The 57,941-nt window shown below is 44.6% G+C and overlaps 7 protein-coding genes across 9 annotated transcripts; 4 read left to right on the top strand and 3 right to left on the bottom strand.

Moving 5' to 3' along the window:
• Nucleotides 1-11,926: 11,926 nt before the first annotated feature.
• On the top strand, nt 11,927-14,902 carry LOC112978030 (olfactory receptor-like protein COR8). Its single transcript, XM_026091061.1, has 2 exons — nt 11,927-11,943; nt 13,954-14,902. Exon 2 carries the CDS (start codon nt 13,955-13,957, stop codon nt 14,900-14,902), a length of 948 nt encoding a protein of 315 aa, XP_025946846.1. The 5' UTR covers nt 11,927-11,943; nt 13,954.
• An 11,524-nt stretch (nt 14,903-26,426) lies between these two features.
• Nucleotides 26,427-32,871, top strand: LOC112978028 (olfactory receptor 1019-like). 2 transcript variants are annotated; one of them, XM_026091057.1, is made up of 2 exons: nt 26,427-27,335; nt 32,839-32,871. In XM_026091057.1, the coding sequence occupies exons 1-2, from the start codon at nt 26,427-26,429 to the stop codon at nt 32,869-32,871; spliced, it is 942 nt and encodes a 313-aa protein (XP_025946842.1). The 2 variants fall into 2 exon arrangements, with proteins under 2 accessions (XP_025946842.1, XP_025946844.1); XM_026091059.1 differs by lacking the exon at nt 32,839-32,871 and having other exon boundaries at nt 26,427-27,365.
• On the bottom strand, nt 32,097-33,053 carry LOC112978029 (olfactory receptor 1009-like). Its single transcript, XM_026091060.1, has one exon. The coding sequence runs from the start codon at nt 33,033-33,035 to the stop codon at nt 32,097-32,099; it is 939 nt and encodes a 312-aa protein (XP_025946845.1). The 5' UTR covers nt 33,036-33,053.
• Nucleotides 33,054-40,645: 7,592 nt separating this feature from the next.
• On the bottom strand, nt 40,646-41,596 carry LOC112978036 (olfactory receptor 1020-like). The gene is given in 1 exon segment (XM_026091072.1): nt 40,646-41,596. A coding segment is annotated over 1 exon segment (951 nt).
• Nucleotides 41,597-48,140: 6,544 nt separating this feature from the next.
• On the top strand, nt 48,141-49,064 carry LOC112978035 (olfactory receptor 1020-like; the record flags this gene model as incomplete). Its single annotated transcript, XM_026091071.1, has 1 exon — nt 48,141-49,064. A coding segment is annotated over one exon (924 nt), but the record flags the coding sequence as incomplete, so codon positions are not given.
• A 958-nt stretch (nt 49,065-50,022) lies between these two features.
• LOC112978032 (olfactory receptor 5B12-like) lies at nt 50,023-51,383 on the top strand. Its single transcript, XM_026091064.1, has 2 exons — nt 50,023-50,921; nt 51,353-51,383. Exons 1-2 carry the CDS (start codon nt 50,023-50,025, stop codon nt 51,381-51,383), a joined length of 930 nt encoding a protein of 309 aa, XP_025946849.1.
• A 3,066-nt stretch (nt 51,384-54,449) lies between these two features.
• On the bottom strand, nt 54,450-55,721 carry LOC112978031 (olfactory receptor 1102-like). Of its 2 annotated transcripts, XM_026091063.1 has the most exons (2): nt 55,705-55,721; nt 54,450-55,368 (listed from the first exon to the last, which is right to left on the bottom strand). In XM_026091063.1, the coding sequence occupies exons 1-2, from the start codon at nt 55,719-55,721 to the stop codon at nt 54,450-54,452; spliced, it is 936 nt and encodes a 311-aa protein (XP_025946848.1). The 2 variants fall into 2 exon arrangements, with proteins under 2 accessions (XP_025946848.1, XP_025946847.1); XM_026091062.1 differs by lacking the exon at nt 55,705-55,721 and having other exon boundaries at nt 54,450-55,391.
• Nucleotides 55,722-57,941: the final 2,220 nt, after the last annotated feature.

Here is a 57,941-nt window from a genome sequence, read left to right as displayed (position 1 = left end):
CCATCTCCATCGCATCTTTGAGGAGCTGGATGGAGAGCTTTCGCACACAGCTGGACTCCTGGTGGGAAGGAAGAGGAGAGGAGCTCAGCACTGGCTGCTGCAAACCCACGATGAGCAAGGGGGTCCATGTGGCTGGAGCAGACGGGGCTGGCCCTCCACCTTGGCCCGTGGGCGCATCCCCCTGCTCAAAGCCTCACATGCCTGCCCCAGTGAGTGCTGAGAGCCCRCGGTCATGCCTGGCAGAGCTGCCTGGGCTCTGAGAGCAAGCCTCAGCCTGCAGTTGGACTGCCCAGGGCCTGGGCTGGGCACGCAGTGCCCATCACGGGGGCTGGGATGCCCCRGGGATGGGAAGGGAGGAGGGAGAAGTTGTGGTGGCCTGCAAGGGGCTGAAGGGAAGTTGTCATTATGGACCGTGCATCTGCTGGGCTGGGCATGAGCATGGGCCATGCCAGGGATGGGCTCTGCCCCAGGCCACTGCTGAAGAAGCCRGGCTATTCAGGGCTGTGCTGCAGGAGGAGGACAGGGCAGTGGTCCAAAACCTGCAGGGCAAAAAGTTTCCTGACAGCAGCCAGGACCCCTTCTGCAGAGGGAGRCACAAATTCCCATGCTAGTGGGCACACGTGGAGACAAACAGCCCRGAGCCCTGATGCCATACATAGCACACACAGGCCCGCCAGCAGGACCCCCGGCTCTGCCCCCAGCCTTACGTCATCCAAGAGTGGCAGGAGCTGCTGAGCCAGCTGCAGAGCGATGGGGCTGGCCCTCTGCCCGTCCTCCAGGAGATGGAGCATGTTGCTGAGCACAACTAGGGCCTGTGCGCCGATGTCCCTGTTTGCATCCTGCAGGCACTCYATGATGACTGGCAACAGGGCCTGCATTTTCCTTGCCTGTGTGAAACGCAACTGCAYTGAGCACARMATTCCTGCGACTGAGGTGGTTTGGAGCTGGCTTGCTTGGTGCAGGGCCAAGGTCCCTCYGTGGCACCGGTGCTGTTCTCCTTGTGCAGCACAGCCARGGCTCTGCCCCAAAGGACTTGGGGGCAGAGGAAGAGGGTAGCTATCACCGCTCCTGATTCGCAGCAAAGTGCAAGCTACTGTGTTACCCAGCACTCCCTGCCCAGCCCCAGGACGCTGGCATGGCTTCAGCCGGCTGTCCCCACTCACCGTCTCGGGTCTCCCACACAGTATGAGGAGGCCTCTCAACACCAGCCCACGCATGACCGTGCTCTGGCTTTGCAGGTATCTCTGGAAGAGGTTCAGGACACGCTCGTCCTCTCCGCTAAGGTCAGCACAGACCAGCAGCACAGACCAGAAACACGCACAGCAGTGACAGGCTGATGAAGCTGGCAGGACTTGCCATAGCAGGCAGTGCCGGATCAAAGCAAGAGCTCGGGGCAAGGCCACAAGGGCCAGCCTGAAGGCAGCAGCAGTTGTGAGAGCCCCTGTGGCCCTGCCCTGTGCTTCAGGGCACACCGTGCAGAACGCTCGCTTGCTCCTCCGGGCCTCGCAGCCAGCCGCAGCCTCTTGTTCTCATGCCTCTGAGGAGCAGTCRAGGAGAGAAAGCAGGCACAAAGGAGGCACGAAATACAGGTGGTGACAAGAGTTATCCCACCAGAAATGTGCTGAGGCCAAGGGTACTGCTGGGATGCACCCACTGCCCCGCTCCATTCACTGCCAAGCACCCCAAAGCTGCGGGCACAAGAGAGTAGAGTGGTTTGTGGCACCCCAGAGAGGCCCCGCTTGGCACTGGGCTCACCTCGACGAGGAAAGCCATGGCAGGGATCTCGTGGCAGGGCTCCTCGCTGCTGAGCAGCACTGTCAGCTGGTGGAAGATCCAGGCACGCTGGGGATGCAGGGCCTTTCTCATCTCTCTGGCAGGGGGAAGAAGGTAGCRTTGGTCCTGAGTAGGGCAGGCAAACCTCTTCTAGGACTGCACTGCCCAATCTAGGCATTCTCCCACAGGCCAGGCCCAGCCAGGCTGGGCAAGGCCACATTTGTGCTCAGCTGCAGCAGCTGGCAGCATTTGCTCCTGGAGGTGTGGTCTCTCAGCACCACACCTTGCCATTTGAAAAGCAGTGCTCAGCATGAGTAGGCTCATTTTGGTGAGGAGACTGGAGAAATGCCCTTCCTACCCTGAAGTCTGGCCTTCTGACACAGCCCATGTCCTGCCCACTTTGGATTCATGGCCCCCTGGGCTCTTCCAGTGTTCCTCAGTGCATCCTGCCCCTTCCCCGCTGGGCTGCCCTTGGGTGGCTGCATGCAGACGGACTCTGGGGCTCTCTGCAGCATGAGCCCAGGCCCCATGGGAGGGGACTCCAGGGCTTTGGGAGGTGACTGCTCCTGTGCATCATCCTCTTTTGTGCCTGGTGGCACCAGCTCTCCTCCCRGAGCTCTCAGAGCTGGGCAGCGACAGAGTGAGAGCTGCCTTTGCCATTCCACTCTGCCATCCCTCATTCACAAGTGCTGAGGCTGCAGCACCTTTGTGGAGAGCTGGGGACCCCCGTCAGCCCTGAGGAAGGGGATTGTGTGAGGCATCCTATCACCAGGGGAGAAGTGCCAGGGGAGAGTGGGGAGAAGGGGGCTCTTACCTGGCCAGCATAGCCACTCTCATGTGGTGGGTATCAGCAGTGAGGAGCATGTCCCAGGCACCCCTCCTCTCCATGGCAAGCACCTGACTCTCATAGTTAGCACAGCAGAGCAGTGCTTTCATGGCCTCCACTGTGGACCTGCATGCAGAGAAAAGKCCAGGTCACCCTGGGAGCCTTGCTCTTGGCTCCAGGTCCACGGCAGAGGTGGGGGAACCGGGAGGCAGTACCTGATGGGGCTGGAGGGAGCAGACTGATTCTGTTGGCATTCTGCCCAGAAGATATCAACCTCCTCTGGCATCGTCTCTATGGCAAAGGAAATCTGGAAGAGAAGTGCCAGGAGGAGCTGGGGGAAAAACAGCTCCACCTCTTGGGGGCAGATGGGCTGACGGAGAATCTCATGCAGCGCCCTGCTTGCCTGCAAAAAACACCCAGAGACAGCTCTCATTGCTGACATGTCCCTGTTGCACTGTCCAGGCTTGGTGGATGAGGCTCAGGTGCTGCCCTGGGCCCTGGGAGATGCAGTGGAGTGCCCGGCCTGGCTTTCTGGCCAGGGCTAAGTCACAGAAGCTCTTTAGGCTCAGCTCCTGTCCTGTGACACAGGCCCATCAAACCTTGCTGCACTGGCATGAACAGCAACCTGGGAGGGGGGAGGGGGGGGCCCGCATGCATCCTGCAGCCCCTCTGGGTTCTCTGTCTCAGCCCTTGCAGCCTGCTTGTGCATTGGCCCTGCCTGGCCCCTAAGCCTGCCCCTACCACAAGTTTCCAACCTGCTGAGGAAGGCAAGGAGGTGCGGAGCCATAGGAGGCCAGAGAGCTGCCCAGGCAGGCTCCGTGTTTGTGTGCACAGGGCAGCCCAGTGTGCTGGCACAGCGGAGGCCTGACGCTGGGCAGAGCCCTGCCGGCCATGACCCTGAGGTCTGTGTGCCTCGTGGGAGGTCACGGCTTGGAGGTAAATGGGGAAGGGGAGAAGGAGCCCTGCCTCTTGCCTGGAGAGGCAAGCACAGCCCTGCGGGTGATGGAGGCCTTGTCCAGAAACTCACAGCCAAGGAAGGGATGCCTGTGTTGTCCCCGTTGGAGATGGAKGTCTTGCACAGTGGCCAGTCCTCCAGCACACCAAGCAGCTCCCGCAGCACCTTCTCTGCAGCCCCAGCCTCCGAGACCATCACCCTCCACATGGCCTTGGCAGCACTGAAGAGCCAGAGCACTCTGTCAGTGGGGTGTCTTGGCACTGCCATGACCTGGCTACCCCAGAGGGCCCCAGCTGGCTGCCAGCCCTGTCTCTGCCCACTGCCCTTTGCCGGGAGCACCCAGCAGGCCCTGCCCCACCAGCAGCAGACGGCCAAGCTGAAGTTCTTATGGGGCAGGGAGGGAGCAAGGTAGGCAGGCTCTGGGGCTGCAGGCAGGCAGACTTGCTCAGCTCTGGCTGCTGCAGCCCTGGCTCATGCACCAGCACTGGGAAAGAGGGACAACAGAGGGCCCAGCCCCTCAGGGAGGTCCTTGGAATCTCTGTCTATCTGGCAGCCCACATAGGATGAGCTCTAAAGGCTGCTGGGCCCCAAGCCCTACAGGCAGGTGAACCCTGTACCTGTTGCATGATGGGGAACAGTGCAACAGGCTCATGACTGCCTCGTCAGGGTATGCGCAGGTCAGCACAAGAAGAGCTCTGTTCAGGCTGTGCCAGGCAGACACCTCTTGGATGGACATCAGGCTTTGGCAGATGCACCTCACGATCTTGGGCACCTGGAGGCGACACAGCACCGAGGGAGGCATTTCTTCAGCTACCATGCAGAATTGCTTCCCTTCCCACCACTTGGGGCTGGCTTCAAAGGGTGTTGGGTGCCTGGGAGACCTGAATTCAGAGGAAAAGCAATCCCCCGGAGGGCTCGAGCCCCAGCCACAGGCTACTTACGTGCTCCAGCTGGGAGGCATCATCTGTCACCAGCATACCCAACATATGAGCGGCTGCCTGTGTGTCATAGGCACTGAAGGATCTCATGCCCTTGATGGCCATGAGGATGGTGTCTGTCCTCTCGGAGGGCTGGAGGTATTTTGCAAATGTCTACAGAAGAAAGAAGAGCAGAGAAGAGAGATACAYCACACGGAGTGCCCTGAAGGGGGTGCTCAGCTGAGCAGCAAGAGTGGCTGTGGAGAGAGAGGTGGGGCAGTGCTGGCTCCGTGCCACCAGGAGAGCCAAAAGCAGGGGCTTTTCTGGGCTGGGTGATGGCACCAGGGAGGAGGTTGGGGTCAGGGTCCCCCTGCGCTGGCCCTTCTGGGAAGCAGAGCTTGCCCTTGGGGGGCCAGGATGGAAACCTTTGGCTAGTCCCTACTGAAGGACAATGTGAACCCTCTCGTCAAGGGCTGCAAGGACCTGTTAGTCCCACTGATGAGTCATCCGAGCTTCAGGCTGACCCCTGGCAGGAGTCCCAGCAACGGAGACACTCCTTACCATGGTGATTTCGCTGACATTGTTGGATGGTGAAAGGCAGGTGTTTGCATCTTGCCAGTCCTTTTGGMTCTGTAGATGCTTTGGACTGTCTTGTGACAGCTCCATGCCTGGAGAGGAGGGCAAACACAGGGCAGTTAGTAGGGAGGCTGGAGAGTTGGAGATGGTACACTGAAGGCATCAGGGAGAACTGTTGCWGGCAGAGAAAGCAGGCATGCCAGAAATGGATGGGGAGCAGGATTTCCAGGGCAGGTCTGGGCCTATTGCAAGGGAGGGAGGAGGGGAAATTGCTTTTAAGAAGAGCAAAAGACAGATGAGTTTGATCAGACCTTCTGCTATGAAGCAAGACAGAAGGCCTAGGAGGAGCAGGGGCTGCTGAAGGTTTTCCAGCCCACTGGTAACCAGGAGAGGGATTACAGCAGGGGAAGTGACAGTCCTGCATGAAGTCTGTGAGGTGCCTGCAGTTTTAGTAGCGTATGCACGTCCCCTGTCTCTCCAGAGAGCTGGGTGCATATCCCATGCCCCAGGTCCTCCTGCCTAGGTGGCCCACTACACTAAGGCTGGGCTGTGTGGGCCCCAGGCTTGAGGCAGTGCTTGCCCTGCACCTTCATTGCAGGGGTTTCCTGCTCTTTTCTCCTGCTGAGGAGAGTGGCTGAGGCAGCATGTTATCTTGCCTGGCCTTGCCTAGGTGTCTGGAAGGACTCAGCCTGAGGCAGCTTCTCTTACTTTCTTGCTTCAGGATGAATGCATGCGTTTCTGCCATGGCCTATGCAGGTGCTCCCCTTTACTGGGGCTGTGCTGGGGCTGGCTGCCAAGCTTGGAGCAGGCCCAGGCATTCAGGCACTGCCGTGCCACCAGGCCCCTGGAGACCCCCGATGCCAGGCTGCTGTGTGCTCACAGCCCCTGGCCCTGCCCAGCCCAGTGGTGCCCACTCACTCACCTGTAGGCAAGGGCTGGGGCATGCACTGCTCCGGCTGGGAGCTGCTCTCCGGAGGGCCTCCATCCTCCTCCTTCCCCTCCCAGGCAACTGTGGTGTAGCTGGGGGGGCCATCCTCCTGCTCCTCCTCTTCCCAGGCTGCTGTGGGGTGGCTGGGGGGTCCATCGTTCTCCTTCTCCACCTCCCAGGCCACTCTCGGGTGGCTCAGGGATCCCTCCTTCTCCTCTTCCTTCCAGGCCTCCCTTGGGTGGCTGGGGGGTCCATCCTTCTCCTCCTCCCAGGCCACGCTGGGGTAGCTGAGGGATCCCTCCTTCTTCTCTTCCTCCCAGGCCTCCTTCGGGTGGCTGAGGGGTCCGTCCTTCTCCTCTTTCTCCTCCTCCCAGGCCACCCTGGAGTGGCAGAGGGATCCCTCCTTCTCCTCTTTCTCCCAGGCTACCCTAGGGTGGCTGGGGGGTCCACGCCCCTTCTTCTCCCCCCAGGCCACCCTGGGGTGCCGGGGCAGTCCATCCTCCTTCTTCTCCCAGGCCACCCGAGGGCAGCTGGGGGGGTCCATCCTTCTTCTCCTTCCAGGCCACCCTTGGGTGCCGGGGGGCTCCATCCTCCTTCTCCTCCCAGGCCACCCGAGGGCGGCTGGGGTGTCCAGCCTCCTTCTCCTCCAGCGCCACCCGAGGGCAGCTGAGGAAGCCATCCTCCTCTTCCTCCTCCCAGGCCACCCTGGGGCACCTGAGGGGTCTCTCCTCCATCCTGCAGGGAGGAGAAAAAGTGGGAGGTTGGGAATGGAGGAGTCCACGGCCAGGCCTGGCACCTGGAAACATTCACAATGTCCGCCTAGACTTGGCAGGCAGTCATGCTGGAGAAGTCAGAACCCGCGGCTGTGGCTTTTCCATACAGAAGGTGTCATTTGGGAAAGGCCAGCAGGCTTTGCCAAGATGTTCTTAGAAGGAAAATCTTTTGAAGCGCCATGGGCAGAGGATCCCCTGAGGGGCTCTGGCATCCCCCTGCCCGCCCCAAGTGTGCCAGGCTCTGGCACCAGCTCTGCTGTGCCTCAACCCCAGCCCCACCATCGCCCCCCACCTGCTCATTCCTCTGCTGGCCATGGCCACGGGCTCCCCTGAGGCCCCGTGGAGCTGCTGAGACCCAGCCCTGTTCCTCTTACCCGGGTCTGACATGGGGAGGCCTCAGGGAAAATGCCTCGACACTGTGGGACTGCCCAGGGCAGCAGGGAAAGATGCGGGTGCACTCGGGGGGCTCTTCAGCCAGCCCTGCGTGCTCCCTCCTGTCGCACTGCCGTCCTCCTGGACACTGGCTTGCCGATGCTGTGCTGGCACCCAGCAACGCCGTGGGGTGTCACAGGAGCACAGTCACAAAGGGCCCCACTGTGACCCATCACCCTGGGGAGGGGCAGGGTGTGTCCCCTCAGGGGCACAGGGCCAGCTCCCCCCCCCCAAGCACCTCTGTTTGCCCTTGGGCCCCCATGGGGTTCTGGTCATAGAATCACAGAATGGCGGAGGTTGGAAGGCACCTCTGCAGATCACCTCTGCCTTGCTCAAACAGGGTCACCTAGAGCACCTTGCCCAAGCCTGTGTCCAGACAACTTTGGAATATCTGCAAGGAGGGAGACTGCACAAGCTCTCTGTGCAACCCATTCCAGGGCTCTGTCACCCTCACGGGAAAGAAGTTTTTCCTTCTAGTCAGACGGAGCTTCCTGTCTTTCAGTCTGTGCCTGTTGCCTCTCGTCCTGTCACTGGGCACCACTGACAAGAGTCTGGTGCCATTCTCTTTGCACCCTTGTTGCAAACTTGTTGAGGATGCACTCTGTCCCTTCATCCAGGTCACTGATGAATTTGAACAGGATTGAACCTAGTATTGAGCACTGGGGTACACTGCTARCTACGATGCAGTAAGGCATCCAAAATAACTGTAGCTGTCTGCAATACAGATAATTAATATGATGCCCTAGGACAGGATTTGAGATTAACATCTTAATTTGGGTGTCTGTGTACAAAACTCTGCATGTGAGCAAGTGCCCTTTTCTATTCAATGGGGACATAGGCCTTAAGGTCAGTGTTATCTCAAGAGCTATTCACAGTGTGCAAAGTAGACACCCACTATTTGGTCAGCTCGGTCTCCTATTTTCCTGATGTATGGAAGCCAATACACAGCCTAARTAAGACCCTCTGCTCCCAATCATGAAGAGAAAAAACACGGTAAATAGCAGTGTTTTTCCCTAGTGTATGTGATGTTGTTTTTTCATTGTTCCTAATTAGGCTTGAAGCAAAATTGCTAAGAAAAGAAATGAGTTTATTTGCTTTTTTTCTTGAAGGAGTAGTCAAAGAATCTGTTGTTCTCTTCACTAGGCAATGACTTTTTTGAGTTGCCATGCCTCGCGTGAGGGGTCTGTTTCTAAAAAAAACAATCATAACAAGTTAGACCAACAATTCTACTTCACTATCCTGTCTCCACATGGCCACAAACAACCAATAGAGTGTAACAAGAAATCAAACATGGAATGCTACTTCCTTTTAATTTTCTTCCATTCTCCAACTCTCTGGTGCTGCAAGAATACTTCTAGCTCCCAATAGTTGGTATTGAAAGACACAGCAGAGACTTTCCTTGTTCACCTTTTCCACATCACTTTTAGTTGTATGAATCTCTCTCCTACCTCTCTCAGTTGTCTCTTTTCCCTCCTGAAGAGCCCTCTGCCCTTCTTCTGTTCCTTTAACAGATATTATGTCCTATCTTTGACTATTCTCGTCATGTTTTTCCACATCTTTTCCAGTTCCATGTAATCCCCTTGCCCCCCCACTATGTCGCAGATTTACAATTGGCATTCAGGATTTTGGCTCATCTTGTGGTGARAGTCCTTTCAAGATGCTTTGATACACTCATTGCATACTTGAGACTACATTTATACAGGATTATCCTTTTCCTTCACAGTGGCAGACATAAGATTAGTTAAACTCAATAGAGAGATGGTACATCCAGAAGGTAGCTCATCCCACCACCAATCTCAGACACTTAGAATGACATGAAACATTACCTGGAAGTCACCTCTCTCTGTTAATTATACAGAAAGCCTTGAAAATCACCTTTGGGAAGGCTCCCAACTTTTCAATGGGCAAGAATGTGTGTGATAAACATCACCTTAAATATTAATGTTATCCTATCTATAGGATAGTTTTCCAGAGGTTTGGGCTTCATTGGGTAATCTAACAATTTTGAGGAAGTATTTCACACCACGGGTGATATTGGGTAGGGTGTGGCTGCAGGCTCTACTCTTCCTTCTGAGAGGTTGCAGCAGCTGGAGGTATGATAAAGATGCAAGCATTCAGTCCCTGGTGGGTTAGAGCTCCTTATACCAGACAAGGTTTTGAGAACTGAGGAATGAGTGTTGATGCCTCTGGTGGCATGTACCTATTAGGAAAACTAATTTGCAACTTCAGGTGTTCCAAGTTGTCTGAAGTGCTGGCTATATAGATTGCTATAAACTAATGGTATACCTAATAGCTGAGGCACAAATAACCACTGGTCAGTGTGGGAAGACTTGGTTACTCAGAGGTTTTTTGGGATGCTCAAGAACCACAGTATCCATGGAATTTGGTTAGGATTCCCATGCAGATCTCCTTGACTGTGGATGTTGCTGCATCCCAAATCACRGGGACGATCTGATGGTGGAGAAAACAAAAATCAAACTGGTCTCCTGAAATGCAGAGAACAGAAGAGAAAATACGGACCTACTCACAACTAAGAATTAGTTGTCACTTGACCACTTAGAAGTTAGCCACTTAATTGGAGGTTGCAGTTAAGACACCTCCAAAAGACACTTCTTTTAGAACCGAATTAATTTCTCTTCTCCTCCTTGTCTGCAGGAGCAGCCCAGAGAGCTAGATTAGACTACACATCTAGATCATAAGAGGAGCTTGGACACCTGCTTCACAGATAGATATCTTTGGGCAGATTCATCTTCCCTACTATAGGAATTTAAAAGCACAGTTGTCAGTTCATGGAGTTCAAGGAATATTTGAAAATTTCCAAATTTTTCCTCCTCAGCTGAAGCCTTGGAGGGCTCTCCTGTTGACAGCATAAATGGCATTAGATACTTCATGCTTAAGCAATAAAGCTCCATATTTGATTAGATGATTTTTTTTCTTTTTAGAGAAACTAATGATGGCTTGACTGGCTCTCCATTGACTATGATGGGAGCTCAAACACCAAGCTCACATGTGAAAACTCAGAAGCGAGACACTTGCAGTGAGGTGTCTTTGCCTGGTGAGAAGAATCCCACCAGGGGGATTCCCACCAGAATCCAGAGCAGTCCATTGCACTGAACATTAGATAGCCATAGTGTTGAAGTCTCTATGTAGGGCTGTCATTTAGGCTCCCATTAAAGTAAGAGGAAAAATGCACAACTCCTATGTTTGAGAGATCTCCTTTAGGTGGTGCTGACCAGCACCTAAGACATGCCTCTCTTTCTTTCCCATTACTCTAAAGAGCATTTGGTCTTGCTTGGAAGTAGCTGTCTGCTTTGCAGTTGTCTATTTTTGGACAGAATAATGCCACTGAGAATTAGGAGAAAATTAGGAAGGCCAAAATCCCTCCTTCACTCTCATCTGTAAATCCACACTGTCCATCAGTTCATAGCACTTGGAGCCATCACTAATTGTTTGCTGAGATCACTGTTGATCAGCCAGAACACTACCGAGTCTTTTTCCAGATACCTTACTTTGAGTATGATCTGAAGATCTTTTTGTTCTGTGCTTATAGAACACTTAACATTTCTTATTGGAATACAAAGAATGGCTCGTATTGATGTTTAATGGTCTGTCTATTTTATTCAAGCAGATAAYGAGTAAGCCCAGGCAATGGCTGAAGAAAATCACATGGTACTAACTAGATTTATGCTTGTTGGATTGTCTGATCTTCCAGAGATGCTGGTCCCACTTCTTCTCCTATTTTTATTTATCTACATGATCACCATCCTGGGGAATTTTGAGGTGGTCATGATAATTAGGGTTGACACACAGCTGCACACACCAAAGTACTTCTTTCTCAGCAACCTCTCATTTCTAGATGCTTGCTTCTCCTCTACAGTAGTTCCCAATATGCTGGCAAATTTCCTAGCAGAGAAAAAAGATATTTCTTATAGCCAATGCCTACACAGCATCTGATACACATGCTGAGGTTGAAGTTCTGCAACTCCAGTGTCATCCATCAGTTCTCCTGTGAAATCACCGCCCTTCAAAAACTCTCCTGCTGTATCTAAGGCTGGAATAAATCTGAAAGCCAATTCAGTAATATTAATTACAGTATAATTAAGTGAATGGTACTAAATACAGTGAAGCCTTAATTAAGTTTATTCCAAATGAGCACAACTGTTAAGCACGTACTTAAGCTTTAGGCAAGGGATGTTTCGTAGCTGGATGCCCATGAAGAAGGCAACCTTAAATGAATGAAGCTTCTGTAATGACCTTTAGGTAAAATAAGCATGATTTATTAGAGAAATATAATTCACTGCTTTGTACACTTGACTCCTCTTGTTATACTGAAGTCCACCTTAATTCATGCTTGGTACAGTTAGTTTGGGTTGGATTCAGTAGGACTTGCCCTCTGAAAGGACCTCTTTTYAGCCTCCATGAAGTTCTTGGTCATATGGTAAACAGGATACAATTACAGTGGTGATCCCCAGACATAAATGATCAGTTTGAGAAATTAGTGTCTTTTAAGTCAGAGCTGTAGAAGCTATTACACATTAAGGGGAGAGATTGATTTGAAGGGGCATATGCGCACTGGAAGTCATCTGGTTACCCCACGCATACTTCCACTTACCTTAACATGTCTAAGATTCTATACAAGTTCAAGTGAAACTCTAAACTTAGGCAGTCCAGAAGAGGAGAATAAATTCTAAACCTCAGCATCCAAGTCAAGTTTATATGGAATAGTCATATGGCTTCTTTCTCACCTGCGGCTTCACAGCATGAAGATTTTATTTTTATCCCCCATCAGAACTAAGCAAAGAAAGGTTAATGAGCCCTTTTTGTRTAATTAGCTGTTGAGGATAAGACCTAAGTCTATACTTCCTCCAGACTTGGAGAGTTTCTAATGATCCCCTCTGTGACCAGCTTGAAACTCTTTGCTGAGCTATGCTTTACTTCAGGGATTCTGTCCATGAGGGCCAAACAAGTAAATGTACAGAAGCTGTCTGCTTACRCAAGCCCTTTGGGGCAAAGTCAACCATTCTGGCCAAAAGGTTGGTGCGATTCACTGCTGCTTCTTGCTGCTGGAGCCGAAATAATGATTTTCTTTCTTTTCAGGTATCAGCTTGCAAACTTCCACTTCTCTCCTCACGTTACATTAGAATCATTTTAAAAATGGAGATAAAATGGATCACATTTCTTCTTTCTATCTTAGGATGCTGCATACATATTGTATGCAATTCAGAGCAGATTCTGAAAGACTCATCCAGATGCTAGGTAGGACTACAGTATTATACAGAGAGAGAAGGATTCTAGGCATACACTTCAACTCTAGAATAAGATTTGACTGTACAGTCTTCAAGCTTGAAAATTTATTGTTTCAGAACAAAAGCTTATTATTGCAATACATCTGCGCTGTATATTTTCCATATGACTGAAATTCTTATTCTAATTACTAGGCATCGCTTCCAGACTTTAAATAGGTGTCACCAGCTCATTATGATAATGCCTCTGTGAAAGCATTTGAATAGCTGGTCTCCTGTCCTGAACTGAGTATGCAGACTGAGCAGAGAAGACAGAGGGAAGACACAAGAGCAGGACTACTCTAAGGATCCAGGGTCACGCTGGAAAGCTGCAGCCTTGCCAGGAGCATTACAGAGGTCTGAGCCTGCAAGGAAGCCTCCATGACTCTTGCCAGTAGGACCCTGGAAATTTTTTTCTGGACAGAATAAAAATGTGCTTCAGCAACGAGAACAACTTTCCACTTCTGCCCATGCTGCAATATTATTTATTGTTTGCGGAAGAAAAGACCTTGGTCCCAGCATTAGGGTTGGGTACACCTAGAATAGTAATAATGAGAAGGAGGAGAATGATCTGTCATGGATCTTTCCATATGATGAGGATGCTCAAGTTCCCTCAGAAAAATGTGTTCATTGAGTGGTGGAAGTGACGAACAGCTGCAGCATAAAACCAAGAAACATCCTACCAGCCATTTGTGATATGCCRGAGCCTCATGAAGAGATTTGTAAAGTGAAAACAACGTCTGTTGTGCAACTTGAAGTCAAATCTAGTTTCATATAGAAGTGGAGTGCCATGACGTACCTCAAACCTGGAAGAGCCACACTGATGGGTACTGCTGAAACTCTAAGGATGACAACTAACTTACAGATTCACTGATGCGCCTTGTACCTGAGCAAAACTACTGAGCACTCCCCACTGCCTCCTCCCACACTTTAGGACACTGTTGTAGAAAGACACAGCAACAGCATGCTATATTTCAGGAGCTCCTAATCATGCCTTAACAAAAGCTATAACAAATGTCTTTGAAAAGCAGAAGACAGCTGAGTGCCTGGGAGATGCCTTGATATACTGCAAAAATAGTATGTACTTTCCTCCTGTGGAAAAAGGGGAACTGCAGGGATGATTCAGGTGGAAAAAAATTGACTCATGTGGTGGCACACAGATTTGCTTCAGGTACCTCTGCATTTAGGTCCACTCTTCCCCTCTCTGTTTTCCCATTATTTGTCTTGAGTACCATATCATCACCCTCTATCAGCTGCTTGGCTTGCAGCCAAATTCCAGTTCCTGAAAGGCTTTAGAGGAGTTTTTCTGCCAGTGGGGATTTGCTGAGAACCTAACCACAGTTAGATGCTATCTAAAGCATCAAAGCTTTGTACTTTTTAGTGGATAGTCTAAATAAAGAACTCTGATTGTGGCATCATACGTAACCTGTGCAATTGCTATCTCTTGTTTCACACTGTTTTCCTCATTCCAACAGGTATACTATCATGAAATATGATAAATATGGCTAAAGGCAATAACACCATGGTGACGCAGTTCATCCTGCTAGGACTGACAGACAAGCCAGAGCTGCAACTTCCTCTCTTCGTCATCTTCTTAATGATTTATCTCRTCACCCTGATAGGCAATCTTGGGATGGTGACCCTGATCAGGATAACCCCCCAGCTGCACACTCCCATGTACTTCTTCCTCTGCAATTTGTCTGTTGTTGATCTTTGCTATTCCTCTGTCTTTTCTCCGAGGATGCTAATTGGCTTCTTAGTGGAAAACAAAGCCATTCCTTACTCAGCATGCTTTGCCCAGCATTTCTCTTTCCTTGCGTTTGTGACTACAGAAGTGTTCTTGCTGGCTGTGATGGCATATGACCGCTACATGGCTATTTGTGTCCCACTTCTCTATACTATGTCTATGTCCAAGAGAGTCTGTATTCAGCTGGTGGCCGGGTCATACCTGGGGGGGGTTTTGAACTCTCTAACGCAAACATGTTGCTTGCTGCAGCTTCCATTCTGTGGGCCTAATGTAATCAACCATTACTTTTGTGACACTAACCCTCTGCTGAAACTCACCTGCTCTGATGGCCATATCAATGAGATTTTACTTGTAACTTTCAATGGGGCCATTTCTATGTCTGTGCTGCTCATCATCATCCTCTCATACATGCGCATCCTCTTCTGCATCCTGAGGATTAGGTCTGCTGAAGGAAGGCACAAGGCCTTCTCCACCTGTGCCTCCCACCTTATGACTGTTACCTTGTTCTATGTGCCTGCAGGACTGAGCCACATGCAGCCGGGCTCCAAGTACTCATTGGAAATGGAGAAAGTCACTGCTATATTTTATACCATTATAGTTCCCATGCTCAACCCTTTGATCTACAGCCTGAGGAACAAGGAGGTGAAGGAAGCACTTAGGAAAGCAACGGCAAATTACWTATTTGTGAGTTAACCTGCTGACTGAACTGACTCCAAACAGCTGATAAGACTATTTAAGAGTAGTGTGAGTTTTATGCCAGCCATCTGAAGTTGTAAGGAATTACATATATTTACAGAAATGCAGAAAATTAGAACCATGCCTTAAAATCTATCGAGACAGAATGTTACCTAACATCCTGTAATTAGGAGCTTCTGTGATAGACATTTCCTTGTCATCTCTAGATTTATTTTGTGAAATGTCTTGCAATATCACAGGAGGTAGTAAAAATAAACTCATAAGAAATTTCCCTCTTATGCTTGGTTTCTTAAGAAGTTGCAATAATTCAAGCAGTGATTCCTCCAGGAGGAAGTTCAAGGAGAACTGGAGACTGCAGGAGGTATATACAGAAAACTTACTTTGGACAAACAAGAGGAAAATCTCATGTGATTCGAGGAGGATGTGCTCATGGAAAGTAAGAAAGGCAGGAGGAGCAGAGCRTGCTGAGTTGACAGAAAATGAGATCAGTAAGTCCATATCTTGTGATTCAGAAGCATGAAGATGCTGAACAGTTGAGCTCATCACAGTTGAGAAGTCAAACCAGCAGAGCCTGGAGGCAGCATAGCTATGTCTGGGCCAAAAAGTCACTGCTGCATTGCCTCCAGACCTGGAATGGGCCTCCACCCAAGCAGCTGGGATATCTTCCTGCAGAACCCCCAGGCGCTTTTGTCCCTGGGGCCTGCACATCCAGCTCTAGCTTGTCTCTGCCTCTACCTGACTGCATAGCCATGCCCTCAAGCACCAAGATGCATTTCCTGTTATACCTGATTCCAGACAGCTGCACAGCTGAGAAGGTACCACCAAGGGATGCTACAGAATCTCATGCTCTTTGAAGCAAAGGTGAGGGATTGCAGGTTTTTAAGAGATCTTTGTCAGCAAGAGTTAGGATACCAAGTCTCTAGAGAGAAGGTGGGTCTTTTAGTCACTTAGTGTTAATATCTATTCATAGATGACTACATCCGAATTAGTCTACAGATTTTTGGTGGGGAGAGGGACAGGATAAAAGAGGGAAATAATTTCTGGAKTGCGACTTATTTTAGATGGCCATAGAAATTGTGATCTAAACACACCCACCAAATTGGTTATACCAATGATGCAAGCTGTTTACTCAGTTTTGAAAGTCTACATTGTGGATGCCTGGCATTGAGTAAGATGAAAGTGTACGAAGTGTACAACTGAGCAGGGGTCACCCTTCTTAAGACACAGCCATAGGACATGGAAAATAAAAATTCATCTAATCACTTCCCTTTCCTCAGAGCTTACATTCTTCTCGGCTTGGACACTAGCGGATCCTGCCCCACACAAAGAACTATTCATACTGTTTACATGACACAGTGTTTGTCAGGAAGCAGCAAGGGACAGCTGCTCCCTAAGGGAAGGCAAATTGGGAGCTGAAGATGGCCACAACACAGGCTCGGCAGTAACCTCTGTGACAAGACACACTGCCACAGCACCCGAGCCAGGCAAGCAGAGCAGCATGGTGACTGCAGCAGGTCCCATCAATGGTCCAGTGATCATCAGGTGAAAGCAAGATCCAAAGGCAACCCAAGAAAGCCAAGGAGCAATTGAGGAAGAGGGCTGGGAACAAGCACCCCTACAATAGAGCTCCAAAAGAGATCAATGACCCAGGCCTGAGCTTAAACAGAACCCCTTGGCCATGGTCAGAGGGTATGGGTGGAGACCCCAGGTGAGGCTGAYCAGGGCAGAAATGGTTGCACCCTTGACAATGTTTGACTTAAACCCCAGAACCATTGCAGGGAGAGAGAACTGTTTTTTTCCCCCCACCGAGTACCATATTCCTTCTTTTCCAATATTCTATTCCATGCAGAGAGGATCAAAGGGCAGAGCATAGTGGAGCAAATAGCTGTTTTGCTTCATGGTAGGATTCTAGTGCCTTCTGGGGACAAGTCATTGCTGGAAAGAAATACTTGACTCCTTGGAGTATAGAGAAGACCAGCTAGGGTAATTCTTTGTGCCTGAATTTCAGCACAAATAAGTAACTGGTAGTACAACAGGCTTGACCAGTGGYATGATAAAACCAATGCATTCCATGACCTACAGGCACAGAGCTTTCATTCCTGCCAGGCATCTTATGACAGCTAGCTCTGTCCTGGAGCTGTAAGTCAAATACGAAGGAGAGTCAGTCTTTGGAATAAAAAGGAGCTCAGACTTCAGAGGTCATTCTAGTCATTGTCTTTTGGGGACATTTTCCAAATGCAAACTTTACTTTTCATTCAAAGTCCTTTGGAAGCATTGTTTAAAAGTTGTGTAACATTTCATGTCACACCAACTTAAAACTGGCTTGAACTAGCTGCAATTTCATTCATTCACTATTCATTATGGCTCTTTTAGGAAAGTCATGGTTTACGGTGGCTGTACATGTTCTTTCATGAGTCGTGTAGTTCATTAAAGATATAAAAGGCACCTCTTGATGAGAGTTAAAGTTAACAACATGTTCTGTCTTTGTCTTTAGAGCGCCTTTCACCTCTGTATTCCCGAGGCTGTAGATCATGTAGATCACATGGCTGAGAAAAAAGTCCATAGGGTAGTGAAGTTGGGAACAAATCGTCATTAACAGGATCAATGCAAGATTCCCCACCAGAGTGATGCTATATGCTAAGGGAGCACTGTCCGGATAGCAGCCCAGAGCTCTGGATGATCAGAGAGTTGCAGGAGGATGAGTTTGGATAGCATGGTGCAGTTCTCTTCTGCCATGTAGTCATAAAATGTTCATGGCTGTGAATTATGTTGTCATATTTACAGCAATCCTGCTGGGGRTGGAGGGATTGGAGGATAGTACCTCCAGAAAAGATCTTCATGTACATACCAAAACCGTGGAACAAGACTGAGAAAACACCCTTGTACAGTCTGCAATCTGGCACGAATGGGCCAGAGCAATCATTGCTTTCTATAGAGAAGGTGAGAATCGAGTGTGTTTTATTTCTCCACAACAAACCTATAGAAGCAAAATAAATCCGTTATGTGATGACATATGGAAGAGTTATAATTCTGTCAAATTTTGTTCAGTGGTTGCCACACAAAGAATTTGATGACTTCCTGATCATCCCAAAAGGAAGAAATTGGTAGACTTTGTAAAGATTTTGCAAAGAAAATGTGTCCCAAGAAGACCTTTGTGAAGATTTTGATTGGCTTTTTTTTTTTGGTTGTTTCTCTGTTTGTTTATTTTTTTCTAATGGCTCAGTTTGAATCTCCTACCAAGAGTCTTCATTAACTTTATTAATTAACTGTTTTTGAGATAGGGCTACAAACAAAGCAGGTAGAATTAGGAAGATAGAAATAGCCTTGGTGACAGCAAAAAAAAAAAAAAACCTTTCAGGACTTCTCAGTCCAGCTCAGTCAAGCCCCTGCATTTAGCAATGCGAGGTGAAGTGTACTTAGTGGGCCCTAATTTCGAGGGAGAACTGAATTTCAGTTCCCGTAGAACCTAAGGAAGATTATAATACTTGTGGTGCTGTTCAGAGTGCAGCTGCATCTCCACTTGGAATTCACTGGGAATCCTATGTACTACTTTTAAATACCCTTCCTGTACCCTACCTAGGCTAATAGACCAGTAAGGCAGCTTTCAAAACACTGAAGGGAGATGCCAGTATGAGTCAGYGGAAACAAATATGTGCAACCACAGGCAGCCCAGCTAAGATGTGAATCCCCTCTGGACATATGCATGTCTCCCTTACACCAAGGCTCTTTCTTCAAAAAGTTTGGTGGGACAAATCTGGGTCTGTCTAATGTAATTAAATTATTTGTCAATAACTGGCATTTCTGAGCAAGGCTGCATGGCAAGAACCTTAGGTAAGAAGAACCTACAGCTGTTGCTGCTAATGCCTGGTTGTTGCTTGGCAGATGAGAGGAAGACATTCATTCATTCCAGACGTTTTAAAAGAAACAGGATTCAAGACAGCCAGTGAAGCCCAGGGGAGTACTTGCCAATTAAAGTGCCATCCAGGATTACAGTAGTAAAAAGATGTGCATAAGGGTATATGGATACTCCCAAATTACARTTCACCTCTTCTTAAAGCAAACTTTTTCTTTAAGAGGAGATGTGTTGCACTAAAAGCTGTCCATTTTTCTCTGCTTACTAACAGAAGGAAACTAGGGTAACTCACTCAGGTGAGCACATGTACATTTTAGATGCCTAAAAAACGAGGAAAGGAGGGCTTCAGCCATGATGGAGACCATAGCCAACCAAATCTGACCCAGACTGCTGAGTGACAGGTTTTTTTAGAACAATACAAAGTCTCTGATTCACTGGTTCACACCGTCCCTGTGCTGCTTCTTTAGGGTCCTGCTTCAGGACTGCAAGGAAAAYGTGCTTCCTCCAATTTACTGTATTTTGAGGAAGGCACATTGCTGGACTAAGGAAGCAGATTTTAGTGCTATCAGGATGTAAATTGTGTGTTTTGCCCTCTGATGCCTGAGGCACATCATCTCTCAGAGTGAAACCAGGCAAGCAGGGGAGCCCAGGACTGTGCTCTGTTCTCCTACCTCCTTTCTTATAACACAGTCTTTGCACCATGGCAGACAACAAATTCACTTTTCATGCTAAAAGTGCTGCTTCAAGACTCATGTGATAGCACCAAAGTGTCTAATCGAGCTCCAAAGTCAGRCTGTTTAGAACCAAGGACTAGCCATCTTTCTCTGGTATAGACAAATTCCTCTTCACAGCAGTCACTGCCTTATGTCTCCTCTGAATGTCCCTGTCACCTTCTGGTGGTTTGCTGTCATGTTCTGAAAACCTCCATCAAGCTTGGTTCTCTGCAGGTCTGCATTTCCTGTGGGTGGAGGGAGGAAAGGGCAATGAAGTATTTCAAGTACTCCTTCACCAGCTCCTGGCTTCTGCTTCTTCAAGGCAGTGTTGGGAAAGAAGGTGTTCACACCACAGCATTAACTCTCCAATCCAAAGTTGTTTACCAGCCATTGCTATCGGCTGTTTTAGTGTGTATTGTCAGCACCACAATCCCAGAGAACTCCAACATATTTGCTCTCCAAGAACTCCTTCTAACTGATCTAATGTCACGACATACAGGCTTGTTTCCACTGTGAAGACTCAGCCTGGTTTATTTACAAGACATGGCTCCTACACGCTTATTCTGCCAATGTGTCAATGTATGCATGCCTGTGACAAGGCACTAGTAAAGCTTCAGGAATGGGAGACTTTCACAGAAAAAGAAGTGATCAATGACATTAGAAGAACAAAAAGATAATTTGCTTGTAAAAGTGGTATGTATTATGGAGTTCAAGAAGCCTGCTCCATATGCCCCAACTACCGTGTTCAGACAACATCTCCAAGACATGACATTCATATAATGCAGTGGGTTACAAATGGCCATGTAACGGTCATAGGCCATTAATGCAAATAGGATGCACTCAGTCGTTGCCAAGGCAATAAAAAAATTCATCTGCAAAAAACATTGAGTGTAGGATATCGTTCCTGTCTGCAAAAGGGAGCGTCCCAAGGCTCTTGGGGTAATGGTCAATGAATAGCAAACATCTATAAAGGACAAATTGCGGAGATAGAAATACATGGGAGTGTGAAGCTGGGGAAGGTGGAAGAGATTCTCTTCAGATGGAAGTGAATACCAAGCTATATAAGTGTAGGGAAGCAAGATGGAGAGCTATATAGATAGGTTTAAATGGTTTTTATGTAAATTTGTTTCTCTTTGGGGAGGTATCAGACTATTAGGCCTGGTGATGTACTGGAGTTGGGTAGGTAAGAATTTCCACTTGCTTTTTAATTTCTTTTTTCCCTCTTCAGCACTGGGCTAAAACCAAGACTTGTGAAATAGGAAAAGCAACATTACTGGGGGAAAAACACCCCTCTTTTGACTTTAAGACAAAAAAGAGATTTCAAAGCTTATTTCAAAAACTATGCACAAGACAAAACAGCCCCCAAGGATACTTGCTTGGATATGACATGCTTCTGCAATATGAATAATGCAGGTTTAAAGCCCTGATCCAGATAGTTCAGTATTGCACATACTTCACCTCCACTGTATGGAAGCCCCTGGTCACAAGGCCCTTGGCTATTCAAGGGGAAAGAATGCCTACAATTCTCTCCCCCATTAGCACTCTTTCTCTTTACATGCCTAGTTAAATTCGCAGCAGAGGGTGGGCTTAAATATAGCTTGTTCCCATTGAACATGAGTGCTTTAATGACTAGCATACTGTCACAGTGTATGTCATGTGGTGTTATTTCATGATTGAAACCTAACTACTGGAAGATTCAATTAATATTCCCCTATCACCAGGAATATCATCAAAAGGCAGTCATTAATACAATGTGCAATACTGTCTCTCAGTTACATCTCTGTTTTCAGTAAATCTAAGGTAAATTAGAGAGAGGCAAACCCCAAGTTCGCAAGGCTGGTCTCCATGTTCAGCCTCAGATAAACACATGCAACCATCAGCAATACGCTTTATGTTGAAGGGTATCTTAAAGCAGCTGATTGCGTGCTACYCTTTCTTTCACTCCCCCCTAGTTTTCAAGAAAAAATTTCAGTAACATTTCACACTGTAAGGAAAGAAAGCAGGGGGGAGGTGAAGGTGGGATATACCATACGAAAACAAGGTTTTCTCGTGTCCGTTTTTACATTTCTCATCCACATCAGTTGGTTATGCTGAGAAATGCTGAAAAAGTCTGGCACAAATACAAGCTTTCCAAAGCTTTCTCTTAGTTTCTCTCAAGCCATTTACACATGTAAATCCAGGAGTTCCACAAYAACAGTTGAGAAGACTAAATGACTTCTTGTCTTGTGACCTGGTCAAGAAAGATCTTTTAACCTTTTGTATTTACRCTTGCAGAAAGGATCCTACATGGGGATGAATCCTATGGTTCAAGGAAAACAAACAATTGCAAAGTACCTTCTGGAGTCTCTGTATTTGGGGCAAACACTCTTCTACCAGCTGAGCAGTTAATATTGATTCAAGCAACAGGGCATAACATTTCCTGAAGAAGATAGAGTGCTGGCAAAGTAAATGTTTCTGGCCTGCATTATGCAAGAGATCTGACCAAGTGATAGTGGTGATTTCTTTGGGACTTTCAAATGTTGGCATAATGCTTCTTTGAACATGTCTTTGCTTGAACCTAAGTGTTGAAAATAATTTGAAACTACACTGCAGAGAAACCTCTATAAAGAARTGTTATACAGTCACCCGTGTCATAAAGAAGTTTGTTGCAGAAGTGAGAGAAAATAAAAAAAAAATTGTATATTAGACTAAAAAAGGTAGCAATGATCCCTGGATTCAGGGTGAATTAGAAATGGAGTTTCAGGGCCCTATCATTTCAGCTTACGAATGTCCTTAGAAGAGTTCTAAAATCCAATGTCTCGTGCTTTTGCAGCAACCTGTTGTTGGAGAAGCCTCACACAGATTTACTGCAGGCACGCAGGAATAGCAGCCAAGTTTGGGAAGAATAAGCGATGATTTCTTCTCTGAAAGGGAACACAAAAATATAGCCAGCAGCTAAATTTTGCTACGGAGTTACAATGAGAGGCAGTTTTTTAGCCAGTTACCTATGATCTCTCAGTAGAGAGTGATACTGGGAATGAGTCAACCTTCTGGAGTTGCTTGCCTCTCTCCATTGAGCAACGGAGTTTGCCTAAGTCTTTGTATTACACTTGCAATGCAGGGAGTCCTGCTGGCCTGTCGGAAACTAGAAAGCAGGCAGAGAATGGCTTTAATTGTTGGGCAAACCTGTGCACTTACATGTAAACAAAGAAAATAAGGGAAAAATGAAAGTAACGGATAAATGTTCAGCCTTTGGCACTATGTGGTTAGCTAGGTGCCTAAGATTTCAAAGTGTAAAGTTGAGTAAGATGGATCTCCATGCCTCCTCAAGATGAGTGAAGGACTTTCTCTGTTCAGGTCAACATGAAAACTTCCCCTGAATTATAAAGGAATTTAATTCATTTCACTTACTTGATTTTGAACATCTCCATTGTAGCTGTGCCTCCAAGCAAAAACACACTATGAGGCCATAATCAATGGAGAGAAATACTTTTCTGGAGCACAGTTCACCTGGCCTACTTTTACAGGATGGAACAATCACATTTTAGAAATGCCAGTTTCTCTCCATGGACGATGAAAATATCTAGATTTGAGGTTTGTTTTTATAGCTTCAGATCTGTCRCAGACTCTCTTGAATTAAATCATGCTCACATCACGATCACARTTTAAGTATCATTTTTGCCTAAATGCACCTGACTTGAAGCATGCATACCAAGAACACAAATATGCAGAGCACATTTCAAGAACTCAGAAAGCAAAACAAAGGAAAAAATCACCCCCCACACACAAACAGCAAATTAATCAGGAGCATTACGAGCCCTTTCCTAGACACCTTCTCCAGATGTGTTAAAGCACAACCAGATTTCTCAGCCCAGGCTCCAGCTAACTCACTGGTGTTACTGAGTGGATCCASAACCCCCTTGCGAACAGAGGAAGTCACTTCACTTGTTCTTTCCCCTCTGTCCAATTAATGGATTTGTCCAGGCAATCAGCTCTCCTTTCCTCATTCCTGACTCTATAAAAGCTTAACCGGTCACATGTTTTAGGAAGGGTTTTGTGGTCATGGGAGAGGTATGGGGCCACCACTGTTGATTTCATGTGGAAAATACTCAGACTGYTTGGTGGTAAGTTAGAAACCCAACACTGTGAGAATTCAATTGAATTGACAAGTCTCTAGACTGAAATTTTTTATTTGACACAGACACACTGTAACACCCAATGTTTCTTTAGAAGAGGTAGTAATGTTCGGTATTTCCTGATGGTCTTTATATCAATCTGATCTGCAGCAGCTAATGAACATGTCTCAAGGCAAGTGGTACGCTGGGGCAGCATGGCTAAAACATGTCGGATTATATGGTCGATTGCACCAAGGGCATCTTGCAATCCTGGCTGATTGCCTTTGGCTCCTCAGCTCAGATGATGAGATGCCTCTCCCCAGGTAGCTCAGTTAAAGCCAAAAGCAAAATGTGAACTTGTATCTCAACCTGAAAAAAGAGCTGTTACAGAAGGGATTCATTTCGTTGAATGTTGCTGAGATGAAGACGGGAAGTATAAATCATCCTCTGCCTTAACTGCTGTACAAAAACGCCTGTCCCTAATCTTTGGCTGTAGAGGAAACACAGATACCTGGCAGAGACTAAATACCTAACTTTTAGATGGCAAGCTAGGTGAATTAGCTCTTACTTTAGCTCTTTTACTGCTATGCCTGCTGCAAGTCAAAGCAGAGAAGTCAAACACTTTGTCTTTTGAATGGAGTGAAAAATTAAAAGCTTTCATGTTTCCATCAGAACAAAACCTGTGAACCTGCTGCGGCTGTGGGATCCTGCGAGCAGCCCAGCCCTTCACTGACGTGTTGGGAAGAAGGAACTACAAATACCGATAGTGGGTAAAGGTAAGGGGAGCACAATGAAACTTAAGGTACTGTGCAGTCTGCCTTCCTGCTGCTTTAAGTATCAAAATACCTCTCTCACGCTATGTACCTAATTTGTTCCTGTGTTTTTGACTTCCTCCTCCTCCTGGCTATTTTCAAGTTCTCTGGGGATCAAAGTCCCAGGTGTCTTGAAACCACCTGTAAAAGTCCTGGTGCCTCTGCTGTGTGAGCTGTTGGAGTCAAGTGAGAAAGAGGCTTGCCCTTTCTTCCATGGGTGAGTTAGAAGACTATGCATTTGATTACTTTTCACCTTGCACCCTATGTAGCTCATGCTTAGCCCATGTATTTCAGCCAAGAAATGTTCTCTTTCTCAGTGGAGAGCACTTAGAGCAACCTTTTCCTTATGATGAAACAATCTCTGTAGTAGCTTCAAGAGAGTTTTCTGTTCAAGTGTTTATTCTCCTTATGRGCTGAATCCTGGTATTCTTACTTATTTTTGTAATCAGCTACAGATACTCAAAGTACTAAGCACTGGCCAAGGTATTCATAACATCAATTTTTGCCTATCTGTAAGGCAGATGTCTGTACCTGAACTACTTATCTAGACATTCTTTGTAGTTAATAGGGAAACACAGGCATTTCTGTGATGCAACTCCTCTCATCGTGGAGTAGAAAGTCGAACAAATATGGAGGCAGCACATTCCAGTGTCTCAGCTGGTGACAATGGGTTTCTAGACAAAAATTAGCTTGGAAATGGATAGCTGCCTTGTCTCTCACATTTCACATTAGTCCAACTCTTAGGAGTCATAACAGTCTCTGATAGTAGAAGCTATTTTCAGAGCCACAGGTTTTTAGAAACTAGATACCAGGTCAAGGTCAGTCCTTTCTAAGTCTTTGGCAGATACAACCAAACACCTCTTAAAAATGAGTGTTCTGGTGCCCTGTCCTTGTAATTCTTGCATATCATAGCTTCTACTTGATTCTTTTCATGTTGCTTTTTAGTCCTGTTTTAATTGCTCAGGCAAGCAACAGCCATGACACTTTTTTTGGACATGTATGTGGGGAGGGTGTTGTAGTTGGGATTTTGGAAGCCTTTGAACCAGTGAGATATCTAATTTTCTAGATCCCAGCTTCTTAAAAATATCACACCTCAAAGGATCTTCACTTCATTGTCAAAACAACTCCTAACAGGCCTGATTGTATAGCAGAATCCACTTTCTTGGTGCTATAGAACAAAAGAGACACACAGAACTTTAAATCTGAAACAAGGGGTGATTCAYAGAAACAGAAGAGTACAAGCAAGTGTGATRTTGTTCAGTAGTCAAGCCTCAATATTAATCATTAGCAACTTTTTTTCTAAATTAGCAAAGGAGGTTTAAGATGGATTTCTCCCTCACTGAGAGAGAGGAATGTGTCAGGTTTTCCCAGCTCGGTGAAGCAGCTTAAAACAAACCTCTCTAGTTCGTAAAGATAACAAACAGTTAAGGAAAATTTGCAAATTGGGTTGCTTGGAGACAGCATCAGAAGGCCACGCAGCTTGTAGCCAGAGTAAGAGGCACGGATAATATGACAGCAACTGAGGAACACAAAGAGAGAGGTGACATGGATCAAAACGTAGGCTGGGAAAAGGATGTTTGTAGTGACTTCCTGAACAAATATGCACCTGATTTCACATTGGTCCTTTAATAAGTAGCACGCTACTAAGATGACCTCCTGATAGGTTGGCTGGACCTGTTGTTGAGGCCATTTATATTTTGAAGTCACTCATGTCTTGTTCAGACAAGACAGCGCTATCCACTCAGGTAAGAGGCTGTCCTTGCCAAAAGAAATCATGCAAAGTTGTTTTACTAGGTCTACAGCATCTTTCTGATTAGACYTTCTCATCTCATGTAGTTAATAGGGAAACTCAGGCATTTCTGTGATGCAACGTGTCATTTGAAATCATTTTTTCTTTTCCAGAGAGAAATTTCATAAACAACTTCTTAAATGCCTTTGAGTTTTTCTCCTGCACTACTGTTAACTGCTGTCAATACAAAAGACAGCAGACCCTTTGGTATTTGGCTTCCTGAGTGATACAGAAGCAGATAATCTACAAGCACCAGTGGAATGGATAGACAAAATCACACCACAGTGACTGAGTTTATTCTGTTGGGATTGACAGATCATCCAGCACTGCAGATTCCTCTCTTCATCGTGTTCCTCATGGTCTATATTGCTACTTTGATGGGAAACCTGGGAATGATCTTCTTGGTCAGAGCTGAAGCCCGTCTGCACACCCCCATGTACTTCTTCCTCAGCCATTTGTCCTTTGTTGACATTTGCTATTCATCATCCATTGTKCCTAAGATGTTAGTCAACTTTTTGTCTGAAACAAAAGTAATTTCCTTCTCTAGCTGTGCAGCACAGATGTTTCTTTTCCTCAATTTTGTTGTCACAGAGTCTTTCCTACTGGCTGTGATGGCTTATGACCGTTATGTAGCCATCYGTAATCCACTTCTTTACATGCTTGTTATGTCCAGAAAACTCTGTATTTGTTTGGTAGCTGGATCCTATATATGTGGTATCATATGTTCCCTGATACACACTTATTCTGCCTTTCAGCTATCCTTCTGTGGACCTGACACCATTAACCATTTTTTCTGTGATGTTTCTCCTGTGTTAGCTCTTGCCTGCTCTGACACATATATCAATGAAGTGCTGCTTGTCACCTTTGCTACGTTTGTGGAAACTAGCACAATCATAATCATTCTCATCTCTTATACTGTCGTTATCCTGGCTGTGCTGAGGATCCGCTCTAAAGAGGGAAAGTACAAAGCCTTCTCTACGTGTGCCTCCCATTTAATGGTCATCACTTTATTCCACGGGACCATCCTTTTTATGTATTGCCGATCCAGCCATCCCCATTCTACAGACACAGACAAAATGGCCTCTGTCTTTTACACAGTGGTGATCCCCATGCTGAACCCCCTCATTTACAGCCTCAGGAACACAGACGTGAAGGATTCTTTGGGAAGAGTCATGAGGAGAAAAAATTCTTCCCGATGACTGTTCATATTGCTAGGTTTTAGAGCACTCATAACACAAATACGAGGAAGAGAAGTATCCAGATCTCTGGAAATGCACCCTTATGACTCACAATGTCACAAACAAGGGTGAAGAACTTTCAGTTGCAAAGACATCCAATATATCTCTCACAGAGAACAATGGCAAATGAAAGGCAGAGGAAGGGTCCTGAATACAGTGAATTTTCTTTATGTTAAATATATGTATAAGACAGCGGCTGCTKGACTCTTCTGTAGAGTTGCCATGCCACCTTCCTTAATATAGAAATCAGCTGAGATAACAGCCCTTGCATAGCGAGGTTTCCAGCTACACCATACAGTTTTAATGTTAAAAGTCTTGCATTTAGATTGGAATTTGGTTRCCTAATCAAAACCATGTCAAAATTAGGCAGCCAGTCTAAATTGGTCACTTTACCTCTACTCTGCTTAACAGAGAGAGACAGACATCTGCAGTGGGTGATTCACTTCAGCCTTTGGTAAAACTCTTAAGATACACAGGGTGGAGAAAGCAGGGTGACTTGAATTTCAGACTGCGTCATCCCTAGCCACTTGAGTTGGCTTTAAAGAAATTAATGCAAAAAAGAGAAACAAAGTGTGTTTTGTTTTTTAAGGTAAAAGTTTGACTTATCACAGTTTCAAACAATCATCTAAGTTTCATGGGTWTTCCAAAAATGTATTGTTCATAGAATTGTGAAGCATCCTTGTTGCACAGCTGCATRAAAGCTGTTGCAAAGAAATCAAGTGTAGGTCATACAATTCAACCACTTTTGCAGCCAGTGAGACTGTTTTTATCACATCATAATGGAGGTCATAYATGTTTCTGTCTTGAAGAAGTGGTGATCCCCTGCTGGGTTTGGTTATACTTTATCTGACTTCAGGATCTCTGGGAGTCTTGATTTCTTTCATGCATGACAACGACTTATTTTCTTCTGGTAGCGGCAACATATGGGAAGAGCAATGAAATAAAATSCAAAGAAAAAAAGCAAAGATTAAAAGAATATAACTATCATTGAGATGCTTGTCTGTGTATCCATTTCTACACCCCCAATCTTCTATCGAACTATTCATTCATTTTCTTTCTCTCTGTGTATCTGCTTTATGTTTACAGGCAGTCCCCCTGTAAATATATGTCATTGTTTCAGTGCAATTACAGGTGCTTCCAGAGAGTGATTCAGGACCAGGGTATCTCCAAGGGACARCACATCACATCCATTCTCCTCAACTAGCAACAGAGGAGTCCAGGCTGACTAGGCTCCCAGATTAGGAAAGTATCATTTTTAAGCTAGTATCTGTTATCATTTCCCTRCTGCCCTCCTGCCTCATACATTTTAGGAGACCTGGAGTTTGACTGAGGTTTGAAGCAGAGCACAGTGGTTTCCAGCCTGTAGCCTGTGTTAACTGGGAGTTGCGAGAGGGTGGTTGCGGTGGATCCATCTGGTCCTCAAATATCTTAGTGGTTAACAAATAAATTCTAGGGATGTAGGCATTTTGAATAGCTGGGGAAGTCATTCCAGCTGGATCAACACCACCTTCTTACAAGCACTTAATAGGTTAGGCCCAGATCCGTACGCTCCTTTGACCATGCTTTAAGTGTATGATGTGTCTTATTTCTCATTTACAGTGTGTAAAGTTTGCTATCTTGGCTCAGCTGATGCTGGTAACAAGACAAGCTTGAAACGTGCAATATGTTGATAGATTTGAAATGTGAGTGATAATCAATTGTATAAACATGATGAGGTGCTGATGCTACTGTCGTATTGATGCTAACTTTGTGCCTCACACCACATTATCCTCCCTACTGTCTGCCCCCGGGTGTGCCTCTGCCTCTCCACTCGGATTCCCCAACCTGCCTCCTCACAATTATGGTGGAGAATCTTTTCCCCTCCTTCCCTCCCTCTGTCTGTAGGGTTAGTGCAAGTTTATGGGAGGGGGAGCCAGTGAGGGAGGAGATCATCCTGGATTAGTGGCTGTCATACACCAAAATAGAGGGTACCAATTTTAGCAGGGCTTCAGCTGGTGCGGCATTCACTGTGGAATGATGTCCCCCAGGGCATGTCCTGCAGAAAGGTTAGACCACTTGGAAAGTAGGAAGATGGGAGACTCACCCCATGCTCACTGGTCCATGCCTCAAAATCCCATTGACCATTATTCAAGACATTTGTTAATATGTCAATATTTGGCAATATCATAATATTTGTTCAAGTGCCTGCATTATCAAGGACTCAGATGGTTTGCAGCTCTTCCTGTGTCCACAGCCTTATTCTTAGGCTTGCAAAAGTAGTGTGGAAGTGTATTAGGAAGAARGGGAATGACCAGCTGTCAAGAACTGGAAATAGTTTACTTTGTTCACGGCAGCAAGAAAACCCTGTTCAACAGTAATTTAGAGTAGAGCAAGGACGAAAGCCACAGCCTTTCATGACACAGAATTCAAGCTCATCGTCACCCTTAAAGCCATTGAATCCATAATACATTTGCCCTTGGAAAACTCTCCTTTGGGTCTGGTCTTAAATGCTAGATTGGGGGCCTGAATCACTGAACTGGGACCCTCAAGCGTATGCTCCCCTTGAGGTTCAATGTGTTTCAGAGAGAAACATTCCAATATTGRCAATTAAACTCACATCCATCCACAGTGTGGAACAGGTAAATGCAGTTACAAAACCTCATCCAGGATTCATCCAAGCCTTCTCAGTCTCAGGCAATCATTTCTAAATCCCCTCCCAGAGGAGCTTGTTAAGACAATGTTCTCCAGGACATCTATTATCTCTGACTGATGAAATGCTGGAGAAACAGGAGTTATTTGGGGTGGAGGAAAAAAACAAACAAACCTCTGGCTACTGTTCCCCCTGGTGGCAATGAATCTTCACAACACCTGCAATTTTCTGGTTAGAATACAGTGAYAGGTGGGATGTGTGATTTCTGGCAGGAGCTGGCTCCTGCAGAGGAAGAAATATGGACGAGTTTTATTTTTCTCAATCATTTTTTGGTTTTCATTCTCTTTTTCTTTTCATTCTTAAAATCCTTTTCCCCACTGCCTCATGCCTAAGTGCAAATTCTCTAGGTGCAGCTTGTACTGGATAATGTGTTTTCTTTTTTCTTTGTTCTTAACAAACCACTGTGGGCATAAATTAGAAAGCCAATTAGACCTTGTTTCAAAACTTTTAATGGCAGAAATTGTGAAAGAAAAAATGAAGAGAGATGTGTGGTGGAGGGGCCTTAAAGAAGATAACAAGAAAAGATCAGTTTAACTCTGCAAAGGTCTCACAAATCAGTGACCTGGTTTCAAGGCTAGACCTATTCAAAAATTTATATTTCATCTTTGGTAGGCTTATTCACCTTATCCCCTTATCATCAAATGACAGCTTCACAGTTTATCCATTTAGATCTTGTGTTTCCATCTTTCCTAGGAGAAGCTTCACAGAAGCTGGATCTCAGGTGCCAGGCCCATAAATCATTGAGATCCTAAGTGCAAAATGTAGTGTTTGGGTTAGCCAAGAGGCTTGTCCAGACTATTTGAAACACTCTGGATAACAGAGCTGTTTTCACCTGCTTACCATGAAAATGTCAACCTATGGGTTAGTCCCAAGGACAAGAGCCACCATCCATTGAATAATTTGGATAAACTAGTACAAATTGTGTAGCTGATGACACACTGAGAAGTAAAGTGATGAGTATTTCTACTTCTCATTTCCCATGTGCCAGCACAAATGATCATTTATAGATAGAGTTTGTAAAGAAAAACTGTCAGGAGACAAGCACAGGTAGGCATATTTCTATGTCCAGGTGCATATTTCTGTAGGCAGTCTCACTGGTTGCAGTACGAATCCAAGCAGAACATGGGAGAAGAAGAATTGTTTATCCCAGCTCACTGTGTGGTGCTAAGCTCAGTGAGAAACCTTGTAGCATGGACAGGCAGTAGTTSGAAACATTCTGAGAAACTATGCAGCATTTTCTCTGATACAGACATCTATCTACTAAAACCAACACTGGAATGYCCCATATCCTTTCATACACTGAGCAGATGGCTGTAGCTTTGTATTAAAGCTAATTTGGKGTTAGAGAATGACAAGCAAACCAGTAGGATAAGTGTGTATGTCTACACACACAACATAATAATATATTGCATAATGTGTATAAACATGTAGTATAACATAAAGTTGTATTTTACAGTAGATATATAATGATCTAACTTGCCATTCATAGAACCCTAGAATAATTCTGGTCAAAAAGGACCTCTGGAGGTCTCTGGTCCAATCTCCTGCTCACAGCAGGTCTGACTTCATAGCAAAACCAGGTTGCTCAAGGCCTTGTCCAGTTAAGTTTTGACTGTTTCCAAGGWTGGAGATTCCACAACCTCTGAGAGCAAAATTCCCAGTTACTCCCAATTATGTGCATTCCTCTGTCAGTTCTTAATGAGGAGGGCATGCCTGTAGTGCACAGTTCAGCTGCTCTAGTGAGACTAACTGTAATGGGTGATTTATCAAGAGGCACTTTCACAGGCTTTTATATCCTGAAGTGAGCATCTGAAATAAGCCAGGTATCTTGAAGGTGAGCTTCTCCCCAGCAACTACATAAAGAATTTGAGTTGGCTATCTAAAATGGAGATGTAGGCATCTGAGATGATAGTCTAAAGTTAGGTGAGCTGAGTCCCATTTTGTGAAGCTATATTCAGTGCATTTGCAATTTTTCAGTGCCTACATTATTGTGTTTATTCTGTTCAATGCATAACTACAATTCTTTCTGCTGTTCTCTTCAGAGCATCCTTCACTTCCTTGTTCCTCAGGCTGTAGATGAGGGGGTTCAACATGGGGATCACCACTGTGTAGAAGACAGAGACCACTTTGTCGCTGTTCAGAGAGTAACTAGAGCTGGGACGCAAATACATGAAGATCGTTGTCCCATATAACATGCTCACAGCTGTCAGGTGGGAAGCACAGGTAGAGAAGGCTTTTTGTCTGCCTTCAGCTGAACGGATTCTCAGGATGGTAAAGAATATGAAAACATAAGAGACCAGGATGGTGGAGATGGTGCTGAGCTCAATAACACCAGCTAAGGAGAAGAGAATCATCTCATTGATGTAGGTGTTGGTACAGGACAGAGCAAGGAGGGGAGGAACATCACAGAAGAAGTGGTTGATAACATTGGAGTTGCAGAAGGGCAGCCTGATGATGAAGGTCATCTGTATGACAGAGTTTATGACACCCCCTAGGTATGACCCTACTACCAGCTGTATGCACCGTCCCCTAGTCATAACAGCTGAATAGAGAAGCGGGCTACAGATGGCCACATATCGRTCATAGGCCATTACAGCCAAGAGAAAGCATTCAGTTGTAACAAAGACAATGTAAAAGAAGGCTTGTCCTGTACAGCCAGCAAAGGAAATGGTTTTCGTCTCTGACAGGAAGTTCACCAAAGTCCTGGGAGCAACAACAGAAGAGAAGCAGATATCAACAACAGAGAGGCTACCGAGGAAAAAGTACATAGAAGTGTGAAGTCGGGAATCGCATCGGATGACTACAATTATCCCCRTGTTGCCCAAAAGGGTAATCATGTAGATGAACAGAAATACCACGAAGAGGACTGCCTTCATCTCCGGATCATCACTCAGGCCCTCAAGAATGAACTCTGCCACCGAGGTGTAATTCTCCTCTGCCATTCAGTGTCTCACGTCTATTGAGGAGGAAGAGAGCATTAAAACTTAAGACAATGGAAACCATGCCTTTTTCTTTCCCCCCTCTCTCTTTAAACCGAAATRGGATAACTTGTTTATTTACATCTTGCACCAACAGGGCACACTGATCACTCATTTCTAGGGCTTTAGAATGGGACTGACTGCACTTTGGCCATTGAGAAGTCAGCCGTCTAGTCTAAGCTAATCTTCCTTTATAGTTCAAGGAAGGAGACAGGCACCTTCTGAATGGAAAACATCCCAGCTTTCCTAAACACTTATCTCTGCATACAGGGAATCACTTCTGAAGGTGTCTCACTTCCCTGACTGTGGACAGAGCTTAGGGTAGGTTCATTTCCATCTCAGTATCTCATTTTGGTACCTGTAGTTTAATGGGATTGGACACAGACTGAATTATCAGCTCTGCCCTTGACCTCTTGCGATGAAGATTTTCTCCACATCTCTTTCCCTTTTACCCTTTTCAAACAGAGCATGATACAGTTCCCAGAAGAATACAGCTTTGATTTCAACAGGGGCTCCTGGTTGGTACTGTAATACTTCAGAGTAAGAGTAGAAATACTGTAGCTTTCCTTCATTAGTTTTGGAAACAACCCTGAGGTCATGAATTTTTGGGGAAGGAGGATGAGAGCGAGGGAGCACTACACTATCCTAAGACTCATTCAGAAAACAAGGAGTTTAATATTAGAGTCTCAGAACCTTTGCGGAGAGGAAGACAAAKTCTGGAAGGGAGACCATGACGGCAGTTTGGGTCTGAAGGCAAAAGAAGAGAAACTGATCATGACAACACACAGAAAGCTTAGGCATATTCCAGTTCTTCTGGCCTTCCCAATTCTCAAATCTCACTGAGAGCTTCAGGCTTCAGCTGTCACACTGCTAGCTTTTCTCTTCGCCTCTGCTGTCTACCCTGTTGCCCCTCACACCATCTAATTCCTGTAAGCTTCCCTGCCTTTCTCTTCACCTTGTTCCCCTCTCCGCCTTTCCACTCATAACTGTCCAACTGTGTTGTGCCTTTCCAGATGGCTCATCTCACCCTTGTGCACTTTACCCTTCTTCTGTCATTCCCTGTCCCTGAATCTCTCCTCCCAGCCATCCTTTTTAGCCTGCATTTAATCTTTCTGAAGCACTGTTTAAGCTGTAGCTGACTTATTTAGTTTTCAGTGGCCAAGTGTGATTGAAGAGGCTATACAATTAAGAGTTAAACACCACAAAATCTATCTCGACTTCCTTTTGACATTCAGAGCAAAGGCCTTACTCTTTGTATGAAGGTACCAGGTACAGAGAGTTCACATGGGCTTAATAAATAATAAWTAGGCCTTTCAATCAGTGCTCCAAGCTGTTATAGAGTTCAGTATGTCAGCAGAGCCCACCTTGTACTTGTTTATCACTTCCCTTTTCTCTGCTTTCAATAGGCCATAACAGGCAGCACTGAACTTCACAGTATGTGAATAAGATCAATTAATCACACCTTATATTTTCAGAAATGGAATGAAATATGAAATCTAATTTACAGAAGTGATTTATTTAAATGCCACTAGAGGTAGTTGTGAGTGTGTATTAATAGGAACTCTCTGTACTGTACTGACTAACTGAAGCAAAAGTGGAATGCACAGTGTTATCACTGGCCATCGGTGTCTGATGGAACATAAAGYGACACCCTGTGTTTTCCCCAGTGTGCTGGGATAGCAGTTTCCAAGTGTGAATTGCACCTAGTCTTCAGATGAAAACAAGGTACAGCTTCAGCCCCATACAGAGCTGCGGATGCAGTGAGAGGCAGCAAAAGCACTGTGACGAGATGGCACATCAGTTGGAGGTGTAAGGGAGGGAAATAGTCAAGGCAAAACAACCAACCTGTCCCTGAGGAGTCACTGTTCTAAGAGGTAATCTTCTAAATCAGTCCTGTGGAAGCTTTCATGGGCCAGAGGAAACTTTATTGTGGCATGGCACAATATCCTGATGGTCAAGACATTCCCAAGGACTTCTTCCATCCCATTCTTCAGTAGGCAGAACTCATCTCCCTGCAGCAGTTTCTGTCTCTCACTTTAGCTAAAATAGGAGTCARCACCACAGATGAGACCAGATTTGTGCTGAGCCTAATTCTAATTGCCTAGGAGTTAGGCACCTAGTTAAGCTGGTCATTCTGAAGGAAGTGTGAAACATGGGTTGAAGTTCCTGATAACAAGAAGGTTTAGAAGAAAACAATTCAATGTTTAATGGATTTAAGATTAGAATCAAAGCCTTACCTCATCAGATGAGTGCTATAATCAGAAGAATCACTGCAGAACTATTCTCTATCAAACAGATGTATGCACTTTGTTTTAAGTTGGCAGTGGTGGTGGTGCAGTTAATCTTTTTTTTTTTCCTGGTTTTTCTCCTCTCCTTTTCTCGCCAGTCTCACTAAACATACCATAAGCCCCATGATCCCTGATCCATGAGGACTTTCAGATTCACAGTACTGGAGTGCATCCCAAATCTGGTAGAAGGATTTCATCTTCTTTAACCAACTCAGAGGAGCAAATCTGTAGCTGGTGTAAATCAGAGCAGCCTCACTGAAAATAATACTGCTGCAATGATTTATACCAGATGAGGAGAGTCCCAGCAGAGCTCACTCTTCTGAGTTTCAGGGAATAGTCATACCTACCTGTGGATGAAGGTCACCTTATTTTACTGGCTGTAAAGTCTCTCCCTCTCATTATGGATAAAACTACAGGCTCAGTAATTCTGGGGGACGAGCCCTTTAAGCCATCCTCCCAGGTTCGCAATAACCAATAATGTCTCTCCTGCGCTCTCTAGAGCCTAATGCATGTTTTCATCAGGTGAGGCTCTGACAGCAATGTGTTGCCTTTATAGGTGTATGTCTGCAGGTCTTTGTGGGCAACAGGCCTCCTGCTTGGGGGAATGATGTCATAACGAGTGAGTGTTTGTCATGTCTTTGGCTACATTTCAGTTTTCTACGAGGAGAAGTGAATCTTGATTGTATACTGCTGGCTCTTGAGTGAGAATCTATATGAGGTAATAACCTTTTAAGCTACCAATAAAGGCTTAGTGATGTAGGTAGGATGATGCCAAATTCTGGCCTACAGCAAAATTATTATCACACATATTGATAACCTGTTTGCATCATTGGCAACCTCAAGAGCGAGAAAAGGTAGAGATCCAAAATAATATCAATTAGCCTCCACAAGTTCCCCCTGGAAATCAAGGGAGAGATGGGAAGGTGCATCCGGAAGGCAACTGACTCTGCATATCTTCAACACATATTTAAGCAGCTTAGGCTGTAGTAATCAGCTAGACACCTAACACAGATGGCTGGAATTACAGGAGATGAATACTGACCCGAAGTGTCGGACAATGAATGAGCCTGAAGTGCATTCATACTCCTGATAACTATCAGTAGAACAATGAGGTCTCTAGGGGATCCACCTGTTGGAACACGATTGAGAGTGATAGTCCATTAAACCTTTTCTCTATGTTCCAGAGATTTCCAGGAATATCTGAGCTGTCTTTCCCTCCCCCACCCCCCTGCTTTTATGGACAGCAGGATCATTCTCCTGCTCCATCTCTATTGAAAGATCCAGAACCATCCTATCACATCATGATGTATTTTTAAAAGAGATGGTGTGAATTCAAGTCTTCCTGCAAAAAGACTCATTTTCTGCTTAGAAATGTTGATAGCATATTCATGATAATTTCCGTGTATTTGCCTCTGTTCAGCACCCTCAACAAACATGAATTTCTTTCAGTGTCTGARACATCTTCAGGAATTTACAACTTAAACAATTTTCCCTTCAAGTAATAGAACCCCATGCTTTCAGATTAAACCGAAAAGATGGATAGAGTCACTATACAAATAGAGATTCATATTTGGATTCCTAACATCCATAGGTGGGATTTTCCTCATGTGTCAGTTGTCAACAGCATTAAGGGCATACGCGAGACAACTGCCTAGGCTCTCTTTACAGTCAGTAAAAATGTAGCTGTTGGTTCAGCTGTTCAGACATAGGTGTCTAGGACCTTTTGAGATCCTTTGTACATCTCTGCTGTTCTTCAGCTGCTGGCCCGAAAGGGCACAAGTCTTCCTATGTCTTGTGTCATGTCTGTCAGCCTTATATGGATGTCCTATGACATCTCAAATGGAATTAAGTGTGTCAGTACATTCAGTAGAGCTCAGAGAGTTTCACCTCATCCAAAGGAGACACCCACATTTGGCCACACAAATGGACTAGCTCTCCATCAATGTTATTGAGAGTCCAGAGAATTGGCTGAGAGGTCGACACATGGGATGGTTATCAGTGGGGACCTACACATGAGCCATAGATGTCCTGGCTTCTCTTCTAGTCCTTGCAGTTCAAGGCTGTGATTCCATTGCCCGAATGTAGGTATGGATCTGATGGAAATGACACAGCAATTGTGGGAAACCCATGACCTACTGGAGGAGCAGCTGGAGACCAGATGGGATACTCTCGGGTATCTGCAATGGCACTAGAGACCAGAATCAACTCAGTTGGTGGTAGCTAGAGAGCTAATCAACTCACCCAGAGTATATGCCTGTGCTTGGTTAGATGGATCTCTGCTCACTGCCTTGCCAGATCTCCCTTGTCTGTAATGGGAGTTGAAAAGTCTGTCTGATGAACAACTGATCAGTGCCCAAAGCCTCAGAGCCCAAACACAGGCCTTGGGGCAGATTAAGCAAACAATCTTTCCCCATACTCCCTTCTTTTCTTTCAAAAAGACCAGTACTCTTCTCTAGCTCTTCCCACAGCCACATTCCTAAAAACTTGTGTAAATCAGTGACCYCAAATACTGACACCACATATATATRTATGTATACATATATATGATGCGAATAGCCATGCTGACCTAGACATTGGTGTTTTTGCTGAGCRATAGGTGGTGCTGCAAATAGCAAAGCTGTAACAGAGTGGTTTCTATTGGTCATGCTTGAAGACCCGTTTTGGAATTTCGTAGGTGATAATAGTTTCACCATTATTTTGAATCTTTGTTCCCTTTGTATTACCTACACCTCTGTAAATTCAACATTTTTTATTCTCCTCCCCTAGACAAAATAACTCAAAATGCTCCCTATTTGAAAAYATAAAAGATACATCCTAGTTTTGCATAAAAGATGCTCTTCTTTTGCTTCTTACAAAAGAAGGAATGATAGATAAGGAAGAGCAATTTATTTAGCATGTAGAGAATGGTTATGTGTATAGTTATTGGGTGATTATGTATAAATTTTTGAAATGCTTATCATGAAATTCTTTATCTACTTTGTATCAGTTACACAGCTGTGTTGCTGTATGTAAGTGTATTTTTGGCCTGTTAACTTCTGCCTTAAAATGGAGGTACAAATGGACAGGAGGAGTCRCAACAGGTGTCTTGAAAACAGTTCGCACTAAAAGGGAATGTATCCCTATGTCTGACAAACATCCAGTGACATGACATGTAGGCTGGGTGGGTTTCAGCAAGCCTAAATTAAGGTGTCTTCAAGTTAAATATGTCAGGCTGAGATAATCATGCTATGTTTTTTGTATTGTGAGAACTGAGCCTTTATGCAAGAAAGCTAAGCCTTAGAATTCATCTGAGCGATTTTGTTACCAAAGGCCCCAGACAAGAAAGAGTCTCAAAGGCAGGGGGGGWTGAGGGAACTGTTACCAGCTCGGACAAGAAGGAGTCTCAACAGGAGCCTCAGACAAACATACCCAAGGACACAGGTGCAGCTGGGACTGATACATCCTGAGAAAGTACAGATAAACCAGCAGAAGCCAGTTGGAGCCAAGATTAGAACCAAGACAGCTTTTCTCAAACAAGGAAGCAGGCCAAGTTGAGACCATGTATGGAAAAGCAGAGCAAAGTTCATGGCAAGACGCTGAGTGACACCTCTTCTGACACCACTAGGGACCACCCGAGACCACCAGAGACCCCCACAGAAGACCCCCAGAGACTCAGACCGCATGTGTAATGATTATGTAAATGTAGTAATTAGTTCTAGGAAATAGAATGAATATGTATAATAATTCCTGGAAATTTAATGCATATGTATATGATAGAGCAATATAAACTTTAGATGATGYGACACAGGGTGTGCACGTTGGGTGGAGCTATCCCCCGTGTACCCAGCACTGTAATAAAGAGAATGCTTGCTTCTTAATGCTACATTGGTGTTAGGGAGTTTTTCTCCCGATTTTGGTGACAATTTCATGTGTCTGTTTTAAGATGAGAAGAATCATGCARTTCTCCTCCTGTTGTGGAGGGAGACAAAGTGATCAGATGTAGATGTTTAGCTTTTAAACTTTAAATTTGGTCAGCTAAATCCTACGACTAATGTTCTCTTTCAGATAGAGATAATTACATGTGTTGAGAGAATTAATGAGAAAAGAAGAAGAGTTCATTAGAAATTTTAATTTTATTGCAAGTAATGCACCATGGTTCTAATGTCCATCCTCAAATGTGAATACATGTATTGAAAAATCATGCTAAGCAGCACATTTAGGAATTGTCACTGTCCGATACTTAATGTTCTGGGTTTAAAAAAAAAACTCATTTGAAACGTTTATTCACTATAACAAGCATTTTGAAGCATTAAAGTGCAGCAGAAATAGCAATTTTAAATATATCTTTAAACAGCCTTTCATGGATCATTGTGGAAGAAGAGGATTCACGGAGAAGTTTCTCTTGAATTTCCCATTTTTCTGCAGCTTTGGAGAAACATTTCCTTCTCTTTCATTAGAAATGCCTTGGTCTGCTTTGTGTGTTTGCCTGAATGCTCCCATCTGTAGCAGGGATTCCTTGGCAGTGAAGTGAGCCCTGTTGTACTAAGGTTTCTGTGTGACTTAAACCCATTGAAAGGACCATAAAGACTTTGAAAGCATATTTGCTCCCACTACCCGGCTGAAGCAGAGATACCTGGGCATCTTTCAGGTAAACCAATATCGTGGTGAGCCTGTATCAGAACACATTTACCATCACTTTTCCAGCCAGCTTCAGCAGCTGTGAAAAAACTTGTTTCAGCTGTGAAATTAGCCTTAATTTTGTAGAGTCCCTGTCATGACTGGAATGGATACAGAACTCCTGAAGGAGTACTCCATAGCGCTGATCAACGACATCCAAAGAAGACAAAGGAGAGAATGACCCTGAGCAGATTCAGGTCAAAGAGGAAGACTGAGAAGTAAAGAAAATGGTCTGAGTTCTTGGCAGAAATCCCTTGCAAATGGCTTTCGTTTTACACTGCTGGGCCTTGTCTTCATGTTTCCCTTCAAAATATAGGTGACTTGGGGTTGCCTAACAAATGATAGGTACATGAGAAAACCTAGCCTAGATGTTTGCCTCCAAATATTCAGCAGCAAAGTGGACATTTAGCACATTTGCTCACAGATCTGTCTTTGGCAGTTCTTCAGTGAACACACATATATTTTTCCCGTTATGAAATGCACCGTCTAGATACAAAGGTAAAACAAACCAATCCCACATTGATAGGACCTGACATAATACAAAAAGCCCAATAATGCACAGGAGATGATAGAAACAAAACAAAACAAAACACAGACCACATTCCCATCACTGTCTAAATCTCAAACTGCTTAGTGCTTTCKCTGTGAAGCGATTATTCTCTCCCGTGCTCTTTTCAGAGCATTCTTCACCTCCTTGTTCCTCAGGCTGTAGATGAGGGGGTTCAGCATGGGGGTCACCACCACGTAAAACACAGAAATGATTTTGTCCCTGCCCAAAGAGTAACTGGAGCTGGGTCGTAGGTACATGAAAAGAACAGTCCCATAGAAGATGGTGACAGCTGTCAGGTGGGAGGCACAGGTACTGAAGGCTTTGTACCTGCCCTTTGCAGATCGTATCCTCAGGATAGTGGATAGGATGCAGCAGTATGAGATGAGGACGACTGATGTAGTGGTGACCTCATTGAACCCTCCAAAAACAAGTATCAGCACTTGATTGAGGTGAGTGTCGGAGCAGGCCAGTTTTAACAGTGGGGGCCCATCACAGAAGAAATGGTCAATGATGTTGGGACCACAGAAGGACAGTCTCAATGCAGATCCTGTGAGTATCACTGAATTTAAAAAACCAACCACCTATGACCCAGACAACAGAAAAACACAGACCTTTTGGGACATGATGACCGTGTAGCGCAGTAGATTACAGATGGCGACGTACCGATCATAGGCCATCATGGCCAGAAGATAACACTCCGTAGTTGCAAAAGCAGCGTAAAAATACAGCTGTATGAGGCAGCCAGCAAAAGAAATAGTTTTCCTTTCTACTGAGTAATTCACCAGCATTTTGGGTGTGACAGAGGAGGAGTAACACACATCTAAGAAGGCCAAATTATTGAGAAAAAAGTACATGGGGGTTTGAAGGYGAGAATCAAGCTGAACTACTATAATGATACCAAGATTACCCACCACCGTGATGACATAGATGACTAGGAAAACTATCAAGAGGGTGCCTTGGATGCCCGAGTGATCCGTTAATCCCTTGAAAACGAATTCTGTCACTGTGGTCCAGTTCTCCCAAGACATCATTAATGTGCGAGACACTCTGCTATCAGACAAGAATGCAGTTTCAGTGAGCTCAATTAACTTAAGGTGCCGGCTTGTTCGCTTGCTTGCTTGTTATTGGTGGTTTTTTATCCTGTATTTTGTAGGTGGTGGGGAAATTTTCCAGTGAAACACTGTTTGATTCAAAAATGCCAAAGTGTTCTGGCAGGCTGCTCAGTCGTTCCACAAACACCAGGCCACGCAGGGACCGGGGACTCCCAGACCTATGTCTCTTAACTACATCTGCCATTCAAACACTTCAGGCAAGCTTTGCACATCTTTCTACAGTCATGTATGCATTCAAAGGAAAAAAGTAAACAAAAAAAAGAAGCAAGTTTTCCCTTTGACATCACTGTGATCTTCACTATGGGCATTGTTTCCATTTGTCTCTGATTTTCATCACATTAAGGGATGAGAAGCTCACAGTCATTAGCATGTTTGTTCTGATAATACACAAGATGAAGGACTATTAATGTTCATTCTACTTTTCAGGCTGAGGATGACCTCGAGTTTCTTTTTAATATCCTAGGTAGCTCAGGGTTTGAATTTGTTGCTCAGGACATCTTATTTCAAGTGCTCAGAAACAAAAATAATAGTGCTTTTTTCTTAAAAAACAAATGACTATTAACAATCAAAGGCAGTGGCTGCTCTGGGGGATAAACTGCATTTAAATAACCTCTCAAATATTTTATGAGAATAAATATGTGAACAAAGGGACATGTTTGTGTCTTTTCTACAAGGCTGTATCTGCCAGCTTAGTTGGTGACTTGCTAAAACTTGTGCTTTCCTTATTTTTCCATTGTATGAATTAAATGTTAACAGCAATTTCTCAAGTACCTTCATGTAATGGATTAATACACTAAATTAAGGTTAGAACGTCAAATACCTTTTCTCTTTCAGAAGAGAAACAATGTAAAATAAAATAACTGCATTTATATTAGAGAGACTATTTTAAAAACATAATCACAGCAAATCATGAATCTATATTAGTAAACACACATTATAGCATATTCTTTAAAGATCACCTACTGCTTTTCCATAGGCAACGAAATCTAGCCAGCTGGAGAAGCTTAAATGTATCTCCTGAATGCAGAAGTTGAGGTCTAGTTTCAATATAGTTCCCATTTCTCTATAAGAAAACCTCAGTCTGTCCTCATAGCAGGTTAGAGTATACTTCAGTAGCTGATTTCATTTGTATTTTCTATTCCAGTCCTTCCATTAACCCTGAAGGCTTTCACTGTCCTATATGCCTGCCTGCTACTAATTTCATTGAAATCCCCCAAATAGTACCTTAGATTTCATCTCTTCTGGTTTCCTGTAAAAGTTCCAAGCTTTGTCCAGCTTACCTGCTGTTGTGTCTACCCGTTACTAGTTTCTCCAAAGAGATCATTCACGAGACACACCCAGAGTCTGCATCTTTTCATTTTGGAGAAAACTGTAAAAGGAATTATATGGAAAACAAGATAATATCCCACTACATTCACTTGAAAGTGCACGTGCCCAGTTCATAAAGAGGACAGAATAATGAATACGTTCCCCAGAAAGACTGTGCCTGGGGGGGGGGACTAGAGAAAGGACATTGACTTTACTGCCTCATTATTTCAGTACCCATATATGCCTTCCAGGCTCATAGCCATACAATCCGATAGCCCTTCATGATCAGAATATATACATTTTGTTTTCTTCCAAACTATTTTTGTGAAAACAACAGCTGAAAAGAGGCTTATTAGTAATCCCCACAATGAGTTCTGCATGCAAATTTGATTCAAAAAACAGTAATTCCCACTGAAGGAAAGAAAAATACAGTCCCCTCCAGCTTCACTTTTCCACAGCCCTTCCATAGTCGGATTTTTTTACCTGCTTGGGGGGCTCTTTTCCAATCTTAAAGGTCAGCTTCTCTGTACAAGAACACCGTCACACTCGGACCAAGCAGTCCTGGTATTCTGAGTGTAAGAAGGAACCAAAGGATGTGATGTATCTAATAACAATGGGAAGATGTGAATTTCCAAGCGGAGCAGGTGAAATATAAGACATTCCAGAGATTTCTTTTCTCTATATATGTCTGTCCCAATGGAACTCTTACCAGCTGGTGAGGATATGTTTTGCAAAGAAGAATGACATGTTTTGCTATCACACTTCGCTCAGAATTTGGTATCACTATCACAGTTACTGCTACAAACTTTCTTTGGCATTGCCTCTAGCCAGGAGACGTTTCTTACCTGTCTGGATGACTGTCTCTCACAGAAACATCATTTATCAGAAAAAAGAAAACAATTACTTGTCCACTTTCTAGCTTGCCTTACAAATCAGAGCTTCAGAGAAGAAAATTTATTCCAAGTCTCCTTTTCTTTTCTCTCTCTCCCATGCTTTTTCTTTTTCTTTTTTAATTCTACACGGCATTGGATGTCCATGTACGGATGTTCCTCTCAGGGGCTGTTGTCTCCACTATTTATTGCTTTCTAGCTTAGATGGTTGGCATAAGCTGCCAACGGCCTTGCTGGTCGCAACACCCCAGGCCAATCCCTTTTTTTGTTTTTCCTCCCCTCCACATAGAATTGGAAACTTCCCTTAGTGATTTCAAGGGAATTAGAGGGCTGGAACTATGACTTCCTTAACCCTTGAGATGGGCTGCCTTCTGGGAGTTGGAGTATGCAGAAATCAAGAATTGTTGTGAAGTGGTCAAGAAACAGGGGCTCCTAAGAGACAGCGTCTCAGCGTCTTATGATTATGGAAACACTCAAGTTGGAAAGATTTAGCAAAGCTCTCTGCAGCAGCCACCAGGAGCAATGGGAGACTGGCACTTAGTAGAGCACTAGTGAAAGCTGGGGATCCCAAGCCACACCTTGTCGTGTAAAATGTGATGAGAGATACTTACAGATATCTGCCAAATGTAGACAACTACAGTGTAGATGCATCTGCACAGGAGATTATGAAGACCAACAACATTGTTAATTTGAAAAAGTAATACTTCTGCTCTCCTACTTATACCATACGCCTGTATTATCACTGAACACTGTTTATATGTTAATAACATATGTTACATATTTTTGGACTTCACCTGGCATAGAAAAGGGATACTTAAAGCATGAGTGCAATTTTACCCTGGAAAGTGATTGCCACATTGCAGCCTTGGAAAAAACATGTTAAATAGCCAGAAGGGAAACAAAGAACTCTTCTAATCATAGGGAATATTTTACCAAATTCCAAAACATAAAAGATTACCAACCTRCTGAAGACAACAGTTTTCATAGTGAATTGGGAAATGGAGGAACTACAAATGATCAGAGAAGAGTGCTTCAGCATAATGCTAGTATTAGGACACAATTGCCCTCACTGAGAATGCTAGCTGTTGTTGTGAGTTCCAACCTCCAGACCTACAGCAAAAACAGAAAATGTGTAGGGAGAGGATGTCACTAGAGGGCTCAAAAATATCTGATTGTGAGATAATTTTTAAGGATTTTCATGATTATGCATTGCAATCTGTAAAACCTGCGACTCTCAGATGACAACCAAATGTTTAGTAAAATCCTGAAAGCTCCAGAAGTGATCACATAGATATTTGGAGATTTGGCTTCTGGAAGCTGTTTCTGGGCACATGAAGGAGAAGAAGGTGACTGGGAACATGCAGCAGGCGTTCGTCAAGGGTAAATCATGCCTGACCAACCTGATTGCCTCTAGGATAAAATGACTAGAACTGTGAATGAAGGGAGTGCAGAGGGTGTTGTCTATCATGACTTCAGCAAGACTTTTGACCATGGCCTCCCATGGTATCTATGCATCCAAGCTGATGCATTATAATCTGGAGGAGTGAAAAACTGGCTGGATTGTTAGGCTCAGAGGGTCAAGACTAATGGGCCACACTCTACCTGGAGGCTGGTTACAAGTGGAGTGCTACAGGCGTCTCTCCTGCAACCTGTCCTGTTTGATCTCTTGACCAGTAGCACTGGGGAAGAAGGGAGAATGAATCCCCCCCGTCCCCTACAGCTTGTGGATAGCACCAGACTCAGGTTGGCAGGGCAACCAGTCAAAATGCTCAAGGGCAGGGCTCCCATTCAGAGGGATCTGGACAGGCTGGAGAGACTGGCCAATGATAACCTTGTGAAATTTAACAGACACAAATGCAAGGTCTTTCCCCTGATAAGGAAGAACCCCTGACAGTGATACAGGCTGGGCACTAGCTTCCTGGGGAGCAACGCAGCCAAAATGGCCCTGGAATCCCTCATGGACAGCAAGAAGGACATGAGTTGAGTGTGCGAGGTAGTAGACCAAAGGAGAGTGGTTATCCCCCTCTATTCAGCACTCGTTCGACCACATCTAGATACTGCACCCAGTTTGGCGACCCTGAATACAGGAAAGCCATCAAAAAACTGGAGCGAGTTCAGTGGAGGGCCACCATGGCAGCTGGGGCTGTAGCACATTCCCTATGAGAAGACGCTGAGGGAGCTGGGCTTGTTTAACCTGTAGAAGAGATGGTTTCAGGGAGACCTCATAGCAGCCTCCTAATACCTACAAGGAGAGGGCACCAAGACGACAGAGCCAGACTCTTTACTAAGGGGCATGGCAGGAGGATGAGTGACAATGGGCATAAATTAAAACAGGGGAGGGTCTGGCTGGACATAAGGAAAACAAAATTCACTGTGCGGATAATTAACAGGGGCCCAGGCAGTTCATGCAATCACCTTTCTTCAAGATTTTCAAGGCAAAGCCCTGAGCAACGTGGTTTGAACTCAGTGTTGATCTTGCTGCATGGGCAGGAGGTTCATCTAGATACCTCCTGAGCTCCCTTCCCACCAGAATGCTCCTGCGACTCTGTGAAAACCTTAACTCTCTGAAAATGCCCATTTCACATTGCTGAATGTAGCGGAAGCCCAGAGTCACCGGCTCAGACATGGGCATCCATGTTTTAGGTACCTAAAGGCAGATAATCCCATCCTTGCTGGAAAGCTAGGCTGCCCAGGGTCAGCGGAAAGAAATCAGCAGCTCCAGAGAGGGAATCATTTGTTGTGTTTTAAGAACTTTTGGGGGATGTAGTAACATCCTTTGAAAGATCTGAAATGTCTCTGTAGAAAAGGTCCGACTGAAATCTTTGCCTGGTCCACAGGTATCTCTGAAGAAGCACAGTATGAGCAGGTCAGGGGGTCATCACTGTCACTTGTTTTGTTCGTGTCTGTGCTTAGTGGCTGCTTACACAAGTAAGGTCTTTCAGGTGTCTGAARCTGCACAGTGGCTTTCAGAGTCATGTTTCACCCTTTTCTCTCGCTACTAAACAGCCCAGTGAGGAACCCTGGAGGCTTACTCCCAGGACAGCACGCTGGGCCATATTTACCTCTAGATCACCCACAGGCTCAGGAGCTGCGGTCTGGAAAGGAGTGTGTCTTTCTTCATATCAGGCAAGTTACATCTCCACAGCTTCTCTGCACATGAACAGAAATTATGCCTACCCGCAGATGTTCTCTGCTTCCTTTGGGATAAAACCTTGTTTCCCACCACTTGATAGCGGTGAATGTACGGGGGGACTTGTATGCCATGACAACACAGAGCCTCAGCTTCCTTTGGGCAAGGGACTTTCTTGTTTGTCTCCTCTTACACCTTTTTTTCAGACTCCTTCAGAAATGAGCTACACCAAAGTAGGTTTTCTTCTCCATAAGACAAAGCAATAGCTTGTACAGATTGCTTTTCTTTTTTTGAGGCAACTAATGCAAGGACTGATTTAGGCAAGTATTAAACCAGGATAAGTCTTATTTTGTTATAGAGAAATGTAACATTTGAAATTGTCATCACAATAAGAATAGAGTCATTAACAAAACAGCCTTTGGAATGAGTATGTTTTAAAATTAACTCAGTTTTCAAGTAAGCATCTTAACCTAATGCCTGTRTTTTCCAGAATGCTTCGGTATGCTGGAGCTCATGAAGATACAAACCATGAATTTATCARTGTGACATTCATCCATCGTAAATGGTATTCAATTATTTGCTACATGTGATTTTCAGACTGGAATAATAGCTAGAAGCCAAGGGAAAATGTTTGGAAGTTCTCAAAATTGTAAAGCTGAACTATATTTTCTATTCTGAGTTTTGCTGACTTATAGATTTCACTGGATTCCCTTGTAAATAATATCATATGTTTTGTAGATCTTGTTAGTTTCATTACATAAGAGTTCTTTTCCAGTTCTTCTGTGAACACAGTCAGTGGAAATTCAAAATGTCTTTCCAACTGAAAGTGACAAAAATCTGATTTTTTTCCTTAAATTCAAAAATACAAATGCTAGAAATAATGCCTATTTTTAAGTATCCAGAYATAGAAACAAATGTGACATTTGTATTGCTTCAACGCATTCTGGATTCTTTTTTAAGCATCTCAGCTGAAAGGCAAAGAACATATACATAGTGGATTGAGAAATTATCATAGCAGAATATATCAAAATGCAGCAATTAAATTGATGATCGACTGGAGTGAAACCGTGCCCAAAACTGAAACTGCTTTTTATCTTTTCGACATTTTTCTTCCTTTTGCCTCAGTAGGTAACATTTGGCCATGGGACAAAATCACACATACAACAAATTCATCCTCTTGGGAATTACAGATAGGCCGTTYGCGCAGATCCCTCTCTTTGGGTTGTTTTTACTGATTTACATTGTCACTTTGGTGGGGAACAGTGGGATTATGGTCTTGGTGTGGACTGATCCCAGACTCCATACCCCTGTGTACTTCTTCCTCACCCATTTGTCATTTACTGATGCCTGCTGTTCCACAGTGGTCACCCCCAAGATGCTAGCAGATCTGCTATTAGAGAATAAAACCATTTCTTTCACTGGATGTGTGACACAGTTCTATGGCTTTGCCTTCTTTGCCACTGCTGCATGTTACCTCCTTGCTGTGATGGCCTATGACCGATACGTTGCCATCTGCAACCCACCGCTTTATGTGATGATCATCTCCCAGCAAGTCCGCACGCAGCTGGTAGCAGCTTCTTACCTCATTGGGTTTCTCAGTGCCGTGATATACACAGGCTCCACATTTGGGGGTTCTTTCTGTGGACCTAACCTGATTGACCGCTTCTTCTGCAACACCGGCCCTGTGCTGAAGCTTGCTTGCTCTGACACCTACAGCAAAGAAATGGTGATCTTTGTATTTTTTGTCATAAACGTGGTAGGCACAAAAGTGATTATTTTGCTCTCCTACAGCTATATCCTCTCCACTGTCCTGAGGAAGCGCTCTGCACAGAGCAGCTCCAGAGCCTTCAGGACATGTGCCTCCCATTTGACATCTGTTTCCTTATTCTGTGGGACAAGCTTTTTTATGTACCTACAACCCAGCTTCAGCCACACCAGTCTAGACAAGGTGGTATCTGTGTTTTACACACTGGTGACCCCCACGCTCAACCCCCTCATCTACAGCAAAGGACACTCTTGTGAAATGCAGGAGAAAGATTTTAAACTGCAGTCAACATAAAAGTATTGTATCAACTGACAAGTGAACAACCTGTCCTTTGTGAGAAAACCTGTGACGTATAAGCAAATTTGATTTTTCCCTAATCCTTACAATTTATGTAGGTTCTTCCATAGTTTCAACACAGAAGTGAATTGCAGTATTTAGCCCTGAGTCATGGGCTCCACAAAAACATCTTCCACAGAGGAAAACCAGGAATGGGAGCCTCAAACTTTATTCAATTTTGAAGAGTCACCAGGCTGTGCGCTTTATCTTACAGCAGGGGCAGTCTTGAAGCATTAACAGAATTAGCTAGGGAAATATCAGATGATGTATGCTGCCTTGTTAGACCACTGTAATGTGGCCACTTTTGATCTCATCCGTAATCCCCAATAAAATCCCCCACTGTTACATGTGAGTTATTTGGGGAGTGGAGTCTGGTGAGGGGGGAGTTTGGAAAAGTAAGTGTTCACAAGTGTTCACATTGTAAGAAAGATGATGCCCGCATATGACAACAAATACTTTCAYTTCTTTTGATGAGGAGTATTGGCTCCCAGGCCAGGAATGTACTCCTTCAGGGTATTTACACCAGCAATGAGAGACTTGGAAAATGGAGCAAGGAAAATATAGGTACAGAGATATTGTAATAGACAGTTTCATGAGAATGTGGTCATGGCCTCCTGCTGAGGAAACTCCATCAACCCTCATGTAACCCCTTTAGCCCTGGGATCTAACTTTTTGCTAACACCTTGCTGTGAAGGGAAATTAGATAGCTCTTGAAGAATATTTGATTTCTATGAGAATATTGGATTTAGACAAAGCTACTTCTTTTCCAAATGGAAAATTCAGTGCCATAAATATTTAATTATTAAATGAACCTTGGAACTAAATGAATGCAGGATGTAGGGAGCAGAGATTCTGGTTGTCCTTCTTTGAATTTTTATCATCCTCTTCTTCTTGCAGGCACAATTAGGGGAAGAAAATGTTTACAAGATATAACCACACAGTTAATAAATTCATCCTCTTGGGATTCGCTGAGACCCCAGACATGCAGATCCCGCTCTTTGTGGTGTTTCTGCTCGCCTATGTGCTCACGCTCTGCGGGAACCTCGGGATGGTGACCTTGGTTCAGACTGACCAGCGCTTGCACACCCCCATGTATTTCTTCCTCAGCCATTTTTCATTTGTTGATGCTTGTTACTCCACAGTCATCGCTCCCAATATGCTGGTGTCCTTGATCTCAGGGATGAAAGACATTTCCTTTACTGGCTGCATGGCACAACTTTACAGCTTTGTTTTCTTTGGGATTGCTGAATGTTACCTTTTGGCTATAATGGCGTATGACCGCTACATTGCTATCTGTAACCCACTGCGGTACGTGGTAGTGTTGCCCAAGGCAGTCTGTGTCCAATTGGTCTCCATATCCTACATCCTTGGCTTTCTTTACGCAACAATATACACCGGCTGCACATTTGGAGGATCTTGCTGGAGGTCCAATATCATCAACCACTTCTTCTGTGATATGAGCCCTTTGCTAAAGCTCTCGTGCTCTGACAGCTTCAGCAAGGAGATGGTCATCTTCGCCTTTGTTAGCGTAAATGGGATCGGCACCAGTGGAACCATTTTAATCTCGTACATTTACATCCTCTACACCATCCTGAGGATGCACTCCACACAGAGCAGGTCCAAGGCCTTCAACACATGTGCCTCCCATGTAATGGCTGTCTCCTTATTCTATGGGACGGGCTTCTTTATGTACCTACAACCCAGCTCCAGCCACTACAGTCTAGACAAGGTGGCTTCTGTGTTTTACACGCTTGTGACCCCCCTGCTGAACCCCCTCATCTACAGCCTGAGGAACAGAGAGGTGAAAGAGGCTTTTATGAAATATGCAAAAGGATTTCTCTGTTTTCAGCTTCATTGAAGCGGAAGGAGGGGGCCTGAAACTGTAATGAGCCTGTAGTTGCTCTTTGGTCTCAAGGAAACAGAACTTATAATAAAGTTTAAATTTGAATTTACCCTCCTAAATTCTAGTAGCTTCTTTCCCAGTCTCAAGCTGATTCAATGGTAGTGGGAAAATAAGACCATGGGATACACAGAGTACTTTGTTGTATTCTTTTCTTTTTATTAGTAAGATAGAATTGTGGCAGGGGGTGGGAGAGAGGTTCAGTGTGTGTTTTTGTTTTTTTTTTAATTTGAAATACTATATTTTAATTCTTAATCRGATTAATTAAATTAATGGGCATAGCGAGCTACAGGGATTCAGCTGACACTGAAACCCAATCGCATCCTCTATGGTCATCTCTTCGTACGAAAGTATCTCAGAATGAATGGAAACTTTGAATCTCACACGCCCTTGAAGCTGGAGATGCATTGCCTTGCTGGAGAGTGACTTTCTGTACAGGACAGAAATTATAGTCAGTGGGCTTTGGGGAACATGTTTATATAAAGAGTATGGTTGTCTGAACATAATGAACATGCTTATCTGATTGGAACACTAGCTGTTTTGTTAGTTCTGTGGGGGCTTAGACACAATATTGGCCTTAATATTTTGGCAAGATTTCGGTGATTCTGCCTATGACAGCAGCAAAAACACAAGGTACATTTTCAGAGGCAAGTTGGGTGCCTGTAGGATTAGTCTCAGAACTATGCCAAATTATTTCATGGATTTGGGCTAGTGGTTAGGCTTAGCAGAAACAACTTGAAGACATTCTTGGTCCAATGAAAATGAATTTTTAAAAGCTTTATTGAAACAAAATGCTAAGTATCCCTGAACAGATAGCTCTGTCTGAYTTGCCCTCTTCAGATGATCTTCTCAGAATGCTATGAGGCATACATACACCTTTGCTGTATTTATGTGTGGGGACTAGGGGGTTTCTTTGACAACAAGTACTTATCTTTTTATCAGGACTTTGCTTGTCCAGTGAGCTGTGCTGCCATTCAGAGAAACATGGACAGGCTGGAGAGTTGGGTGGAGAGGAACCTCCTGAAGTTCAACAAAGGCAAGTGCAGGGTCCTGCACCTAGGGAGGAATAACCCCATGCACCCAGACAGGGTGGGGGTTGACCTGCTGGAAAGCAGCTCTGCTGAGAAGGACCTGGGAGTGCTGGTGGACACCAAGTTAAGCATGAGGCAGCAATGTGCCCTTGTGGCCAAGAAAACCAATGGCATCCTGGGGTGCATTAGGAAGACTGTTGCCAGCAGGTCGAGGGAGGCAATCCTCCCCCTCTACTCAGCCCTGGCGAGGCCACAGCTGGAGTACTGTGTCCAGTTCTGGGCTCCCCAGTACAAGAGAGACATGGAACTACTGGAGCAAGTCTAGCGTAGGGCTACAAAGATGATTAGGGGATTGGAGCATCTCTCCTATGAGGAAAGGCTGCGAGAGCTGGGCCTGTTCAGCCTGGAGAAGAGAAGACTGAGAGGGTCAGTCATCAAGGTATACAAATATCTAAAGGGAGGGTGTCAAGARGATGGGGCCAGACTCTTGTCAGTGGTGTCCAGTGACAGGACGTGAGGCAACGGGCACAAACTGAAACACAGGAAGTTCCATCTGAATATGAGGACCAACTTCTTTTCTGTGAGGGTGACAGAGCCCTGGAACAGGTTGCCCAGAGAGCTTGTGGACTCTCCCTCCGTGGAGATAGTCAAAAGCCATATGGATAGGGTCCTGGGCAAGGTGCTCTAGGTSACCCTGTTTGAGCAAGGCAGTTGGACTAGACGATCTCCAGAGGTGCCTTCCAACCTCAACCATTCTGTGATTCTGTGTGATTCTGTGGTTTCTGAGGATCAGCCAAGCTGGGTTTTGTCTTCCAGGACAACTAGCTATCAAACTCAGGTTCAATACACTAATTATTTGTACCCCCCTCCCTCCCACTGCTTTGTTTGAAAATGGCACAGAGGCACCAAAAATGATGYGAACTTCAAACTAGTTCTATAGACCACCTAAAGTGGGAATAAAGCAGATCAGAAGTGAGGTACTGAAGTRATATRGTAGATATTTTTAGTAAATATGTTTTTATGCACATCTAAGCTACCTGAAAGTTCTGAGCTAATCTTCTATCGAATGGCAGTATATGGGGGGGAAAAAAGGAAATGGCAGTAAAGTCACAAAGCAGAACAGAAGCAAGACCCCTCAGTCTTCACTACGCTTGGCCAGGGATTGGGACATTCACCCAAAGGKTAGTGGTTCKGCGTTCAACAYCRTTTCCTAATATTCTGGAGAACGGAGTTTCCATTCCCTCCCAAACATCRCCGTTACACTTTGCACAAATAATAYMAAAATGCAATGGATGYGGCATTCTCTGYAGATTGGCAYACATTAGAGAATGATAGGATTGCAGGAATGTCATTTGGAGGAGACCTCTGGAGCTCACGTTGTCCAGCCTCCTGCTAGAAGCAGAGCTGCTGCCAGCACTAGCTCATGCCAGCCACAGTTTTGTCTAGCCACAGTCTTGGAAAGCTCTCCACAGAGAACGGAAAAGTACCTGTCTTTCCAATAACCTAAGTAAACGCCTTGACCACCGAGTCTGTGAAATAAGAAGGAGCAGGGTGAAAAAGTGCCTTACTTCTTTGCCCTTGTGAATTTCAGGATTCATTTGCTGATTGTCCAAAACCATGCCTTTTTTGTAAGAGCATTGAATCCAAAATAATATTATCCACACAGTTTTTATCAGCAGTGCTGTTTTGATCCTTGAAGACCAGTGGCATTGATRCTGTGCAGTAGGACTGCAATGCACCGATATATTTGGGGGGAAATCTTGAGATATAAGGTGGGATTCACAGTCAAGGAGACGAGCCCACTGAATCTATCACGCCACAGCCTGAGTGAATGTCTTAGTCACTAGGGCCTTGGATAAAAGAAGAGATACGTGAATRTCACCTTTGCTTTTATCGTTAGCTAGTTCACTAAGGTAGTTACTTGGTACCTCCCTGGGACTGATGGAGAGCRATCAATGGAAGCAATCCGCAGATGGGGGCCTGAAATAGTTGTTGTTCCTAARGCTACTTCTCAGATGGTTTACAAATATAAATAACTTAATGACATGTTTGATTAATMACAATTGATTCACCATTTATTGAATCATCTATGCTGTATTCCTCAGCCCCTTAAAACTTTTTAAGAAGCGGATTTTCAGTACAATACACCAAGAAGTTATGGACAGAGCATTAATGTTTAYGTTCCAAAGATCTCACTGTCATYGTATTAAGAAACAAATAACTTCAGATAAAAAATACAAGTAAACAACTAAAGCTGGGATAAACAGTGTTCTTGGTAAAGTGAATTTTGCACTCACCATATATTTCCTCTTCCTCTTCCATAAAAACACTAGCACCTCAGTTCCTTTGAAATCGTGAAGTCTTTTTTGTCTTAAACTACAGATGTTAGTCTTCAAAAAATCAATTGATTTACTAATAAGTACTTTTTCTCTCAAGGAATCCTCTCAGGGCAGCTTTCACCTCCTTGTTTCTGAGGCCGTAAATCAGAGGGTTCAACATGGGCGTCACCATTGTGTAGAACACCGAGATCACTTTGTCCTGGTCAAGGGAATAGCTAGATGATGGGCGGAAATGCAAGAGTAGAATTGTCCCGTGGAATATCATCACGACTGTCAGGTGGGAAGCGCAAGTAGAGAAGGCTTTGTTCCTGCCTCCAGCTGAGCGAATCCTCAGGAYGGTAGCGAGGATGTAAGCGTAAGAGACAAGGACAGACAGAATGGTGCTTACTTCCACCATTCCAGCCAGGTTAAATATCAGGAGCTCACTGAGATGTGTGCCAGAGCAGGAAAGTGCTAGCAGGGGGGTGATCGCACAGAAAAAAWGATTGATCTCATTTGACCCACAGAAGGATAAACTAAATGTGAAATATGTATGCACCAGAGAATGCAACAGGCCAAGTGTGTAGGACCYCGCTACCAGGGGCACACAGACTTTGGGGCACATGATGAGCGGGTAGAGCAGTGGGTTACAGATGGCCACATACCGATCGTAGGCCATYGCAGCCAGCAGGAAGCACTYGGTAGTCCCAAGGCCTATAAAAAGGAACATCTGTGCTGCACACCCACCTAGAGAGATGACTTTCCCCTCCTTTATGAAATTTATCAGAGTGTTTGGTGCAATCACAGAAGAATAACAAATATCCAAGAATGACAAGCTACTGACGAAGAAGTACATGGGGGTATGAAGACGGGGATCAATATTAATTAAAATGACCATCCCCATATTGCACACCAGAGTGATGCTGTAAACCATGAGAAAGAACACAAAGAGCATGACCTGAACTGTTGGGTTATCTGTTAAGCCCAGCAAAATAAATTCAGTGACAACCACAGTAGCGTTGTTATTCATGTTCATCTTGTCTGTGTTGCTATCCTTGTATGGAAAAYAATAAAGAAACGGTGATTRGATAGAGCGAAGCAGAGAARTGAAATTACAGTGATTTATTACTTTTCCTACCCAAGATTAGAAACCAAAAAACACGAAAGGTTAAATCGGCAGGAATGAGATTAATTTCTCCAAGGCTCGGGATCAGGAAATATCTGCAGTGTAGATGTCTCTATCCGCGCTCAGTTTCTAAACTTCATCTCTAGTCAAAGGAGAGAAATAGGCACATTTAAGATATAAGTATATGTCACTCTTAAGCAGAATCTTGTCTGAAAAGTAGTATTACTCTCCTTTGACCATCAAGGGAGGCATGGTGACTAGTTCAGATGCAGATGTTTACATTYGATATAACTACACTTTGGACCTCATTGTAGATGAGTTGAATCTTCCTTTTTTCAATTCCCTTGTGATGTTATTCCAGCCATGGCTGCTGAAAACCGTAAGCATTTCCTTAAAAACAAGTGCATATTCCAATTTTGATCCTTCTCCTCCCACTACAGGAAGAYCTAATTCACCTGCTTAAATTCTCTCTAGGTCCAGGAATTCTCATTCTTTCAGTACAAAACAACAACAAAAAAGCTCTACAGGCTTGGGGAATTTCCAATTTATACTTGGGGATAACCAATACAATTGACTGAAATCATTTCTTCCTAACTTTCTTCCTCTGAGGATTTTATTCAAGTTCCGTGTCATAGGAAGATTTCTCCCCTTGCACTAACCAACAAATTGTTACTTCAAATGCACAGCTGGAARGCTGGGGGACTCAGATGGAGTTCTTGCAGTGCCTTAAACATTGTGTTCTTCCATCCTTGGTGAGAACAGCAGCCACAAGACTACTTACTGGTGTAGCTTCCTTGCGCTGTATCATGTTTGATTTCATTAAAACTGTTAAGGTTTAATTCAATGTCCAAGTGCAAGCAGTCTCTTTTTTCATAGAGGAAGTAAACACTGTTTTCCAACCATTACAAATARGATGACCTACCAAAAATCAATATGCACTTATTTCCTCCCTAGAAAAATTATTCCCTAAAAGCTGCTAAGTAACAGCCAACAYAATCATAAYATACATTTATCCTGAAGGTTAGCTGTTGYTGTTGTTAGCTTATTTGATGTTGCACAATATTTATCACTGCCTTAACTCTGCTTCAACTAAAAAGAAAAATGAAAAACTGGAATTGCCTGTGTTCCATCAGATTCTCTGTCTCGCTTTAAGGAACACATCCCAAGCTCTCCACCCTTAGGTTTTCTTATCTGTCTCCYGTTTCATGCCCCTGTGAGACTCTCCCAACCTGATGCCCTAAAAATCAGTAAGGTATTTTGAATACCATGAGTCCTAATCATCCCCAAGAATGCTTTTCATGTATCGCAGCACTTTACGGTTCCCTYTCTTAAAGAATGCCTACAGCTTGTGGTACTTTGAGCAAATATTGCACCATTTTGTGCTGTTTCCGGTGCTGCCTGGATATAAGCTTGCTTTCACAACATCTAGTCCCTTTGAAGAACATCCCTGGCCTCTACCTTACTCAYGTCTACTGAGGTGAAATGCTCACTGGTCTCTCACTCTTTGCCTAGTCAAATCTAGTTTCTCTYGAGTGATGAATGGTATGTTGGATCCCTTATTACTGGGTGGCCAGAACACCATCTCACCATGGCATATTATCTATCCCCTTTTACATGCTCAGCTGCAGCCCCTCTGTCCTGAGGTGTAAAAGGTGAAATGTCCTTGGAACTGTCTTGTCAGCATCTCTACACAACTCCAGATAATTAAAGAGATATCGTTATGCTACAGTTAGACATACCCATCTATATCCAGCAAATCTTCTCACRCCAGCAGGGCTTATATCTATACTGGGAATCAATAAGCCAGAAATAAATTGCTACTAGACTTATTATCAGAATTGCCTGTGAAAAGGCAAAAACTTATAGGCACATAGATACGAGGACAAATCATGTGTACATACTAAACCCAAGCACTGAAAAATTACTGGAGCTGGAAAAGACCTGCTAGCCACTGAATGGATCCCTTACTTGATTCCAAAAAGGCACTGCAAATCAGCCCATCTTGAACAGAAAGAACACTTTCTCTTCTTTTCCCTCACTGTTCGTTTACTTACTTGTGCCATTTTTCAACTGGCATCAGACACTGCAGCAAGAACAAGTAGTCATAGCTTGCTTTTTAATGTTCTTRCATCACTGGAAATAATACCTTTCCCTTCCTTGTCTTCCAGCTAAGCTACACAGAACTTGTTCTTTTTCAGCCTTCGCACACAGAGGACTACAGGACTTATTCCTATTACCTGGAAGCTCGGAATGTACCTGTAAACTTGATAGTTCTTCACAGACAGTGGAAATTTTGTGGATGAAAAGCRTCATGACAGTATTTGTTTCTTTTAAGCCGCAAGGGACAGCTTTCTTCAGATGTTTCTGAGTTCCAGATCTCAGATGGTCTCATTAGGACTGTCGTAAGGTGCCTCTAAAAAACTGAGTAATTGTCTCAGAAACAGTGAGGGCCCAGATTTC

Source organism: Apteryx rowi, unplaced genomic scaffold, assembly GCF_003343035.1.
Source record: "Apteryx rowi isolate R43461 unplaced genomic scaffold, aptRow1 scaffold_897, whole genome shotgun sequence".
NCBI lineage: Eukaryota > Metazoa > Chordata > Aves > Apterygiformes > Apterygidae > Apteryx > Apteryx rowi.
Note: the sequence above shows the minus strand (reverse complement) of the source record. Positions and strands in the feature narration are given on the sequence as shown.

Coding starts and splice junctions, on each gene's coding strand:
- LOC112978032 (XM_026091064.1), top strand. CDS start 50,023: ATGTTTACAAGATATAACCACACAGTTAATAAATTCATCCTCTTGGGA. Junction 50,922..51,352: donor AGAGAGGTGAAAGAGGCTTT/TATGAAATATGC, acceptor ATCTCTTCGTAC/GAAAGTATCTCAGAATGAAT.